The following is a 60,948-nucleotide window of genomic DNA, read 5'->3' on the forward strand; positions in this document are numbered from 1 at the left end:
GGAGCGACGCTTTGGAGAGCAGGTTTCGACAGAACGGAACCAACAGCAGCTGGAGTCCCGTCGCCATAGAGACGACAAACGCATGGGGACCTTCGCCGCTGATGAGCAGCTCTTCGCTCAGCGGGGTTACCCAACCTTTCCACCTGCAGCAGTAGAGGATCTGAACCTCCATGCGTTCCTCAGAGGACTTGCTCCGGAACGTCTGCGCCAGCATACACGGCTGGCGAGACCATCTACCCTGGGGGCAGCCCTGCAGGAAGCTGAGAATGCTGCAGAGGAATTACTTCAGGAGCAGTTAACCAGATAGAGTCTGCTCCCCCAAGGCGATGCGCACCCCGAGGGTTGCGTTGCCACGCTGTGGGGACAGTACTCGATTCTGCTGGCTGGGCACCTACTGGCACGGAACTGTCAGTAACGGGTGAGGGAACCCAGCTAGCTGAGAGGAAGGAAGACTGTGGCGCTGATGGTTGGAACCCATAATTGTGAGCATGTGTGTTCAGCTATGTGAGGGTTGTGGGGACACTTGACCATCTTAGGTGGGGGCAGTGTGGCGACCTGGGGGTTAGCCCAGCCTTCAGCTCCTAAGGCTCATGGGAAGTGGAGAATCTTGGGTGTAAAGTTGCAACACTCGGCATTAAATGAGAGTATTTACAAAATTAATTGGGGTTGTACGTTCTGTCTTAAATGTTTGTATTTGTTTTTTTTCCTCAATTTATAACAAACAACTCCAACACGACACACTGATGGTTCTCAGTGTCGTTATGTTGAAATATACATGTACACAAACACACCACCCTGAATCCACCACCCAAATACACCCAGTCTTTAAATTATTTATACACAGTTGGCGTCTTTAGTCTCTCAGGACAAAGCAGTCTCAAATATTTTGTCGTAGGGCATGTGACGCTCCATCCGCGTCCAGGGGGTTATTCCAGAAGGCAGGTTTAAACTACCTTGACTTTAACCCTGAACTCTGGCTGAAATCCGCCTGAACTTGCTTACTCTGGGAATGTCTGTTCCAAAAGACCGGATATGAGTTAGCGTAATTACACTGTACTTGCTAACCGTGGGGTTAATGCGCGTAAACGTCAGGTACATAAAGACATTCTCAATGGATCACAGATTTCCAGAGTCACCATGGAAACGCGTGGAGAAAAAAAGAAAGCGCTACACTTTAGTGAGACGGAGTCAGAGATTTAAATGACGGCATATGAAGATTATACGTCCATCAAAATAGTAATATGGCTGCATCATCATCAAGAAAGAGTTTCTGCTTGGAGAAAAGAACAGACAAAGTAAACGCACGAGTTTCTGATCTTATTTCCATTTTCCTTGTGACGCATATCTTATCCAATTTAAATGAATTACTTCTATTGGTAACAAATAATTGAGTTAAATTTATTCAACCTAATTTCTTACGTCTATAAAAAACTTAGTGTTTATACAACTCAAATTTACATATTTATTTAACTAAATGTCATATTACTCCAATTCAATTAATCTTTTTTCCATAGTAATGAACTAAAGTTCTTGAACTCTCATATGTCTAAATTTGAGCCGGCAGATCTTCATTTTTATAACAATAAAAAGAACGAAACAAGATGTGCTTGTCGCATACTTTCATTTAGGAATTTTCCAACATTGTCACTATATTGCTCAACCGTAGGGGTGCTATATAAACTCATCATCTTCTCCCTCCCTCTCACTCATGGTGCAGAGACTTCAACATAGTAGGACAAAATAACTAGTCAAAACACAGTAAAACAGCTAAACAACTAAACACATTTGGTCAAAAACCCACACCTAAACCCAAATCCGTCCAGACAGGCAAAGGGAATGGTATCCCACAATCCCTTGCGGTGCCGAACTAACAGCAGCACCAAAGTTACACCTACTTAATTGAATTAATTTGAATGAAAGTAAAATAACTGTCTGATAACCACGTGTTATTTTTAAGCTGACTTAACTAAAAAAAAATATTTATCTTAACTGAAGCAAATAATGAAGTTAGATCAAAGTAAAAAGTTTATCTTTCCAACATCCATATGTGGTCTTATCATCCTCTCACTCAACTCAACTTAACTCAACTCAATTTTATTTATATAGCACTTTCATACAACAGTAGTTGAGACAAAGTGCTGAACACAACAGTAAAAAACATTAAAACATGTTAAGGGGGGGAAAACACAGAGGGAGATAAAACTATAGAAAACAGTAAACAGTTAGAAAAACAGTGGTCTCATATTGGGCTAAAAGCCAAGGCATAAAAATGTGTTTTTAAATGGGTTTTAAAAATGGACAGTGAAGGGGCTTCTCTAATGGCCAGCGGCAAAGTATTCCACAGCTTCGGAGCGGCTACAGCAAAAGCTCTGTCCCCTCTGAGCTTCCGTCTGGACCTCGGTACCTCTAGAAGCATCTGATCAGCTGATCTGAGGCACCGTGCCGGCGAATAGGGAGTGAGAAGCTCAGAGAGGTACAGCGGGGCAAGACCGTGTAAAGATTTAAAAACAAGCAGAAGAATCTTAAAATGAATTCTAAAATGCACAGGCAGCCAGTGAAGCGATGCTAGGATCGGCGTGATGTGGTCTCTTTTGCGTGCTCCAACCATAAAGACGAGCAGCTGCATTTTGAACACGTTGGAGACGCAAGAGAGACGACTGGCTGAGTCCAAGATAAAGAGAGTTGCAGTAATCCAGCCGGGACGTGATGAAAGCATGGATTACTGTTTCACAGTGTGCAGGTGTTAAAAAAGGTTTTACCTTAGCAAGTTGGCGAAGGCTTAAAAAGCTTAACTTCACTACAGAGCTTATCTGTTGGTCCATCCTAAAATTACTCTCCAATTTAACACCCAAGTTAGAAACAGTTGATTTTAAGAAACCAGTCAGAGAGCCCAGATTATTGGTGGAAAAAGTATTATCTGAGCTTCTTCATCCACTAAATCATCTTCAAATGGACTCGCCATGCTGCTTCACCTCTCTGAAAACAAACTAACCTTCAACTAAACCTGCTCCAGACTAAGTTATGTTCAGAGCATGAGTTGCTATGGCAACTTGACCTACCCTGAAACATACCTCCATTTCTGGAACAGAAAGCTGAGGTTATCCACTTCCTTAGCCTCAAACTTACCGTGGGAGCTAGCAGAACCTGCTTTCTGGAACACCCGATGGACAACTATCGCAAAACTAAAAAACAGATATCTGCAACACACACATCCAGTCTAGCTTTTAAATGAACGGCTTTCCATAGACAACGGCTTCTTACCAGATTATTAGTTGATTGGATACCGAAACACTGTCCAAGTATAGGGAAGACCTTTTAAGAGTGGCAAAAAGTTCCGGTAAATCCGTCAACTTGTATCCAGAGAAACATCCTTGGTTTTTTAATCCATTCCTCCAGCGGCAGTGATCGCATCTCACAGAAAGTTTGTTTCTCTCCCCCCTCCTCGCTTCGCTCCGTCTCCCCCTCTTTGTGCTATCATTAGCTATAATCAGCCAAACACCTGAGTAACCGGAAGTCACCGGCAGGAAGTCTCTTGGCCACCATATTTGTAGTCCACAAATACATTATTTGCAATATAAACGTAGTCAAACCAAATACATACAAATCCAACTATTATAATGTGCTCACCTGGAAACATAACAATGAAATACTGCACTATTAATATTGGTGGCTAATTTGGAAAGCATTTACTGTCTTTTATCCCAACAGTGAAATGACAATCCTGTATTTGTGTGGCAATGCTTCAAAGTTCCTCACCATGAGTGAGGGGGTTGTGAGCAGCAGGGTTGTTTGTCTGTTTGTGTGTGTTCAAATAAATGGGTGTTGATGCCGGACAGGAGACTTAGGCTGTGTCCGAATTACCGCCCTAACCCCTAACTACTAAAACCCTATATAGTGCGGCACTATATAGTTCTCTATATAGTTCTCTGATTTTCAAAGCAATTCGGACACCCGTGCTCACTAGTTTTCTCTTTCGGGTGTTTTCAAATGGCGCTCCGCACGAAAACAAAGTGGCGCATTACCGCCACCACCTGGTCTGGAGGGGAACTACTTCTATTTAACGCCGAGAATGCCACCCATTTGTCAAAGTAAAAATATAATAAATATAAACATTTTATGATGACTATTTATGAATCTGCCGTGTTCTGATCATGAAAAATGTGGCTGATTTATAAATTATAAAATTACAAACACATTGGTGGTGATTTTATGTATTTGTTGATAACTAAACCCCCATGTTATTACTCCATGGCGATATTTATTTTTATGCCGCTGAACGATTTACGGGCTCTTGCGAGGAGGCATTTTTTTTTCCGTAGTTTTCTCTTCTACCTTACTGAAAATAGCTTTATATATGAATCTGTCCGTGTTCCTGGCAATAATTCAACCGTTTTTCATGGGATCAAACCAAAAACGAGCAGATATGCAGCATCACAGGACAGCAAGGAGGAGAAGCAGACGTCTCAGAAGATTTCCTCTGGAAGCCCTGGCCAGACATGAACAACCTGTGAGTTAAACTTAAAGTTTTTTTATTAGTTCAATTTAAGCATTTGTCACTAATTGTGCTCAAGGTTACACAGTCTGCTGGGTAAGAGTTTAACATTCTTTTTCAACACTGGATTATGAACTGTATAGTCTAACTACATGAAACACTTGTGAGATCAAAGTTTAGTATTTTTTATTCAGAGTCAAACCATATCACTTGTTTAAAACAAAAATACTTTAATTTTTAAATATTTATATAAAAATCCAAAAACCCAGCCAAAAAAAAAAACACGAGATTTTCCAGCATTTATAAATACGTCATAAACTAAAATGTAAGACATCAGAATAAAATGAAACATTCAAAAAAATCAGATTTAATTTTCTCAATGAAATAATTATTTCTCTATTTTACAGGGTCTTCCATGTCTCTACTGCTTTGCCAACATAAAGGTGTCTGTCGTGGCCCTTCACGCTGACGGTCAGTCCCACGCAAGACCAGACCGGCAGACCTGCAGATCGGTTGACCCGCAGGACCATCGAGCATCTGGTGGTGCAGCTTCGGGTTCCTCACACTCTGGGGGGTGTACAGGAGACTGAGGTCCTGGTGTTTCTTTTCTGGCTGGCGTGTGGCACATCTTACGGTGTGGTAACCAGAGCCTTTGACATGCCACGGTCCACTGTAAGTGACGTTGTCCACAGGACGGCAGACCGCATCCTCCAGCTGATGAGCAGGGTCACCCAGCATCCAGTGGGAATGAACTGCCATTAGTCACCTCTGATTTTTTAGCAGCTTGCTGAGTCTTCCACCTTCCAAAAGGTCGTGGGGAGCATTGATGGCTGCCACATAAGAATAAAGGTCCTAAAAGAAAATGCAGCTTGTTATTTTAACAGGAAGCTTTTTTATTCCATTCAACTGCAGGCTGTACGTGACTCTAAGCCAAATTTAGAGATATTTTTGTTGGGAATCATGGATCAGTCCACAGTTCACAGGTTCTACGTAAAAGCCCAATTTATGTAAATACAACATTACCCACCTGAAGGATCCTTTTGGGTGATGGTGGGTATCCCTGCATTGCTCATCCCATCACGCTGCTGACACCCTACAGGGAACCCGTGAGGAATGCGGTTCAGGCCCGTTACAACCAGCACCACTCCAGAACACGCTCTGTGGTGGAGAGAGCATTTGGCATTATGAAGATGAGGAGGAGAGCAATACTTCTGGCGGCACTGGAAGCAAAACCAACCTTTGCAATGAAAATCATTGCCTGCAGTTCAGTTCTGCACAATCTGTGCATCAGAGAAGGGGACTGCTTGGAGCCACAGATGTTGAGCCACACCAGGAACCAGTAGGACGGGGAAAGTGGCGTCCGTCTGCGAGGACAAATCTCTGCTTTCCTTTCAGCTCCAACTGTGACACACATGACTCTAGAAGACCAGGATTATTGTTAAGATGTATAAAAATAAATGTTAACATATAAAACGAAAATGTAAATATGTACATTTGATATTTATATGAAAATCCTTTTGAGATTGTTAAAAATGGCTCAGATTTAAATAATGCATGTAAATAATTCATTTTTGTTCATGCATTTATTAAACAAATTGCAAAAACAACGACGACGTTACATTTTGTGAACAATATTTTAAACTCGAGGTAAGCTTAACAGACTCTCCTGTCACTCTTTGTCCCTTCGTGCTCTTTCCTCCTCTCCTCTTTCAACAACAACCTTTTCCCCAACATGACAACGATTACAGTTTAATGATAAATAAATACAAATCTGATCAAGTGTCTCTCACTCCCATCCGGCACGAGCTTTCCTGATAACAAACAGGCTCTTTCTCCATCCACAGATGGATCAGATTTTCTTTATCCTCGTCAGTCCCTACATATATAAACACATTTTAAAAATGTGTTAATAACTTATTACTACGGTTAGAACTCACTCGTTTTTTTATGTAATATCAACAGCGTTTGTTTTTAGCATTCGGCGCTAATTCGCGCTAGCGTTAGCTTTAGCATTACCGAAATTGATGAGCTTTCAGACAATGTAGATAGTCGATTGAGGAATATAACACATTAAACACATCATCTACGTATTTACAAATATATTTTACAACAGATACTTGATACTTTTAAATATACTTACATTTTTAAGTCCTCTTTCTCGCGCAACCGTCCGCCATCTTCGAATAATTCAAGCGCAGTGTATTGTGGGTCACACGCAATGCATTCTGGTATGAACGCAGTGCATTCTGGGCAATATTCGCCGATCGAGAGAGCATCGATCCACACTGGTTTTTCGTAGAGAATTCTGGGAAATTTCTAGTGCACATGATTTTTGAACTGTAGATTCGGACAGCACTACAAAATGGCGACCGCACTATATAGTGCACTATATAGTGGTTAGGGCGGTAATTCGGACACAGCCTTAGCTTCTCTGCCTACTACTTCCTCTCTGAGACCGTCCGGGTCGTGCGGTGCATGGAGCACGGGCAGCTCTTCAATGAAGCCACTTTAGTAACAGCTCGGCTCTTGTTTGCCTGCTAAAGCGACGTTCCAGCTGGATCGTCACAATATGTATGGCTTTTGTGTTCAAACTATTAGAAATGGTATGTAAATAAGATTCTAGCTCTATAATTATTACAGGGGAAAAGTTGTGATGAAGAAAATCTTGCCAACATTCAAAATATTATGTGTACTGATTTTTTTGTAGGCCGCTTTCAAATGGTAGAGGATGTGGCCTCCATACAACCCACCCCATATTGGCGAGAGTGGTTGCCATAGAAACGTTTACTCAGACCAGCTCAAAACAATCCAGCTTTTGACTTTTTAACATGTTGACTCATGGGGAAATGTCCTTCTTTGAGGTGCATCTAGTAGCTTTTGAGAAACTACAATAGTGGTAATTCCTGGTTTGTTTGAATTCCAAGAAACACAAGAATGGATCTTGGTTCTAGCAGGAGGGACATCGGATGTTAAACTGCTCTAGGATCAGGAATGAGTCCATCAGAGGATCAGATCATGGATGTTCTGGAGATCCATGCAGAGAAGCAGAAGGAGACGTTTGGACACGATGAGAGGAAGAACAGCGATGGTGAAAGGATGCAGAGGGTGGAGCTACAGGAAAGAGCAGGACCAAAGAGGACGTTCATGGATGAAGGACATGAGGGAGGAGGATGCAGAGGAGAGGTTAAATAGAGGTGGAGGGTTTGCTGTGGCGCCCCTGTAGTTAAAGCTGTGAGTACCACCTGAAGGCGCTACCTGCCCTCGCTGGCCCCCCAACCCCCTCTTTATCTACCCTCACCAGGTGAGCGGCTGCTTCAGGCCCTTCACCTCCCCCCTTTCCCTCGCCACCCCGGTCAGAACTGCATGAAACTAAATCTTGAACACGGCATTTTTAAATCGGCTGCTTTTTGTTAGTTTTATCTCCATGTTCTTTTTCTTCCTTGTATTTATTTGTTTTTTTAATGACTTTATTGAATATAAACATATTTACAGAACATGTAGGCAAGTGCATGGTCAACAAAGCAATGACTATAATATTTTAACACAAAATAAATAATAGCAGGGGACATCTGAATAAGAAATTATAGGTTAACAAATGATAGACAAAGAAAAATCAACAAAGATGAGGTTTCCCTCATCAAATAGGGAAGTAGAAAGCTTGACCTGTCCAGTTCTGATTTATGATGAGGATTTCTTTTTCTGTAAACCATCATCAAGTAAAACATCAGAAGCAACAACCAGTGTTGCTTTTCCAAACATAAAGAATTACAGTTTTAATAAACATAACAGGAACATAGCAAGAAGGAAGTTTGGTGGTGAAAAATAAAATAGCTAAAACATAAAAAATAATTATAAATAACAAAGAACTTTCTTAGAAGAGGGGATTATGGCAAAAGGCCACGACTAAAAAGTGAGGACTCTACAGCTGCCGGTAAACAAAGGAGGACAAGCACTCCCCAATGTTTTACACGACAACTGGGCCTTTCATGCCAGAATAGTATATGGCTGGCTTAAACACTTCCTCAACCTGGAAGAACCTCATGTGGATGCCTGGAGCTGTGCCCCCCACTCCCTTTTGAGTTTGCTTTCAATAATCTAAAGGCCCGTACACACCGGGACGAATATTCGCCAGCCGTTATTCGCCAGCGTTTTTCGCCATGTTTTTTGTGTTCACACCCAGGCGATTTTCGCTGACGATGAGTGGAGTGAACATGCAATTTCATTCCCTGACATTAGATGGCGTTTAATGTAAAACAGAAATACTCCTGTACACAAGGTGGCGCTGCGCAACTTTACGCTTCTTAAAGTCGCTTTTCACTCAGAAGAAGAGAGCAAGTATTTACGCGCTAGTCAGAATAATACAAAGAAAACATGAATATTTCAAGCACCAGTAGCTCCAACTGGTGCTTGGTTCGGGGATATTTAAGAATGTCCGTCATTATTTCTTCACGGCAGTGTTGATGCAACTCAGCGTCTATCTTCTTCGCTGGTATGTGTGCTCAGCAAGGCAGTTTTGTGTTTGAGCGCCCCCAAGTTGTGTTTTACTGTAACTTCAGAAGCTCCAGACACGTGAGCAAAAGCGCCATTCTCATTGGTCGAGTAGATTTCGACGCGACGCGTCGAAAAAAAAAAACGAACCCGAGGCGTTTTTTTTTTTTTTTGACGCTTTGTCGCGTGGCGTTTTTTCGCGTCGGTGTGCACACTCTCATTGGTGCCCTTTGTTTAGTCACGAGGCGTTAAACGTCGGCGAAAATCGCCGGCGAAATTCGTCCCGGTGTGAACAGGCCTTAAACCAGCTCCCAGGAGAAGTTGCAAACAATCTCATCCTTAAAATCACACTCAAAATCTGGCGATCACCAAACTTGCCGGCCAATGAGGCTCCTCACTGGGATTACAGCCATTAATACATAATAAAGCTTTCCCCCCCAGCTGGGGGGTGAACATCTTCAGTGATTGGCATTCAAAAGGGTTCAAATTTGTGGGTGATTCATTTGACGGAGGAAATGTCGCCTCGTTCTCACAAATTCAAATGAAGTAGGGGATTCCACGCTACCATTCTTTGGTTTTCTTCAAGCCAGACATTTCGTGGAATCGTTATGCTCACTCCCACTAAATAACAATTTAAAAATCCGATAGAAAGCTTCATGTTGGACCTTATTTCTTCAGCTGCTAACAAGAAGTTCATCTCCCTCTATAGAAAAGTGCTTTTATGTGATAACTTCCAAGACTCTCGATCTGGAGTGCTGTGGAAAACGATCTTGGGATTGATTTGGATGATGGAAGGTGGTTCAAGGCCTTTGAATCTGTAAATAAATTATTGTTGAGCAACAGGCTGAGAGAAAACCAGTACAGAATATTACACAGACTACAATGCAGCCCTTACCTTTTACATAAAATCAACCCCCAGATCCCCAAAATATGCATCAAATGTAAAAATGACAGGAACCTACTATCACTGTTTCTGGCTGTGTCCATTAATATCTAAAGTCTGGAAAAACGTTGCAGAAGAACTCACCTCAATACTACTCAAAACAATAAAACTAGATCCGGCCCTTTTCCTTTTGAATATACCTCAGAAGAAACTTCCTGTAACTGCTGCACAGGTGATTTTGTTGAAAAAAGTCCTGCTCCTGGTGAGGCAATGTGTTCTGCTGCAGTGGATCAGAGAGAAGCCTCCCACTGTTACCCAATGGTACAAAGAAACGGTTCAGATTCTTCCAATGGAACATCTTAGTGCCTCCTTAAGGGGGAATGATGAGCATTTTTATCGCATTTGGAAACCACTTCTGAACTATCTTCCTGATGACCTTATTGGTCTGCTACAAAAGGGATGCTCCTCCTTTGTCTTCTCAAGAAACTGGTGAGGAGGTGAAGCAGTTTAGATCAGATAAAACAGATGGTGTTAAGTGATGTCCATGTGCACTCCCTATCTTTCTCATTGCTCCAACTCATGTAACCGACTGAGTTTACCCTGTGCTGACTGGTTCATTGTTGTGTTATGTAAAAATGTAAAAAATACTGTTCAAAAAACAAAAAAAAGCACACGTTGTTCCAGTGTTACATTCCCTGGATGTTCTCATCTTTTTAACATGTTCATAAAATTTAGGAATTGTTGTTTTGACTGTGTTACTTATGTACGTAAAATTTAGATTGGAGAATTAACAAATGAACACTATTTTCTACCTTTTATCGTCAGAGTTAAAATGTGTGAGCAATTGTAATTTATAATAATATTACTGTTTAATTTGATGTTTACAAATCATTCCAATCGGTTCCAGAATTCAAGGGAGAATTTACAAAAGTAGAAAAGTTGAAGAACTGATTCAGGGAATCATTACAAAAACTAGTTATTTTCTATATTTAAGAATTTGGACATAAACATATTTGTTTGTTATGTAGAATTTTTTCATGTATTTAATTTAATTTGCTTATTTATGTAAAATGTATCTGGCAGTAACCATGCTTTTTTCCAATTGATATTATTTAAAAGATTTTTCCAAAATATTTCTCCTTTAGGTGTTGTGCTTCTTTTTTCACTTAAAGTATTACGTATATGTTTGTTGTTGCATTTTTTATCTAAAATATCAATAGCATTCATTATTAAAAGAGAGTCTATTTTAGAAGAGGTCATCAGTTGAATGAACCCTGAGAGGAGAGCTTTCATTACCCTGCTGAATTCTTTTCTTTGCTTGTTACTGGAAATCATGTTTTATTGAAGAATCTGTCATAATCCAGACGGGTCCCGTTCATTCATTCTGTTTTTGTCCCTTTGGGGGTCACAGGGCTGCTGGAGCCTATCCCTGCCACTCTTGGGCGAAGGCAGGGGACGTCCTGGACAGGTGGCCAGTCTGTTCCACGCATGCATGAGAAGAACACGCGTGCTCCACACAGAAAGGTCACCCATTGGTGTTCTGTTTCAGGACTTCTGGCTATGAGGCAAGAGTGCTAACCACTGCTCCACCATGCCGCCTCATCACATCAGACACATCAGTCATTGTTTTACCCATCCATTTTTGATGAAATAGAGATTTGGTTATATCTTCAGTGCTCCAATAATACTTGGTGGTCCTCCTCTTTCCTGGAATCTCCAGCCTCAGCCTCCTTTTCTGAACATCACCACATCTCAACGTGTCGTGTTACAAACCTGCGTTGATGCAGAGAAATGCTGCAGCTTTTATCAGCATGACAAAGCAGTGGACGGCTGGTTAATGCCTCTTTAATGTACACTATTGATTTAGGAGAAGCACTTCCTGCAGGCAGAAAGACCTGCCTCCAGACTCAGACTCTTTTCTGGATGATTGCTGGTTCTGATTGGTGCTGCCAGCGAAAGCCTGACTTTTTGTCTGACATTTGAATACATGGGGGGAAAACGGCTTCAATATTTTAGATAAACAAGAGTAAAGGAGATCAAATAGACTAATCATCTCACATGTGGTGACCACTGAAGCTGAAAATATCTTCTGGTTGATGAGAATAACACGAGTGCTGGGTGGGCCGGTCAGATGACCAACAGTGGAACCATCGTCTGGACAAGGTGGGGTTCAGGTGCCATTGTGTGCTTCCCGGTTCCAACAGCAGATCCCCGGAGAAGAGGTAGAGATGGCTCCAGGATTGTCACTGGTGGTGGATCCAACAGAAGAATGTCTCTCCATCTGTCAGGGTTTCTGCTCTCTCTCAGCACTAGTAACCCTGGCTGCTCTTGTTTCCATTTTCAAACTGATTCTTTGAGTTTTCACAAACTATGCTTTCACTGTTTGTTACAGACAACACAAATGGACTTATCTTTTTTCAGCAGACTCCTGGACTTCTTGGAGCCAGCAGGTACTTCCTGGTTGGAACGCCAGGGGGGGCGGAGTCACTCAGTGCAGTTTTTATGTACAGTCAATGGCAGTGACTTATACAAGCAAAACCAGGAAATTAATAAATTAAATATGTACATATGTAAGTCTTATGATTTTCAAAACCAAAAGTAAAAGTAAAACACACACTCAAAAAGTGGACCAGAACCACCTGTGCAGGTGTAAGTCACTGACTTAACTACTTTACACAACAGAGGTAAAAAGACAGATTTTCTATGTGGATTTAACGTGAATTTGGCCCTGTGTCAGACCGGCTGGCCCCTGTTTCAGACTGGATGGCCCCTGTGTCAGACCGGCCCCTGTGTCAGACTGGATGGCCCCTGTGTCAGACCGGCCCCTGTGTCAGACTGGATGGCCCCTGTGTCAGACTGGATGGCCCCTGTGTCAGACTGGATGGCCCCTGTGTCAGACCGGCCCCTGTGTCAGACTGGATGGCCCCTGTGTCAGACCGGCCCCTGTGTCAGACTGGCTGGCCCCTGTTTCAGACTGGATGGCCCCTGTGTCAGACTGGATGGCCCCTGTGTCAGACCGGCCCCTGTGTCAGACTGGATGGCCCCTGTGTCAGACCGGCCCCTGTGTCAGACCGGCTGGCCCCTGTTTCAGACTGGATGGCCCCTGTGTCAGACTGGATGGCCCCTGTGTCAGACCGGCCCCTGTGTCAGACTGGATGGCCCCTGTGTCAGACCGGCCCCTGTGTCAGACTGGATGGCCCCTGTGTCAGACTGGGTGGCCCCTGTGTCAGACTGGATGGCCCCTGTGTCAAACCGGCTGGCCCCTGTGTCAGACTGGATGACCCCTGTGTCAGACTGGATGGCCCCTGTGTCAGACTGGGTGGCCCCTGTGTCAGACTGGATGACCCCTGTGTCAGACCGGGTGGCCCCTGTGTCAGACTGGATGGCAATGTGTCAGACCGGCTGGCCCCTGTGTCAGACTGGGCGGCCCCTGTGTCAGACCAGCTGGCCCCTGTGTCAGACTGGATGGCCCCTGTGTCAGACTGGATGGCCCCTGTGTCAGACCGGCCCCTGTGTCAGACTGGATGGCCCCTGTGTCAGACCGGCCCCTGTGTCAGACTGGATGGCCCCTGTGTCAGACTGGGTGGCCCCTGTGTCAGACTGGATGGCCCCTGTGTCAAACCGGCTGGCCCCTGTGTCAGACTGGATGACCCCTGTGTCAGACTGGATGGCCCCTGTGTCAGACTGGGTGGCCCCTGTGTCAGACTGGATGACCCCTGTGTCAGACCGGGTGGCCCCTGTGTCAGACTGGATGGCAATGTGTCAGACCGGCTGGCCCCTGTGTCAGACTGGGCGGCCCCTGTGTCAGACCAGCTGGCCCCTGTGTCAGACTGGATGGCCCCTGTGTCAGACCGGGTGGCCCCTGTTTCAGACTGGGTGGTCCCTGTGTCAGACCAGCTGGCCCCTGTGTCAGACTGGATGGCCCCTGTGTCAGACTGGATGGCCCCTGTGTCAGACCGGGTGGCCCCTGTTTCAGACTGGGTGGTCCCTGTGTCAGACTGGATGGCCCCTGTGTCAGACTGGATGGCCCCTGTGTCAGACTGGGTGGCCCCTGTGTCAGACTGGATGGCCCCTGTGTCAGACTGGGTGGCCCCTGTTTCAGTCCGGCCCCTGTGTCAGACTGGGTGGCCCCTGTGTCAGACTGGATGGCCCCTGTGTCAGACCGGCCCCTGTGTCAGACTGGATGGTCCCTGGGTCAGACTGGATGGTCCCTGGGTCAGTCTGGATGGCCCCTGTGTCAGACTGGATGGCCCCTGTGTCAGACCGGCCCCTGTGTCAGACTGGATGGCCCCTGTGTCAGACTGGGTGGCCCCTGTGTCAGACTGGACGGCCCCTGTGTCAGACTGGATGGTCCCTGTGTCAGACTGGGTGGCCCCTGTGTCAGACCGGCCCCTGTGTCAGACTGGATGGTCCCTGGGTCAGACTGGATGGCCCCTGTGTCAGACTGGGTTGTCCCTGTGTCAGACTGGGTGGCCCCTGTGTCAGAATGGCCCCTCTCTTCACCCACGACTGGCCGGGTTAGGCTCCGGCTGCCCAGTGACCGGGGACAAACGGGTTTAGAAGATGAGTGAATGAACAGAATGTGAATTGTGATCAGAGTGAGAGGTCTGTCGGGACGCCCGCTTTAGGAGCAGAGTGAGCGCTCTTCGCTCCGCCCCTCTCTGCGCTGCAGGAGGAGGAGCGCTTAGCGGAGCGGCTGTCAGCGGGCAGCGGGGCAGCAGAAGCGGAGCGCTGAACGGCTCCGGTGGAGGGCGGAGGTGGCGGCGGACTGGACGCGTGACTCTGCGGGGGGAGTGAGTGAGGCTGCCGGGGGGGCTCCCGCCTCTGGGCGTCGACATGGAGCTGGAGAACATCGTGGCGAACACCGTGCTGCTAAAAGCCCGCGAAGGTAAGGATGGAGCTGTGACAGCCGCTGCAGCCCCCCCGGGGACAGGGCCGGCTCAGCCCAGGGCAGGAAGGGCGTTGTGGAGCGGCCGCCGGGGTTCGAACCTGGGGGTTCAGGTGGGCTCGGGGTCACCTGAGCCGCACGAGGAGGCTTCAGCCCGGAAGTTGTTGCAGCATCGTCCTGAGAGTTTGTGAAACAGGATGTTGAGGCAAAGCAGCGCGCGTGCGCCCACCTCGCACGGAGGCTCTAACGTTTGAGCAAAATGTGGAAGTGAGGCGCACGCGCACGCGCAGCGGGCTCTGTTGCTGTTTTCTTGAGGAGGAGACGTGGGTTGGCGTCCCAACATCTTTGGTCCTCCTCTGCTCCTCCTGCGGAGGCCGCCAACCCCTGACCTCCTCCAGCATCAGGAGGCCCTGTCCTGCTCTCAGCAGGTGCAGGTGCGGCGAGGCGCGCGAACCGCCGGAACTGAGCTTTCTTCCACATTTGACAGTTCAGACTATTAAAGGAACAACCATAGAAAGACTTTCCGGTTCTTTGTGCACGTGAACCAGAACCGTCATGTAGATCCGCCCGACGTGACGTGGGTGAAGCGTCCACCCCACGCTCCTGCAGGTGGAGACAACCTTTCCATCAGGCAGGTGTGAGGAAGAGGCCTCCTCCTCCTTTGATCAGAGCCTTGAAGCAGATGATGATGATGTTTCCTTCAGGAAGCAGAGGAAGCTGCAGGACCTCCTGCTGTCTTTGGACCGGACCTCCTGCTGTCTTTGGACCGGACCTCCTGCTCTCTTTGGACCGGACCTCCTGCTCTCTTTGGTCCGGACCTCCTGCTCTCTTTGGACCGGACCTCCTGCTGTCTTATTTTCCAAATCCCATCCTGGGATGCAGCTCTGGACTTGTCAGTGGAGCAGAGGTTCTGGTTGGTTCTTGGGAGGAGCATCAGGTGTGTGTTCCGTCAGGCCGTGCTGCAGAACAGGAAACAAGCTGAAGCTCAGATGTTCTGAGTTTCACTCGACTCTTCCGGTGCAGACGTGTTTCCGTTCTGAGTCACTTCAGACAAAAGGGTTTTAATTCGGTTTTCTGTAGGGTTATGTGGAGATGTTGGCTTTTGAAAGCAGCAGCAGCGGCTGCAGCAGCGGTTTCAGATCTGCAGCAGTTCTGTCACTCGTGGAGCTTCATTGAGACGATCTATAGAAAGAAGAAGATCCAAACTGCAGCTGAGCCACTCGGTTGATGGTTCCTGCATGTGGATCTGGTTTGGATTTGGGTTCCCCACCATTATGTGATTCTGATGTTCTGAACTTTAGAATAGTGAGTGGGGTGTTGTCTCTGCGTCGCCGCCCCCCCTGCTGCCATTGGTCCATAGGATGGTTGCTGTTCTGTTTTGCTCCAAACTCTATTTTGTCATCAGCAACCAAAGGGTTTATGCATGGGGGGTATTTATGTTGGCGTTTTCTTAGCAGCCGCTTTCTGCGCTGGTTGTTATTGCGATGAGTGATGACATCATGGTTCAATAGCCAATCAGTGTTTGAGCTGATCAGTTGGGGTTTAGGCGAGTCGTGAAGGTTTCCTTTTGGAATCTGAAGCCCCGCCCCCTCAGCCGATGCTCTTCTGGAACACCGTTCGGGTTTTTCAGAACACACTTTATGTGTCCAAATTGAGTGAACCAACGGCGGAGTCTGCAGGTGGTTATTTTTGGTGTGGACTTCTGAGTCCGGGTGGCGCTCTCCTTGAAGGTCAGAGGTCATGAGTGGAAATGAAGTTTGGTCCTGAAGGACCCATGCTGTGCAGAACTTAAACTGAAGTTCTGGGAATAGTTTCTTCATTGACTTGGCGACTTTTTGACGGGGCAGGAAGATAAAAAAGTGTTTTTATCTAAACTCGTCATCTTCATGATCAATCATTTGACCAAAAGAGCTGTAAAGATTCCTTTTAATCACGACCGGAATCATGGTCGAGATCGGTTCAGTTTGAGGGATCCGATCCTCTGACCTAAAGTGGATCCAGATCCTCTGTCCTAAAGTGGATCCAGATCCTCTGACCTAAAGTGGATCCAGATCCTCTTCATCCAAACTTCCAGCAGTGAGACTCAGACAGAAATTCCTGCTACGGAACAGTTTTTCCAGATTCTTGGATTTCTTCCAAATCATCAAGTTAAATGAAATCTGTGTCCAAACCAACCAGTAAACTAGAATGAATGTCAAATCCATTCACTTGTTAGTTTCCTAAAGTTCACCACTGTTGTTTTTCCACATCCAAAGAATTCAAAGGGAACATTCTTAGAACATTCTAGACACTGGATGGTCACATGACTTTATTCACAGTCTGTCCACACATTGGACTGGAATGATGGACGGATCTGTGTTCATGACATCACACGTGTTCTCTGCTGTGATTGGTCGGTTTACCTTCTAGCCCTTGTTCTATCCTAGACACTTTAACGTTGGGAGTGGGGTCATCTAGACCCACTAGACAGTGCTCTGAACCTTTTTTCTTCAATGATTTGTGATCTTCACTGGTGTCCATGGATTACATGAAATCTTTCCACCTTTATCCACCTTTGTCATGGTAGGGAGACCACGTCAATGGAAGGGGGGGGGGGTCATCTAAGATAGCACAGGGGTTACTCAAGTTAACCTACTGGACCTCAATCCAAATAGTATTTTTCCAATATTAGTTATTGATTTATCTCATTTTGATTTTTTTTTAAGTTTAGGTCAATCAGATTGATCTGGATCACAGGAATAGAAAACGATTCATTGATAAAGTTGACTACTTGTTACACCCTCTATTGATGAATAATTATCAGTTTCTGATAAACAGACTTTCTTTATGAACAAGTAGACGTATTCACACTAATGTCTGGTTTGGAGCCAGCGTTTCCACTCACCAGTTTCTGCCTGAAGCTTCCATCAATTCATACGTCTAATGATGTAAATTTTCTCTAGAGGACAAACTCCATATTGTGAGTCTGGCCGAGGTGGGGGCCAGAAAAAACCAGCCTAAGCAGAAATGTTTGTCTTTAGAGCGGCATGCAAACTTAATGCAAAGCCTTTCTGTTCTTTGTGATCTTTGCTGATGACGTCCTTCTGTTTGTGAATGATGGTAGGGTGCTGCATCCGAGCTTCTCCTGCTGACTGATGGCTTCCATTGTTGCAGAGTTCAGCATTTTCTGACCTGATGGAAACAAATGTTTTCCTCATGGTTCCAACTTATTGTTTCAACCTGTTCCTTCTTTGTGGAATAAAGTTTTATTGTTAGAAACAACGGAGTCATTTAAACTTAAAGTGAGACGGTTTGAAACACAGAAGACAGTTGTTAGTGAGCTCATCTTTAGCATCTAAACAACTTCTAATTGCCTCCAATCGTCACTGCGACATGCCAGAGGCTGACCGCGGGCCCTGGTGTTTGGAGTGGGTTCTGGTGTTCTGGTGTTTTAGTTGTCTGTATGACGTAACTTTATGTCACTTTTGGACGCCCTCTGAAGGCAGAAAGCTAGACTCTTCCATGCCCACCTGCTCAGGCAGGCAGATGGAGGTCGGCATCATGGATGTGCAGCTGACAAATCTGCAGCAACTGATGCTATGATGTCAATATGGACTAAACTCTCTGAGGAATGTTTCCAGAACCTTGGTGAGTCTCTGCCACCAAGGATCAAGGCGGTTCTGAAGGCTTCAGGAGGTTCAACCCGGTACATAAAAAAGTAGCCGGTGAGTGTAGTTTTTATGGAAATCCACTTAAGAACAAGAACCAGAGAGAAGGATGTGGAGATGTGTGTTATAAAAAGGCCTCACAGAGGACGGGACAGACATGAAAACACCAGAACCCCAACTTTATGAGGGCGGTACAACAGAACAGACAGGCCTTCATGGCAGTGTAACCAGCTGCACAGCTCAGGGTCTCCAGAGTCTCCAGAGTCTCCAGAGTCTCCAGAGTCTCCAGAGTCTCCAGGGTCTCCAGAGTCTCCAGGGTCTCCAGAGTCTCCAGAGTCTCCAGAGTCTCTAGAGTCTCCAGAGTCTCCAGGGTCTCCAGGGTCTCCAGAGTCTCCAGGGTCTCCAGAGTCTCCAGGGTCTCCAGAGTCTCCAGGGTCTCCAGAGTCTCTAGAGTCTCCAGAGTCTCCAGGGTCTCCAGGGTCTCCAGAGTCTCCAGGGTCTCCAGGGTCAACTCTGCAGATGGAGAGAAGAGCTCCGGTCTCTGTGTCACCCTGAAACTACCGACACCCTGGGGACGTACGTCCATGTGATGTATGTTCATGGACTCACCAAAAGCGGGTTCTTGAACCTACATTTAGCCCATGGTGTTCACATTGAACACGCAGGGAGGGGCTTCTTCTTTTGTTGGAAGAGTCTGTGTAAAATGTCAAAGTGGTGCAAATCTGGTGAATCTTGTTCCATTTTCTTTCTCAGCTCTATTCTGATACATAAAAGACTGTCAGAGGATTCCAGTTGGGCACAAACCGCAATTATACATTTCTCCTTCATGTTTAATTTTCAAACAGTTGGTACTTCTGTGAATTGAAGAAGGGACGCCATCCATATGTCTGAGTCCTTGATTGGTCAAAGTTTAACCTGGTTTAACGATTTTCACGCAGAGTCTGAAAATAGTCGTAGAAACTTGCGTGGCGGCCTGTGAGGCGAACACCACAGCGGCCGCCCATAGGGGGACTGATAATGACTTCAGCTCACATGGAGGAGGTCCAGCATGTGCAACAGTGCTGTGGACTCAATAAACCCTGTGAGCTGAGGATGGAGCTCAGAATCCTGGTGGACAGAGAGGGGGGGTAGCTTTAGGTTGGCTTGTGTGCACATCTCTGCTGACCTCTCCTGGACATCAGCCACCAGGCCAAGAAAGTCCAACACAGACTTCATCCTCTCAGGAAACTCAGGTGTGCTCACCTCCTGTTGCCCCTCCTCAGGAACTTCTACATCTTTAGATGTAGAAGTCTACTTCTACTTCTAGATCATGCTGACCTGCTGCTTCAGTCCCGTTGAATCTTCATGAAGCTTCAATGGGAGCTGAAGCATCACAAGGACGTTAACGTTCCTGTTTCCTCTGCGTCTGTCCTCCTCCTGAGGGGTCTTCTGCCATCGGCTGCATCAGACACAGGTTCTTCTGGAACTCTGATGTCCTCCTCCTTTCTTGGACAATCGGATTGCGTCTTCATTTGCCAAGTGAGCATGATGACCATTGATCTTTACTCGCCGCTGCTGCAGCCGTGCTGCTGAAAGCAGATCTGCAGATCCACTTTGTCTTTGCCGACTCAGCGACTTGAAGCTGCCGCCTGTGTGTTCACAACAAGTCCAAGTTTTCGGAAAACAGGTTCTGTCCATGGATGAAGGCGGTGAGCTGCAGGCAGATGTTGACAGACAACGAACAGACGGTTTGGACCCTCATGAAGTCTACACTTCTGAGAAAACCCGCCGACCCTCCCGTCCATCCGTGGAAAGAGGAAGTTACCTTCCATTAGGGGTGTCCCGCTAGTTCCCCACATTAGTGGTCCCCAACCACTAAACCAAATGGTTTAATGTCAGACGAGCTTTCAAAGAGCATCTAGCAGGCGGAAGTTGGTGTCTGATTTATTTTTAGCTCCTGCTTTGACTGTTAGGAACATCTGTTTCACATTCAAATGTTCTTAGTTTATTAGAATTAAAGATAGAATGACATTTGTTTGATTTTTTTATTAAATTTGGACCCATCATCTGTTTTACCTGTGTCGTTTTCTAGGACATAGTTTCTGCAGAGCAGCAGCAGTTCATCAGATATTCAGCTGTGGGCGGGGCTTTTGGCATGGGGTAACAACGCCCCTCTTCCCCTTGTGGCCCTGTCCATTGTATTTTTTATGCCACAAATAGGATCTTTTTGAGATTTGAATGTAGAAATCCTCAGAAATGCTAATCTGACGTCCATCATCAGAAAACAGCGACAAGATCAGATTAAAAAGATTATTTTCAGCAGAGTGGGTCTTTAAATGTCTTTTTCTGAAGTGTCCATCGATCAGCCGTATTTAAGTGAATCTTCCTTTTCAGTCAGATATCTAGTTCTGGTTTAAACGTTCTTTGTACTGATGGAGAACTCCCTTTACTGTCCAAACTAAAGAACAGGACGCCATCTTTAGCGTCGTTCACCTTTTAAGGTGTGCTGGATAAACGCAACAAAATAAAATGATAAAAACCTCCCTAAAGGGATAATATATTTATGAATGTGTTTGTAACTTGATCAGCAGCGTCATGGCATCATTAGAGAGGCTGGAACTCCCGGGTGGTGGTGGGCGACTCATCTGGGGCTGGGGGACTTTCTGGGGGCAGGGTCACGGGCTGGGCCCCCTGGTGGGGCCTCCACTCTCCGTGCTCTTGTGCCTCCCTGCTCTTTGGCGTTGGGGGGCCGTTGGGCGGTCCTGCTTGCCCTGGTCTGGGTGTCTGGTTGGACGGCCCAGTGGGCGGATTCCCTCTATCTGCTGTACCATGCCGGTGTTGGGGGGTCCTGGCTCCCGCTACCGCTTTGGCGAGGGTCTTGGTGTGGGGACGGCTGGACACTCTCCCTCTTTTTACGTTCCATCATCCACCTCAGAAGAACATAAACACCCACCTGAGCACAGGTGTAGGTCACCTTTGCACAAAGGTATGTGTGACCGAACGAAATGCTTCACATGTGTGGCGTTGTGTGCATGTGTGTGTGTGTGTGTGTGTGAACTGCAGTTGTGTTGAGTCCATGTTGACATGATTGTGTGTGAAGATGTTTGGAGCCAACAGGTATCTGTTGTGTGTGGACAGCCCCCCCCCCCCCCCCCCCTTGACTAACATTTACAACAAACAGTAATGATGATGATCCTCCAGCATTTGGTTGCTTAACGATTGTACCCCCCCCCCCCCCCCCCCACTTCCTCTGTATTCATCCTCCAGATCTCCTTAACCCTCCCCCTTCTCCCCCTTTCTTCTGTGCCCTTACCCCCCTCTCCAACACCCCTCCCTTCTTTACTCTTCTTCTTTTTTATCCAGTCCAACAAAAAAAAACAAATGTAGTCAATATAAATAAAGTAACATTTTAGCCTAAATGACAGGAGGGGTTTATACAAATACACCCCTCGTGGGTCAGAAGATCCAGAACTTCCTGTTGTAACAGTGAAATCTCTCCCTCTGTCCGCTCAGCTGTTGGACAGGACAAGTCAGAAAAAAGGTTCTGCAGGGCGGGTTTGGTGGTGGGAACAACTGTTTCTACAAATCCAGAATCCTGTCCAAAGCAGAGTTTTTTCCGTTTCCTCTCTGACTCTCTCTGAAACTTTGGTTTTTTTCACTTTGGCTTCATGTTTTCTGGGTTTCCAGCTGTGAGAAGCTAGAGGAGGTTGGTCATGTGACCCCACCGAGCGGCTTCACCTGCATCAAGTCCCTGACAGATGGGAAGGAGAGAGTCTGGGAGTTTTCCACAACATCCTTCAGAATAAGATACTGGAAGTCATGTGACCCATGAACCGGTGCTCGCCAGTCACAAGAACATCCAGAGGAGAAGAAACTCTGATGTTCACTGTCGCCTGAAGATGCCACTGCGAGCTTTCTGCAGACTGACAGAACCCTCCTGGAACAACATCCGGTTCTTCTGTAAATCAGCTGGTGTCTCTTTGACCCCGGGTTCTTCTCAACGCTCTGGAGCAGCTGGAGCTGATTTCCGTCAGCAGAGTCTGTCAGAACATGAGGCTGTTCTAGATCCAGTAATGTCACAACCGGAGAGTAAAACCAGAAAAACCACTTCGGAGGAGAATCTGTGAGATCCAAACGCGTTTTTTTGATTCACAGGAACAAAGTTAGCATGTGGAAACACGAAGGTGAAGTGGAGATAATCATCTGGCTTCATGTCTGCTCTTGTTCTGCTCCTCGCTCTGCAGCCTCGGAGACGCTGAAAGGCCTCCTCCGGTGGAAAACGGTTGTTCAGACCTGCCACCTTCTGGAGGTTCTGCCTGTCAGGTTTCTGGTGAAGCTTTTAGAGCTTCACCAGAAGCTTCAGAATACTCCAGAGGTTCACAGGAGGGTTCATTTAGTTTGATTTGAAAATCCAAACCCAATATTGTAATGCAAATCTACAGGGTGCTGTGAGGGCCAAAACACCTCCCAAACTAAAAAGCAGCCTCAGGTTTTCGGGGAAAACTGTCACTCGGATGTTTTTGTCCAAAATAAAACATTATCTTAAGCAATCATAGTCCTGACCAGCATTACCTTCTTCACCAAATATACGAGAAAAAAGGATTAAAGAAAAAAATCAGATGAAGATCAAAGGCGTCTACCTGATCTATTATCATTATTCTCACAAATCTGAAGGACAGCAGGGTTTATGTCTCAGACTTTAACGCCTAAAACAACTAAATATCATGACATTTCTAGGTGTGTGGGGTTACCATGGCAACATGGTTTAACCTGTGTTACTGGATCACTAAAAGTAACTGGACTTCAGGAACCAGGGGTGTGTCCGAATTCCCACCCAAACCCCTATATAGAGCGTTCGCCGTTTTTGGAATTCTACAATTCCAAAATCCAGAGCCCTGGATATTTCCCAGAAGTCTCTGCGAAAAACCAGTGTGCATCGATGCTCACTAGATCAAGATAGACCACAATGCATTGCAATGGACATTCTTTACCCAAAAAAAATGGATTTAAATTTTTTTTTTGATAAAATATCAAAGTTTTTTATCTTCTGAAGACAGTGGATTCATAAATAATCGTCGCAAAACGCCCATTTTAATTAGATTGTAACTTTGTGAAATCTATGACGTCATATCCGCCGTAGTAGTGAGCGTGGTGTCCGAATTGCTTTTAAAATTCACGGCTCTACATAGAGCCGCACTCTATAGTTATTTAGTAGTTGGGGGTTAGGGCGGGAATTCGGACACAACCCAGGACATCGCATTCACTCCACAACTCATCTGATGTTACCATGACAACAGGGTCTCTTTACAGAAACGGGAAACTTTCTGTTTTTTGTGCAAACGCACAAATTGTCTCATTGTGAGGTGACCATCTTGAATTGACCTTTTTACAAAATAAAGTTTTTTATTTATTCAAATCAATGTTGTTCTCTGTTAAAGCCTCCGGTGGGACAGTCTCAGCTGAAAACAGACATGGATGGAGGCGGGGCTTTTTTAGCTCCTGGGCGGGGCTTGTTTCCATCACTACAGAAGCTAACGAGATCTTTTTCTTTTGCTCAGGAGGCGGCGGGAGCAGAAAAGGAAAAAGCAAGAAATGGAAGCAGATGCTTCAGTTTCCACACATCAGTATGTGCGAGGAGCTGCGACAGACCACAGGTAAGACGGCGCCGCCTCGCCTCGCTTTCAGGAAACCTGCGCTATGCTGGTGACTGAAACGTGATCCACCGCCGTGTTTTTTTATCTTATCGTTTACATTTGGACTGAAGCCGACATCAGGCCTTTAGTAGTGGTTTTCATCCTGAGCCGATTCTGCCTGATTGGCACCGTTTACGCTTCCATTCAAGAGACGTGAGCCCAAACAGGCGTTTGGATTTCTTTATGTCGGTTCTATGGTTCTGAGAGGAGAGTAAATGATGCCATGCTCTCATTTTTCTCATGCTCTCGTTTTTCTTTTTTCAGTTCTAATGAAGCGACCTTTTAAGTCAGAATATAATCCTGAAATCAGCTATCAAACCCTCCTGTTTAGGTTTTTCACTCTGGTTGGTGGAAATATGTTTAAAAGGGTTTCAGAACCAAAGATCAAGTCTTTTTGAAAAGTTTAGCGGTTTCTGTGGAGATCTGAACGTTAGCTTTAAAGGTGACGGTCCAGACGCGCCACACTTTGGACTCTGCTTTCATCCTTTCCACTTTGCATTTCCAGCTTCCTGTTCATGCTGAGCTCAGGCAGCACGCAGGACTTCATGCCAGAATCCTGACTGTGATGCTGTAGAACGAGAAAAGAACAGAACCACAGCCATAAAAACTCAACGCCTCCAACCGGTTTACATGGAAACGTGAAATCGATTGAAAACATTCGTTTGGACCAATGATCTGAACAGCTCAACTGCAGGACTAGAAGGTTCTGATGTGGAGCAGAAAGAGCGGCAGGATGTCCAAAAACCAAATTCTTCTGATTTTTCTTTGTGAGAATGTTCCGCCTGGAGGATCACCTGCAGACAGGTGAAGGTCTTTGGTTTCAGCAGCTGACCTCATGCTCTCACAGAAAGGGCAAAAGCAGGATCTCCCGCTCAGCACAGACGACTAAACGTTTTTCCCATAACAAACACGTGTGTTCACATCATTCCTGTAACCCTTGGTCTATCCTAGACACTTTAACGTTGGGAGTAGGGTCATCTAGACCCACTAGTCAGTGCTCTGAACCTTTTTTCTTCAATGATTTGTGATCTTCACTGGTGTCCATGGATTACATGAAATCTTTCCACCTTTATCCACCTTTGTCATGGTAGGGAGAACACCTCAATGGAAGGGGGGGGGGTCATCTAAGATAGCAGGGTTAAACACAGCCGCCGCATTTCCTGTTTACTGAAAGTCCAGATTTCAGCCGTAAAGCACGGACAGTGAGAAAAACGCTGCTTCTTAACTTAAGTTCATCTGAGATGAAGCAGTCTGTGTGTTTCTGCCTGAAGTTTTGAACGTTGAGCCGAAACAGCTGCCAGTTTGTGGTGATTTCGATCGGAGGTCGGTTACGCTGAAGGAAAAGCAGGTTACCTCCTTCAAACGGCGCTGCAGAGGAAACTGCGGTCTCTGCAGAAAGAGGAAGCCAGCAGCCGTTTCATTTTCACCAAAGCCTGCTGCCCGTTACGCCAACTTCTGACTTCTGCCAAACCCTTCAATGAAACGCTCACGTTTCTATGGTTACCAAATGCAGGAGCACTGAGGCAGACCTGCAAGAAACTAAAATAACCGAATCTGAAAGACCCCTTCAAGAGCACAGAAGCTCCACGGGAACAAGAGAAAAACCCAGATCAATGAAACACTGAAGTGAGTGTCCGGAGACACCGAGAGCCACCAACACTCATCCCAGAGAGAGATGGAGAAACGGAACCAAACCGTCACCCAACCGGACCTCCAGGAACACTGTTAGTCTGAGGATCTCATCAGTCTGGATCACACCAAGTTTGTTTCTGCTCTTCTGATAGATTTAAGTCTAAAACAGATTCAGGATGATTGAAACTGTGAGGATGAAGAGGCTGAATCTTGGTGGATCTCAGTCCACCAACCAAAGAAACTGGGCCTGTTTAACTGATGTGTGTTGGTGCAAATCCTCCCTTAAGCCGTGAAGAAGCACATGAATGTGTTTCTTTAACAAACATCCGTTCTTCAGACGCTTCTGTGGAGTTTTGTTGTCTGAAGACAAAGAGCGATTGAGTCGGTTCTGAGGAAGCAGTTGGATTCAGCCCCCCGGGCCTTTTCTGGAGCCTAAAACATCACCAGGGTCACTTGTTTTTTTCTATTTCTGTCTCAGGTTCACATCTATTTTCACAGTTCTGGTGATAACTTTCTGCACACAGAGCAGCAGCTCCATTTCTGTGGTTCATTTAGTGCTTTACTTTTCCAACACTTCAAACCTTTGGGTTCCTGGTTTCTTTTTCTCTACTTTGATGTTTTATTCATAGTAAAACTAATGCTGCCATGTGAAAAACATTTCTCCATGAATTAATCTATTTTAAAATTACAGCTAAAAACTGTCTATTTCTATATTTCTATTGGGTTATTTCTGTAGCCCAACATGACAACAACCGTTGTTTCAATGGGCTTCATACCGGTAACTATATAATAAACAGGAATCATAAAGAACATAAAGTCATGGAATTCAATATATAAAGTCTAAACTAAACTGTTCATCTCTGCCATTAAACCCTACTAAGGAAAAACTCCTAAAGAAAACCTCAGGGGGGTCCACATAAAGGAGGGATCCTCCCCCAGGACGGACAGGCCATGAACCAGAACCTTAGAGAGAATGAGCTTATCAAACTCTACAACTACATGTTTAAATAGTCCAGCAGACGAGCTTCATCCAGATGGGGGGGGGGGGGGGGGGGTCCACAGCCAGAGGGGGGAGTCTACAGCCAATTGTAGGAGCAGGAGTAGAGACTAGGTCCACGGTAGAAGTTGTGAAGGGTGAAAATGAGGGCGTGAAGGGTCCTCTGAATGATGAGGGACAGCTGTCCATCTGAAGCATCAGCTGATCCGCCGAGGCTGAACTGGAGACATAGACATGGCTAGGCTGCCCTGGTGGAGCTGGGCTGGTGGAGCTGGGCTGGTGGAGCTGGGCTGGTGGAGCTGGGCTGGTGGAGCTGCCCTGGTGGAGCTGTGACGATGCATCTCCCACTAATAATAGATCAATCTCAGTTCCTCGTCCAATCCCAGTGTATGAGCCAACTGAAGGTGGCACAGGTGAAGCGCTGCGTCATCAGCCAGGTTGTGGGTGTGTCACTGGGGGCGTGCGTGGCACGAAGTTTGAAAGGTGCTCACTTACTCGCGGTGAGGGATGTGAATGGATGAGGAAGTGGGGTGAGCCGCGGTGTTCACATAATTTGTTGACCGCGTTACTTGACCGCGTCACTTGAGTGGTTTTGGAAGCCTGTCACTGCTGGAATATTTAATTTATCAATCGTTTGGACTGTATGGATTGGAAACCTGCAGAATAAAATAAATACTTCGCAGCCAGGCAGACGTTTGGGACTTTTCATTGGAATGCGCGTCGGACAAAGAAGCCGCAGCTTAGCTCACGGCGGCCCTCAACGCTGTTTAGCCGCAACAATAAAGTCAACAAATTGTGACTCTCAGAGACTTTGATTGGTGGAATTATCACCCTGGAGTTTTGGAGATCATTCGATCGCTTTTGGAACTGGAAACTACTGGATGTGCGACGTGATTGGAGCGCCGCAGCCCACTACGTTCATTCATCGATGGTTTGGTACGGCGTTCATTCATAAAACCGTTGGACCTGAGGTATGGAAGCACACACAACAGATGCATGCGCCTGAAGACGGACAGTGATGACAACTCATCTTCACGTTTAAATAACAAAATGGAGCCAAGCGAATCTATATCACACTCTGATGTTAAAGATAAAGATGAAAAAAGACAACCAAAGCTTACTGTTAAAGCTTTGGAAAACAAGATTGAAAAGCTACAGAAAGACCGTCAAAGAAAGATTAATTAAATTAAAACTGTAATCAGAAACCTCAAGGAATTTATGCAAACTCAAGAAAATGTTAAGATTGTTCAGTCTCACTCTGATAACTTAAAGACATTAATGGAAGTAGTGGAATGACAGATTCATGAAGCTGATTAACATCTTCCATTAATGTCATTAATGTCACCCAGCTTGTGATGAAACTTTCAGTTTAAATCATAGTTTTACTAAATAGAGTTAAAATGATCAGGTACAGAAGGTGGTGTATAAACAGTAACGTTGGGTCATACATCGTTTTTTGTGTTGGGGGGGCTGAAGGACAGGTTCCAGTGACAGTGTAGCAGAGTGTGAGCAGCATGTGATGTGAAACATGAGGAAAACATGGCGGCTGATTCCCATGCAGCATTTCCGTCCAAACACACACAGGCACCATTGTTGGGACGAGGAAGAGGAGGCAGATCATGACCTGAGATAACACCTGTCTGCCTGGAGGTGTGGATGACGGATTATGACACAAAGTCCTTTATATTAAAGCAAAGCGGGGGGGGGGGGGGTCGGAACAAAAAGACCTACACTAAACGTCGGCCTGCAGGTCTGGACTTGAACCTTCACTCAAGGAGCCATCACTTCTCCTCAGAACTGTCTTGACGTTTCTGAAGTTCATTCAAATCTTTGCTTTTGGACCTTAAGCTCTTGACCTGCTCCATGTCTTGATACTTATTTCACAGTTTTTTTAGATTTCTCTCAAACACTTTTGACCATGGAAGCGCAACAACTGAGGGTAGAGGATAGATGCCACACCTGGACCAGAAGGAGGAGCCAACTCCATCCAGGTGTGAACATCTGGGAAATATGAAAGTTTGCTGCATTGAAGTTTAGAATGACTAGACTGAGACCCAGCTCCTCCCACACAGTAAAAGCTCCTCCCCTGCAAAGTTTCAGACCCTCCCGCGTTGAGCCTCAGCTCCTCCCACAGCTGCAGCTCCTCCTAATTAAGCCTTAGCTCCTCCTACAGCTGCAGCCCCTCCCCATAGAGCCTTAGCTCCTCCCACAGCTGCAGCTCCTCCCCGTTGAGCCTCAGCTCCCCCCACATCTGCAGTTTCTCCCCATTGAGCCTCAGCTCCTCCTACAACTGCAGCTCCTCCCTGTTAAGGCTCAGCTTCTCCCACAGCTACAGCTCCTCCCCGTTGAGCCTTAGCTCCTCCTACAGCTGCAGCTCCTCCCCGTTGAGCCTTAGCTCCTCCTACAACTGCAGCTCCTCCCCATTGAGGTTCAGCTCCTCCCACAGCTGCTGTAGCTCCTCCCTGTTGAGCCTTAGCTCCTCCTACAGCTGCAGCTCCTCCCTGTTGAGCCTTAGCTCCTACTACAGCTGCAGGTCCTCCCTGTTGAGCCTCAGCTCCTCCCACAGCTGCAGTAGCTCCTCCCTGTTAAGCCTTAGCTCCTTCTACAGCTGCAGCTCCTCCCCATTGAGCCTTAGCTCCTCCTACAACTGCAGCTCCTCCCCATTGAGGTTCAGTTCCTCCCACAGCTGCAGCTCCTCCCTGTTGAGCCTCAGCTCCCCCCACATCTGCAGTTTCTCCCCATTGAGCCTCAGCTCCTCCTACAACTGCAGCTCCTCCCTGTTAAGGCTCAGCTTCTCCCACAGCTACAGCTCCTCCCCGTTGAGCCTTAGCTCCTCCTACAGCTGCAGCTCCTCCCCGTTGAGCCTTAGCTCCTCCTACAACTGCAGCTCCTCCCCATTGAGGTTCAGCTCCTCCCACAGCTGCTGTAGCTCCTCCCTGTTGAGCCTTAGCTCCTCCTACAGCTGCAGCTCCTCCCTGTTGAGCCTTAGCTCCTACTACAGCTGCAGGTCCTCCCTGTTGAGCCTCAGCTCCTCCCACAGCTGCAGTAGCTCCTCCCTGTTAAGCCTTAGCTCCTTCTACAGCTGCAGCTCCTCCCCATTGAGCCTTAGCTCCTCCTACAACTGCAGCTCCTCCCCATTGAGGTTCAGTTCCTCCCACAGCTGCAGCTCCTCCCTGTTGAGCCTCAGCTCCTCCCACAGCTGCAGTAGCTCCTCCCTGTTGAGCCTTAGCTCCTCCTACAGCTGCAGCTCCTCCCTGTTGAGCCTCAGCTCCTCCCACAGCTGCAGTAGCTCCTCCCTGTTAAAGCTCAGCTTCTCCCACAGCTGCAGCTCCTCCCTGTTGTGCCTTAGCTCCTCCTACAGCTGCAGTAGCTCCTCCCTTTGAGCCTTAGCTCCTCCTACAGCTGCAGCCCCTCCCTGTTGAGCATCAGCTTCTCCCACAGCTGCAGCTCCTCCCTGTTGAGCATCAGCTCTTCCCACAGCTGCAGTAGCTCCTCCCTTTGAGCCTTAGCTCCTCCTACAGCTGCAGCCCCTCCCTGTTGAGCATCAGCTCTTCCCACAGCTGCAGTAGCTCCTCCCTTTTGAGCCTTAGCTCCTCCTACAGCTGCAGCTCCTCCCCATTGAGCCTTAGCTCCTCCTACAGCTGCAGCTCCTCCCTGTTGAGCATCAGCTTCTCCCACAGCTGCATTTGCTCCTCCCCGTTGAGCATCAGCTCTTCCCACAGCTGCATTTGCTCCTCCCCGTTGAGCATCAGCTCCTCCTACAGCTGCAGCTCCTCACCGTTAAGCCTTAGCTCCTTCTACAGCTGCAGCTCCTCCCCATTGAGCCTTAGCTCCTCCTACAGCTGCAGGTCCTCCCTGTTGAGCCTCAGCTCCTCCCACAGCTGCAGTAGCTCCTCCCTGTTAAGCCTTAGCTCCTTCTACAGCTGCAGCTCCTCCCCATTGAGCCTTAGCTCCTCCTACAACTGCAGCTCCTCCCCATTGAGGTTCAGTTCCTCCCACAGCTGCAGCTCCTCCCTGTTGAGCCTCAGCTCCTCCCACAGCTGCAGTAGCTCCTCCCTGTTGAGCCTTAGCTCCTCCTACAGCTGCAGCTCCTCCCTGTTGAGCCTCAGCTCCTCCCACAGCTGCAGTAGCTCCTCCCTGTTAAAGCTCAGCTTCTCCCACAGCTGCAGCTCCTCCCTTTTGAGCCTTAGCTCCTCCTACAGCTGCAGCTCCTCCCCGTTGAGCCTTAGCTCCTCCTACAGCTGCAGCTCCTCCCTGTTGAGCATCAGCTCTTCCCACAGCTGCATTTGCTCCTCCCCGTTGAGCATCAGCTCCTTCTACAGCTGCAGCTCCTCCCCATTGAGCCTTAGCTCCCCCTACAGCTGCAGGTCCTCCCTGTTGAGCCTCAGCTCCTCCCACAGCTGCAGTAGCTCCTCCCTGTTAAGCCTTAGCTCCTTTTACAGCTGCAGCTCCTCCCCATTGAGCCTTAGCTCCTCCTACAACTGCAGCTCCTCCCCATTGAGGTTCAGCTCCTCCCACAGCTGCAGCTCCTCCCTGTTGAGCCTCAGCTCCTCCCACAGCTGCAGTAGCTCCTCCCTGTTGAGCCTTAGCTCCTCCTACAGCTGCAGCTCCTCCCTGTTTAGCCTCAGCTCCTCCCACAGCTGCAGTAGCTCCTCCCTGTTAAGGCTCAGCTTCTCCCACAGCTGCAGCTCCTCCCCGTTGTGCCTTAGCTCCTCCTACAGCTGCAGCTCCTCCCTGTTGAGCATCAGCTCTTCCCACAGCTGCAGTAGCTCCTCCCTTTTGAGCCTTAGCTCCTCCTACAGCTGCAGCTCCTCCCCGTTGAGCCTTAGCTCCTCCTACAGCTGCAGCTCCTCCCTGTTGAGCCTTAGCTCCTCCTACAGCTGCAGCTCCTCCCTGTTGAGCATCAGCTTCTCCCACAGCTGCATTTGCTCCTCCCCATTGAGCATCAGCTCCTCCCACAGCTGCAGTAGCTCCTCCCCGTTGAGCAGCCGTTTTTCATGGACAAATATGAAGAGGTCAGGCTGATGAAGTCAGTCAGACTGAAGTTCTCTTCTGAATGATGGCTATCCTCATGCAGACGGTCTGGAGGACGAAACATTTCTCTGATTTTGACTCTATGGACTGGAGGAAGCAGACAGAGGAGCATCCAGCACATGGGCTGCTGAAACGTTTGTGGAGCAGAATCCATCAGGATGCGTCGTTTCTGTATATCACGTCTTCTGGAAGGTTCTGAGGATAAATCTGTCCTCTGTTCACAAACACTTCCTGAAGAGCCTGTGGTTTGCTCGTCTCCTCTTTCCATCCGCGGCTGTTTCTGCATGAATTAAAGATGTCAGAAGGTCCATGTGATGTTTTTTACGCATGACTCCGGGCTGTTTTTCGCACACATCCGGCTCAGACACGTGCAGGAAGTTCAGCCCACACGTGGTTCTTCTGCCTGCAGAGCACAGATGAGGGTGTCAGAGATCAGAGGGCCAGGAAGGCGGATTCATTCCTAGACTAAGCGTCTCTTTTCAACAGTTCTGGTGTCGTTGTTGTGAGATCTGTGAACACTTTGAAAAACTCATGGATACGTGCAGCAGAAACGTTCTTCCAAATGTGTCTATAGGAAACTGAGGGACACCTTTAAGAACTTGTAAAAAAAACTCTCTTGCCAGGCCAAAAGAGGCTGGTGAGACTGCCGTACCTGAAGGAGTTTAGACCAAAGAGGTCACCTGTGGCTCATTGTGCCCTCGACCGAGATGCTCCACATTTGCCTCATTGAAAGAAACCCTAAGAGCTGCTGATTGACCGGCCGTACGTCTAAAAAACAGCATAAAGGCCAACGAAGTCTGAGCAGCTTTCTTGTCCATAACTAACAATCTAATGAGTTCTCAGAGACACAAACACGTTGGGACTAAAGATCACAAAGACAGAGGAAGCCATGAAGAACCTCTGGATGGGCCGTCTCACAGTCTAAATGATGGATGATCTGAAGAACAACTGGACTCATAAATGCTTGATCATCACTAAAGGCTGCTGGGACCTTTGGAAATGTCCTCATTGATGCAATTCCCACAATGCTTAGCGCCTGAGGGCGTGTGGGTCTAGGGGAAGTAGGAATTAGGACTTTAGTGATGAGGAGGAGACAAGGCTCTGAACAACCCACACAGAGAATCTGATCTGATGTTCAACAGAAAACTCTGAAGCCCCAAACTCAAGTTTTCTCCGTCTGAACTGTTAGTTCTGGAGATCCAGCATGAGACTTCAGATGGGCTTCAGAGGATCTTTATAGGGTCTTCAGTGGGTCTTTAGAGGGGTTTCAGAGGGTCTTTAGAGGGGTTTCAGAGGGTCTTCAGAGGGTCTTCAGTCTTCAGATAGTCTTCAGATGGTCTTCAGAGGGTTTGGTTAATTTACAGCAAGTCCAGGACCGTCCTGAAGATCCCACCTCCAGTGATCTATCAAGGAAATCGCCTGAAGCTGCAGCAGATGGTTCATTCCCAGAGCTAGGAATGTCGTATTACACGCATGAGGAGGCATGTGAGCACAACCAGGCAGCTCCGCACAAAAACAATGCTTGTGGAGTTTCAATGGAGCGTATCGTCTGTTAATTAAAAGTGTTAATGAGAGTCGCACTGATTTTCATCGCTGACATTCCAGAAACAAGGCTCTCCTGGCTTTTGGGTTGACTTCCTTTGTGGTTCCTGTTTGCCTTTGGTTCTGCTTGGCTTCACTCTGACCTGCTGTGCTGCAGGAGATCAGAAAGCGCAGAAATCACGACAGCAACAAAGAGAAGGCAGCAGAAGCTGGAGGATCGAACGGCGTCAGCGGCCTCCAGTCATTGGGTCGAGGTCCAAAAGAAGAATTCAGGAATAAATTCAGTTCACTGAAAGCCATCAGACTTGGAGAGATGATGAAAATCCTCCCTGCACTGTGGCCATTAAGGTCACCGACTAATTCCACATTCAGGATTACAATTTGATTGATATTCTATTGGTTTCTCACAGCTGATGGTTAAAACAAAAAGGATGTTATATTGTTGAGGTCGTATCATTTATGTCACATCGTTAATGTTTAAACTACCACATCTGAAAACCCTGCAGCTGCTGGACGTCTTGGTCTAAGGTTCCAATCCTCATTTGTTTTGGGTATTGTAGTCTTTTTTTTTTAGAGGTTCAGGTTTCCATGATAACAAAAGTCAAGAAAAAAAACACCAAGTTAGTTTAAAAGTTGAAGAGTGGACGTTTCTGAGGCCTCTGTCAGTGATCGAGGTTCTCAGAAGTCCAAACCCACAAGTTCAAAAGAACTGAAGAACCATGAGTTTGGGAAATGTTCTGGGGCCTCATTTCTAAAACTTTGCGTAGGATTTGCGTCAGAAGTGGCGTACGGATGAAACATAGGACGTGCGTACGCACAGAAATATTTGGATTTATAAAACCGTGCGCACGCACATCCTACGCATCTTTCCCTTAATAAATCACAACCAATTCTAAATGCAGCGCAGCTTTTGCGGCTTCATGACACGCCCATAGTTGCCCATAAATAGTCCGTGAAACGCCCACAAATGAATATTCATGGCTTGCGAAATCATGGCAAACACAGAGGAAATCAAAAAAACGGAACTTCACTCAATGTGAAGTAGAAGTTATCGTTGGCGAGGTGGAAAAGAGGAGAAAAGTGTTGTTTGGAGGGCACAGTGTGGGCATTACTAATGCCAAAAAGGCACGTGAGTGGCAGACGGTGGCAGACGCCAAATGCTGCAGCCTCACAACCTCGGACCGTGGCCGAAATAAAAAAGAAATGGTCGGACATCAAAGTCAAGACGAAAAAACGTCTAGCGATGCATCGGGGGGGGGGCACCGGAGCGCCAGATGCACCGGGTGACACGCGTGGTTCCTCCGAGTGCTCCTCTGTAACGCCGGGCCCAAAAGCCCGCAGAGGTCCAACAGGACGGCTGGAGGAAGTCGGAACCGGCTCCTAAGCCATTCGTCCTCGTTTGCCAACAAGTCTTCTTGCTGTCTAAAGATGCGTTCACTCTGAATTCTTCCATTTGCCACATCTTCTAAGATCAGCCATTGTGCGTCATTACGCATTGTGATGGGGCATTTTATTTCCCTCCATTTAATTGCATCTGACAAGCTACAGATGTCGGTAATAATCCACGTGGAAATGGGAAATTGATCAGCGCAAATGTAATTTCTTGTTGCTTTCTGAATGGTTGAGACATACGCCATACATTGTTTTATCAGAAATAAAACAAACTAAAGGCATATGCAGGAATACCATAATTCTGTAGCTTATGAAGAAATGTTTTACTATGTAAACAACTTTCCCCAGTGGACAATTAATGCATCTCTCTCTATCTATCCATCTGTGTCTGTCTGATTGCTCCTATATCTGCTCCACCAGACGGACACATTGACGAGAATATCAGTTTTGTACATTATTTCGTTCTGTTAACTATATTATTTATGAGGATGAATTGCACAACATGCCAATATTGCAGAACATATTTCACTTTTCTTTTTCCAAATAAGTGTTCATTTGAATTTCTGTTGTAATTTTCGTTTGATCTTTTTATTTGTTTCACTGCTGATCGATCAAACGGGTGTTTGTGTAGCTGTTAATTGTCAGACTTGCTTTGTGAAGTCTTCATGTTATTTATGAGAGGCAGTATTGTCATTGTCACTTTCACGTGTTTCTTCCATCTGCCGACGGTGTCGCCGTTTCTCATTTCACCCGTTTTTGTGCGTACGCCTGGGTCAGAGCGTGAAGGACCGCACATTTTCCCGTCAAGTTTGCTTTTTATAAATCTCAACTATTGCGTAGAGAGTGGCGTACGCCTTCTTTTGTGCGTACGCAACCTTTAGAAATGAGGCCCCTGGTCTTTAAACTGTAATCCAAACGATGATTAAACCTGAGTCTCGGAATCTTACCTGAAACCTTCCAGCGTTGGAACCGTCGTCAGTGTGGTCTGAAGGAACCATGGCAGCAGAGCTTCATCTGTGCAGCATCTCCATCCAGGAGGTTCCAGAGAGTTCACCGGTTTGGTTCACCGGTGCGTGACGCACAGCAGCCGCCGAAACGCGGACCAAACCCGTCCAAAGTCAGCTCCTGACTGGATCATTTTCATATGCAGAGAAAACAGGAAGTTCCTCCTTCATGGTCAGACGTTCTTCCTGTGTCCTGCTGGAGTCTTGTCCTCCTCCACGCTTCTCTTTCCATGTTCATCCACTAAACACAGGGAAACCTCAGCTGTCTGGCTGTGTGGCTAACGGCCTTCAGCCCAGCTGGGAGCCATGAGGCTCGGAGCTACAGCGCCACCTGCTGGGTTTCTCCTGCATGGAGCCGATTACCTGCTTTTGACTGGAAAATGAGGCAGAGAAAATGTTGTTTCAGGGTAAACGTGGCCGTTTAGAGGAACAACTGCTCTTGTCAGCAGGAAACGCCTTTGTTTGGGTTGACACAAAGTATGAACCCCAGCACTTTTTCAGGACATCTGGACTTTCACTGTGAAAGAAGAACATTGTTGCCATGGTTACAGGATTGATGTCAGATGAATTCCCAGGACGAGTGCATACAGAGTCCTGGTCTGGGAATCCATCCATGACTACACCACACCTGGATCTTAGAAAGCTGCTTCAGCTGCTCCACAGACTTCCTGGTTGTTCTGCGTTACCATTGGTCCGTCATGTGTTTTCTGCAGAGAAGGACTACAGCAGCCTCTGCGAGCGGCAGCCAATCGGACGCCTGCTCTTCCGGCAGTTCTGTGAGACCCGAGCCGAGCTGAAGCGCTGCGTGAAGTTCCTGGACGCCGTGGTAAGAACAGACCGGGTTTCTCTACCGTCATCCTGAAACTGGGTGGGTGGGGTGGAGGGGGTGGAAGGCTGGGGGCTCCACAGGAGTTCTGTAGCACGGGGGTAAAGGGGGGAACCTGAGCCAGGAGGGCTCTGCAGGTCACCACTGAGGGTCTTCAAGTCAGTCAGTGCTTCTACTGGAAGTGGGTCAACTTTACAGCAGATCAACAGTCTTAGAACTCTTTCTTTGGAGCAAGTAACCCCCCCCCCACACACACACACACACACTCCTCATACTGTGTTCATCATCTTCACACCACGGGGGGTATTCCAGGAAGCATGTTTAAACTAGCCTGACTTTAATCCTGAACTCTGGCTGAAATCCTACTGAACTTGCTTACTCTGGGTATGTCGGTTCCAACAGACCGGATATGAGTTAGCGTAATTACGCTCGACTTGGTAACCCTGGGTTAACGCTCGTGCACAGCAGGTACATAAAGACATTCTCAATAGATCGCCGATTTCTGGAGTCACCATGGAAACACGTGGAGAAAAAAAGAGAGCGCTATACTTCAGTGAGACGGAGTCTGAGATTTTAATGACGGCGTATGAAAATTATACGACCATCAATAAAGTAACACGGCTGCATCATCAGCAAAAGAAAGAGTTTCTGCTTGGAGAAAAGAACAGACAAAGTAAACGCACGAGTTTCTATCTCATTTCTATTTTCATTGTGACGCATATATATATATATATATATATATATATATATATATATATATATATATATATATATATATATATATACATGCATAACTTATCCAACTTGAATGAATTACTTCTATTGGTAAAAAGTAATTGAGTTAAATTTATTCAATCTAATTTCTTCCGTCTATAAACTCAATAATTGTTTTTACAACTCAAATTTACATATTTATCTAACTAAATGTAATGTTACTCCAATTCAATTAAATGTTTTTTCATCTTAATTTATTAAAATTCTTGAACTCTCATATTTGTAAGTTAGAGGCTGCAGATATACTCATTTTCATGACAATAAAATGAAAGAAACAAAATGGATTTGCAATATGAAACAATTTGTTATTTACTATTTCTCTGACTTTAACATTACGGTACATCATCCGGCAGTAGGGCTGCTATATAAACTCATCATCTTCTCCCTCCCTCTCACTCATGGTGCAGAGACGTAAGCATAGTAGGACAAAACAACTCGGTAAAACACAGTAAAACAGCTAAACAACTAAACACATTTGGTCAAAAAACCACACTTAAACCCAAATTGTACAGACAGACAAAGGGAATGGTATCCCACAATCCCTCTGTGCCGATCTAACAGCAGCACCAAAGTTACACCTACTTAATTGAATTCATTTGAATGAAAGTAAAATAACTGTCTGATAACTACGTGTTATTTAAAAAAAAAGATTTATCTTAACTGAAGCAAATAATTAAGTTAGATCAAAGTATAAAGTTTATCTTTCCAACATCCATATGTGGTCTTATCACCCTCTCACGGTGGAAAAAGTATTATCTGAGCTGCTTCATCCACTAAATCATCTTTAAATGGACACGCCATGCTGCTTCACCTCTCTGAAAACAAACTAAGCTTCAACTAAACCTGCTCCAGACCAGGTTATGTTCAGAGCATGAGTTGCCATGGCAACTTGACCTACCCTGAAACATACCTCCATTTCTGGAACCGAAAGCTGAGGTTATCCACTTCCTTAGCCTCAAACTTACCGTGGGAGCTAGCAGAACCTGCTTCCTGGAATACCCCCCTGAACAGCACATTAATGAAGGTGTGGCCATTGAATTCACAGGTGACTATCCAATCCTCAGCTTAGGGGGTGTGGCCAAGTTCGTTTGCCCCGCCCAGTTGTCAATGTTTGGTAAGCTGATAGAGAAAACCTTGGGGGGTCGGGGGAAGAAGATGTCACATGTAGACGGATGGTCAGCTGTGTGTGTTTCTGTCATATTTAGGGTTTACTTGCGCTGCCCTCAGTGTTTTGTGTTGTTTTGTTTCCTTTCATAGCTTGTTGTTTTTTCACTTGTTTCTTCTTTTCTTGGTTGTCTTGTTTTCCTGTTTTTTAGGAAAGTGTCATGACGTTTCATACCTGGTATGTTGTGTTTTGTCTTGTTTTAGTTCTTTGTGCGTCTTTCAAACCAAATGTTCATTGTGATGATAGTCGTTGTGTGTGTATTTTGGTGCTCTTTTGTACTGCCTACTTGGAGTGTTTTTCTGGCCAAAGGTGTTTTATTTCTATAAAAACTTTGACAAAGAAAGACACAAAAGTAGAAAAGTTGGTTTTGTTTCTCCCAATGTTGCCTTTTAGTATTTTTGTTCTTTTCAAGACGAGTTTAAAGATAAATATTCAGAAATTGGTGCAAACAGAAACGGCAGTGAAGGTTTGTTTGTTGGTGTGTTTTAGTAATCAAAGTCAAAGCAATAGAAGAGAAGACATGGACGGGCGCAGATTATTCAATAAATATCAAATAATATTGATCCCCATCAGAGTGGCTGGATGGTTCCGTTGGCTGCATGTAAGACTGGCGCCTGGTAAATCAGGGTTTGATTCCTGGGAGAAGCATTGAGCTTCATCCTTGGGCTTAACCATGTAGCCACTAGGGGGCTCAAGTCTGGGACCCTGTGCCGGTCCCCAGCCCAGTTAAAATACAGGGTAAAAATCTCTACCAAACCACCTGTGCAGATCGGTAAAGCTGATTGGTTGTGGCGAACCCTGAAGATGTCATCACATCTTCTGTTAAAAAGTCATCTTTAAAGGAAATGTTTGATCTCAGAATGAGGAAGTCAAACTGTCCCAAAAACAGGATGTTTCCGTGCCATTAACGTCACAGCTGTCCTTTAGGAAAGCTCAGGGGCCTTGTGGTAGAGTGTCTGCCCTGAGACTGGAAGGTCGTGAGTCCAAATCCAGGCTGAGTCATACCAAAGACTCTAAAAGTGGGACCCATTTGGGTTGGACTGGGGGGGGTTCAACCACCAAGTGGTTCCTGAGGGGGGCTGCAGCTCACCACTCCCTCCTGGGGAGGGGCAAATGCACCTGACAGCTAATGGGACTAGGACCAACAAACACTGGGACCCCTAGTGGACAAATTAAGCGACAGCAGCCAAAGAATAAAAGTCTGTTTTACAACCGAAAGTGAACCGTTTGTGTAACTCCTCCTGTGTGTGTGCATGTGTATGTGTGTGTGTGTGTGTGCATGTGTGTGTGTCCAGGCCGACTATGAGGTGACCCCTGACGAAAAGAGGAAGGAGTGCGGTCAGGAGCTCATTGACAGATACTTCAACCCACAGGTATTTGATGATGACATCACAGGCTGAAGCAGGGGGCGGGGCAAATTCTCTGTAAACGTGATTTGAGTTTGCCGCCATCATTCTGGTGGAACAGCAGGAAAAGAGAATGAGGCGATTAAAGGATAGAAACGTCTGCAGACGACAGAAAAAGGAAAAGTTTCACATGAAAAAGAAAGAAAGTGGTTTAGAGTGTAAGATTTATATCTTGAGCAGCTCCACCTTCTTTAGATTCTTTCAGGAATTTTGTAAACCGTAAAGATTTCTCTGTCAGCTTCCAGGTCAGAACAGACGGAGGTTCAATCCCCAAAACAGAAGTAGAGGATGAAGTAAAAGTCACATTGAAAGGACCGGATGACATTGATGGTTTCTCTTTACGACGTCTCTGAACATAAAGCTGTTTCCATACGTCTGGGTTTCAGTCGGAGGATCACGTGTCAGAGGTGGAGGACGCCATGGCGGCGCGGTGCGCAGAGCGGCTGCAGCACGACGCCTGCAAGGAACTCTTCAAGGAGCCCACCAGGTATGAAGAACCCCAGCCCACATGGCAGGGGGTCCATCTGACCCATGAGGTTTCCCCAAAGGAGACGCCATGAAGGAACCTTCAGCCAGGTTCTGCGAAAAAAGTATTTGCACCCCATAGATCCACTGCATGGTATAAATTGAGGAGTCAGTCTACTTACTTTATGTGTTGACGGATCACTGAGCTGCTCAATGAACACAACTGTCAAAGAGTAGAACCTTCAGTAGAACCAGAGGAGAACATTCATCTAAAAGAGGCCAAAAACACGAGGAGGATTCATCCAGGACGTCCAGAGAGACCTGCAGGCCTCACTGGACTCGGGTCCAGTCAGAGTTCAGGATCCAACAGTCCGACCTTTGAACAAACACCATGGAAGACAAGAACACAGAGGATCCACCAACTCCTGGACTGATGTTCTGATGAGACACAAGAGGAACCTTCTGGAAGGAGAACGTCCACAAACCTCTGGACTCTAGCGCTGTTAGAGGTAGACATGGAGGTGGGAGTGTGATGGTGTGGGATTAACTGACCTTTATCAGTGGTTCTGAAGCAGAACAAAGACCCAAACTCTGCATGATGGTTCTGGTACTGACTGAGATTGGGTTTCTGACCTCAGTGACTCCCACCTGAGTGTGTGAAGACGAGACACGGTCAGGCTTTAGGTTGGGGTGTTAATACTTTTTGTCATAGTCCAGATTCTTACAAAATAAGCTCAAAGAGGACGTGAAGGTGCAACGTTACCATTGGTCAGAATAAATCCAGAACCTGCCTGGTCTGAAGAACTTTGCTCTTTGCTGTGTTCCAGATTGATCCATGACTTCCTGAGTGTGGCGCCGTTCGCCGACTACCTCGACAGCATGTTCTTCAACAGGTTCCTGCAGTGGAAGTGGTTGGAGAGGTAACGCTCCGTCCTGCAAATCACAACACGCCCAGATGTCGCCTAAAGCGGCGCCGGGGTGGAGATCGGTTCTGGTAATGTGCAGGAGAGAAATGCTGGAACCACGGACGATCCCGTCCCGGCTGTTTAAAAAGGTTTAAGGAGGGAAATGCAAAGATGAATCAAAACACAAAACTGAAAGTCCAGTTCTGAAGAGGATTTAGAGGTTCTGCAGGAAGATCGGCACCAAAAGATGAGTTGGTTCAAAAAATAACCTTTAATTCAATTCAGTTCAATTTTTTTAAATAGTCTAATATCACAACACAGTTGTCTCACACAAACAACTGGAGAAAAACATTGAAACGGTTGTAAAATATGAGTAACAGCTAGACTCAACTAGACAGACCCTGGACATCCCCGCCCTTAGACCCCCCTTCTTCAAACCGAGGAAACATAAAACTGAAGAAATATGTTGAAGGAGAAAGCTACAACAGTAACCCCGTACGCCCTGCATCAACACCTCTCCAGAGTCCTCACATTATCTTAGGGCGTCTTCACATGGACTTCCTGCGTGGCTTTCACCAGGCAGACGAGAACAGACCCATTGAAATCGTTCTCGTCTTCACACAAACTCAAAGTTCTGATCCGAACTCTGATGTGGTTCTGCATCTCACCCGGGTTCTGTTCTCCAACAGGCAGCCGGTGACGAAGAGAACGTTCCGGCAATACCGAGTTTTAGGAAAAGGAGGCTTTGGAGAGGTGAGGATGCTTGCTTTCCTAAACCAGCTGCTTTCAGGAGCTGCTTTCACAGGACGGAAAATAGAATTGGAATTGGAAAGAGATTGGAAAATGACATCAGCATAGTAGTCATAAACCGTAGTGACTGACGAGTTTTCATGCTAAACGTCTTTATGGTTCATTTCTTCACGTCGAGTTGATGACAGATGCAAACGGCTGACAAAGGAAGAAAAGAGAAAAAGGAGAGAATTTCATTTCTCTCCTGGTTTTATGCGGACAGACTGTAAGAGAGGTGGGTGTGGTTTTACACAGGTGTGGGCGTGGTTTCTCCTTTGGTGCCTCCACTATGAAAGGGTGGGTGGGGTTGGGCTTTCTTTCTCATTGTCTTAACGCGGCTGCTCTCCTCCAGGTGTGTGCCTGTCAGGTACGAGCCACCGGCAAAATGTACGCCTGCAAGAAGCTGGAGAAGAAGAGGATCAAGAAGAGGAAGGGCGAGGCCATGGCACTCAACGAGAAGCAAATCCTGGAGAAAGTCAACAGCAGATTTGTCGTAAGCACCTCTAACCTGAGGGGCATACTGCCCCCACAGGCAGACCCTGGAAATGCGACCACACAGACAACCATAAAACGTTTTTTATCTGCTGCCTGCTGCATTTAGGGACATTTGAATAGCTGGGACTTTCTAACCTGTGGCAGAAAAATTTTAGAAAAAAACAAACTTTTAATGTAAAACGTCCCTTTTGGACTTTAAAAGAACCCAGACTCCATCAGAGGTGTCACCGTCAGAGGCGTCACCGTCAGAGGCGTCACCGTCAGAGGCGTCACCGTCAGGGGCGTCACCGGCAATCGCTTTACCGTCAGAGGTGTCACCCTTCAGAGGCGTCACCGTCAGAGGCGTCACTGTCAGGCGCGTCACCATCAGAAGCGTCACCGTCAGAGGCGTCACCATCAGGCGTGTCACTGTCAGAAGCGTCACCGTCAGAGGCGTCACTGTCAGAGGCGTCACCGTCTGAGGTGTCACCGTCAGAGGCAACACTGTCGGGCGCGTCACCATCAGAAGCGTCACCGTCAGAGGCGTCACCGTCAGGCGTGTCACCGTCAGAAGCGTCACCGTCAGAGGCGTCACCGTCAAGCGCGTCACCGCCAGAAGTGTCATCATCAGGCGCGTCACCATCAGAAGCGTCACCGTCAGAGGGATCAAAGTCAGACGCGTCACCGTGATAGACGTCTCCTTCAGAGGCGTCACCGTCAGAGGCGTCACCGCCAGAGGGGTCATTGTCAGGTGTGTCACGGTCAGAGGCGTCACCGTCAAGCGCGTCACCGTCAGAAGCGTCACCGTCAGAGTTGTCACTGTCAGAGGCGTCACCGCCAGAGGGGTCATTGTCAGGCGCGTCACCGTCAGAAGCGTCACCGTCAGAGGCGTCAAAGTCAGACGCGTCACCGTGATAGACGTCACCTTCAGAGGCGTTACGTCAGAGGCGTCACCTTCAGAGGCGTCACCCTCAGAGGCGTCACCTTCAGAGCCGTCACCGCCAGAAGGGTCATTGTCAGGCTTGTCACCGTCAGAGGCGTCACTGTCAGGCGCGTCACCATCAGAAGCGTCACCGTCAGAAGCGTCACCGTAAGAGCCGTCACCGCCAGAGGGGTCATTGTCAGGCGTGTCACCGTCAGAAGCGTCACCGTCAGAGGTGTCACCATCAGAAGCTTCACCGTCAGAGGCGTCACCGTCAAGTGCGTCACCGTCAGAAGCGTCACCGTCAGAGGCGTGTCACCGTCAGAAGCGTCACCGTCAGAGGCGTGTCACCGTCAGAAGCGTCACCGTCAGAAGCGTCACCGTCAGAGGCGTCACCGTCAGAGGGGTCATTGTCAGGTGTGTCACCGTCAGAGGCGTCACCGTCAGAAGCGTCACCGTCAGAGGTGTCACCGCCAGAGGGGTCATTGTCAGGCGCGTCACCATCAGAAGCGTCACTATCAGAAGCGTCACCGTCAGACGCGTCACCGTGATAGACGTCACCGTCAGAGGCGTCACCCTCAGAAGCCTCACCATCAGCGGCGTCTGAGGCATTGCCAATGTTTCTGGCTGTTAACGAACCGGGCAGCTGGAAGTTTGGAGGACCGATGGTCGTTTCTGCGTCTCCTGTGCCCAGGTGAGTTTAGCGTACGCCTACGAAACGAAGGACGCGCTGTGCTTGGTGCTGACCTTGATGAACGGCGGAGACCTGAAGTTTCACATCTACCACATGGGGGAGGCGGGGTTTGATGAGGGGAGGGCCGTGTTTTACACGGCGGAGATCTGCTGCGGCCTGGAGGACCTACACCGAGAGCGCATCGTGTACAGGTGCAGCACCTTAACCCCGCGCCTTCTCCCTGGGTCCAGGCTCTGCTCTCACTCTGCTCCTCTTCCTCACTCAGAGACCTGAAGCCAGAGAACATCCTGCTGGACGACCACGGTAAGTTCAGACACCCCTTCAGTCATGACCCCCACCTGACCCAGATTTGTTCAGTCCATCATCTAAGAATCTGCTGGAGATTAGAAGGACTTCTCTGGAGATTTGGGATGAATTTGAACCAACCCACATCATTAGCTCTCCACCACCGTGCTTCAGAGTTCTGCATTGCTACTGATCAGCTTCCTTTATTATCCTACGTCACTTTGATCTCTTTGCTCTGGAGGAGCTGGTTTGTTCAGAACCAGCACCACAGACCCGCCCTGGTTCAGAACATTTCTCACATCTAAAACCTGAAGATCCGGACATTTCTTCACCTCATGAGCATTCTTTAAATCACAGAGGAAATCTAAAAAAAATTCAGTAATAGGTTTGAAGCATCAGAGCCCTTCAAAGCTCTGCAGAAACCAAGTTCTGCAGAGGAGGTGAGGTTCCTGCTCTGTAGCAGCAGAGGGCGCTCTAGTCCAGCGTGAGACCGAGTCCCTGGCAGAGGTCAACGTCCGCCTGGATCTGTGAGGAGAAAACGACCACTCAGATGGAGGAGAACACAACCATCTGTTTCCCGAGATCATCAGGGTTGTTGGTTCCTCTGAAAGGAACGTTCTCCGTCATTCAGAAGGAACGTCTGTCTGCAGGACACATCAGGATATCAGACCTGGGGCTGGCGGTCCACGTTCCTGAAGGAGACAGCATCAAAGGCCGTGTGGGAACAGTGGGATACATGGGTAATGTAGTCCTTTAGTGCACTACATTTATTACTACACACACACACACATACACACAGGCAGACACTGGAAGACACACACACACACACAGGCAGACACACACAGGCACACACACACACAGACACTGGAAGACACACACAGACACACACACACACAGACACACACACACACAGACACTCACACTCCACGTTGGTGATGGATCCACACGTGGAACATGGCGTCTCATGTCTCCAGTGATCTGCTGACTTGCGCTTTCTTTTTTCAATGTAAGTTTTAATCTGAAAATAAATCATTTCCTCTTCCTGTGCCCCCCCCCCAGCCCCAGAGGTGGTCCAGAACGAGCGGTACACCTTCAGCCCCGACTGGTGGGCACTGGGCTGCCTGCTGTACGAGATGATCGAAGGCCAGTCGCCGTTCCAGCAGAGGAGGAAGAAGATCAAGAGGGAGGAGGTGGAGCGGCTGGTGAAGGAGGTGGAGGAGGAGTACTCCAGCAAGTTCTCCGAAGACGCCAGGTCCCTCTGTAAGATGGTGGGTGGACACGCCTCCACAGCCAGAGGAGGACGTCTTTCTTCCGTAAAGTTTGGGATGTTTTCTCTAACGTGACCTCGGAACAGCAGACAGGAAGTCCTCCTGGAACTCTGCTGCGCCTCCGCCATCATCTCCTGCTAAAGCACCTTTCTTCAGTAAAAACCTGAAGACTGAGCCCCCCCATGTTTCCTGTCTGACCTCTCAGCTGCTCGCCAAAGATCCCGCGGAGAGGCTGGGCTGTCAGGGAGGCGGGGCCTCGGAGGTCAAAGCCCATCCCATCTTCCACACCATCAACTTCAAGCGCCTGGAGGCCGGCATGCTGGAGGCGCCCTTCATCCCCGACGTAGGTTCCTCATCTGATCCCACTCTCTCAGAAGGTTCCTGCTCCTGATCTCACGACGGAGCTCCGTCCTCAGCGTCTGAGTGACGTCACAACGGCTGACGCCTTAAACCAGCTGCAGGAAGCTAAAGAGCACAGAAAGATGTTAGACGAGTTCCACTCCGATCATCTGTTTTCAAATCGTTCCCAGTCGTCTTTTCATGATGACGAAGCCGAAATCTGAAAATCTGTCATTTTCTTGACATAGTTTCTGCAGAGTGCCAGGAGTTCATTAGAAACTCACCTCTGAGTTGTGGGCGGGGCTGTTGGTGCAGACCAACCCCGCCCTTCTATCATCTGTGTTGCTGGTTGCACGGAGCGGGGAACAGGGAGCTTGTGGCCCCGCCCAGTCTATTTCTACATCACAAATACGATCTTTTTCAGACGGCAGTTTTTCGTCTGCTTTTGATTCACAACCGTCCAAAAATACTCAGAAATGCACTTTTGAGCAGAACCTTCTTAATGACAATCAACAATTTTCATGAAAGGAAGGAATAAATAAATGAAAATAAAATGAATGAATAAAGGTCATCAGAAACACGTTAAATCACCACAAACATCAGTGGGTCTTCAGTGTTTCATGTTCTAAGACCTGAAAGCGTTCAGTCAAAGACCATAAAAGAACAACGGTTAAAGGATTTGGCTTCAGTCATTACTCATTTAAAGGATTTAAACCAGTTTTTCCAAACAGGAAGTGGAATTCATAGGTCTGAATCTGTCAGAGGTGTTCAGAAAGCTGTGCGTGTTTGTTGGCCGGCGTGTTGTCTTCATGTGTTTTGTCTGTAAAGACCACTGATTTTGCGTTTGTGCTGCAGCCTCAGGCCATTTACTGTAAAGACGTCCTGGACATCGAGCAGTTCTCCACCGTCAAAGGGGTGGAGCTAGAGCCGAAGGACGAGTCCTTCTACAGCAAAGTGTCCACGGGCAGCGTCTCCATCCCCTGGCAGGACGAGGTCAGACTCCAGAACCTGGTGGTCAAAATCAATCCAACTTCACTTTGTTTTTGTTTCCCAGAATCCTCCAGGGGTTTGTTTATGATGCAACACTCGACAGTTGAAGTGAAGTTTTTGCAGAATCAATGTGAACCAACAGATTGTGATGCAGTGAAGCTGCTTTACTGCATCACAATCTGTTGGAATCCCATTAATTGCGTAAAAAGTTGAAGATCTGTTAGTAGAGACCTCTCTCACTGCTGATCGCACCAGCTCCATTATTAACGGGTTAACAATCTAAAGCTGTAAATTAGACCCTCATCTGCGTAATAAGAAACCTTCATTTCAACCATGAAAGCAGGATTTCTGAGGAAACTTGTGTTTCTAACAAGTTCTGTGTGGGAACAGAGAGAATCAAACGTCTTCTTTTCCTTTGGGCGTTTTCCCAATCAGCCAATCAGCTTCCTCCATCTAACTGTCCTCTGCATCCTCTAACACAGCTACCTTCCTTCACTGCATCCAGAAACCTATTTGGTCTTCCTCATCGCTCATCACTCTCTTTTTACCTCCTAACAAACACCTCCTTTAAGATGACTCCTCCTCCTCCTGCATTTCCCCTCCCCTCTCCACCATGTTAGACCTACTTGAGCGCTGCTCCTCAGCTTCTGGCCTTGTTACCGTTCCACCTGGTCTCCTGTACACACAGCATGTCTACCTTCCTGCTCTGCATCATGTCCACTAACTTTTAGCTAGCTTTTATACAGCAAGTGAGTATATATGTGTGTGTGTGTGTGTGTGTGTGTGGGGGGGGGGGGTGCTATTGTGCCAGTTTTTAACGACATATATGTTTGTCTTGTCCTTTTGTTTTTAAATGTCATCATGTAAAGCACTTTGAGTACTTTGTGTTGTAAAAGTGCTAAACATATAAACTTTGAACTAGCTACCTTTTCCTGTTCCCACATTCAAAGTCTGTACTCTCAGCACAGGGAGACTTGCTTGGGCCCCTCATGGCTACAGTCAAACTTCTAAAAAGAGTTTCTACATTTCAGACTTTAGTTGATTAACTTAACAAAAAGGTCCGAGCTGTTTTGCTGAAGTGCAGATGGAGTTTTTTGTTTCTCCTGCAGATGATCGAGACGGAGTGTTTCTTTGAGCTGAATGTTTTCCACCAGGACGGCGTCGTTCCCCCCGACCTGGACTGGAGGGGTCAGCCGTCTCCACCCCCTAAACAGGGGCTGCTACAGCGGCTCTTTGGAAGACAGGTGAGTTAGCAGGTGGCAGTTACAGTAGCATCATGATGGCCTTCAGAGGTTTGGTTGGGGGAGGAGCCTTCAGAGGTTTGGTTGGGGGAGGAGCTTTCAGAGGTTTGTTGGGGGAGGAGCCTTTAGAGTTTTGCTTGGGGGAGGAGCTTTGGTTGGGGAAAGCTTTCAGAGTGTTGACCTTCACTAAGAAAACTGGGATATGATGTGCTCTCTTACTCCTCCTGCAGGATTGCTGTGGTAACTGCAGCGACAGCGAGGAGGAGCCCACCCGGCTGTGACAGACTGGCGCTCGCCACCTTTTGTTTACAACTTTTGCACATTTGTATTTTTGGGTCGTTCCATCGCTGGATGTCAGAATGTAAACCTCCAGCGGAACAGCAGTTTTTAAAGTTATTTAAGAATGAAAATAAGGAAATCCTTTTTTATGGTTGGCTTCCGTGTTTCGGGAAGGCCTCGCTCTTTTCTCCCACTCTGGACCAAGCGCCTGCTGTATAAGTGCCTTGCTCGAGGGCACAGTGGCAGGACACCCTCATCAGCCCCTCCACTTGCTGCATTTTTTCCACTCTTTTTGCTGCAACTGTTTTTCAGTTTTTAGCCAGTTTTTGTGAATTTTTGATATAATGGTTTTCTGGAGACAATCCATCTGTTCAGCCTCGGAGTTCTGGAGTTTTCCTGATCAGATCTGGGCTGAACCGTTGTGCCTTTTCTATGTATCTAAGTGGAGCCACCCAGTAGCGGTCTACAGAGACCACTCAGGCTTTAACAGAACCAGAACCAAAACTAAACATGTGTAAAAGGTGAAATCTGGGGTCAGATTCAGGTGCAGAGACTCCAGATTCTTGTTCTGGTCTCACTCCTCATCCAAAGACGCTTCATCAAAGCTCGGATCACCAGGAACCAGATTAGCCGAGTCTGAAGCTGCTCATGGGGACGACGGACGCCAGTCCCGAAATAAATCTGTGACGTGGACCCAGCGCGGTCCGACGTCGTTCCTGAGTCACTAACTCCTCCTCACCTGTTTATGTTTAAGGGCAGGGATCAGAACCTATGCAATGATGAGGAAACACGAGTCTCAAACATACCTGGGTTCCAGGCAGGTGAGCCGAGCGTCTCCAGTCAGGATGGAGAGGACCTCTTCCACGTGAGCTGTTGAGAATGATTCCAATGAGACACGTTTATGGAAAGGTCTGGATTGTAACCACTTTGGAATTGTAGAAAATGTTCTTCTTTTCTCCTAAATGAGTTAAATGTTTGTCTGCTAAACTCCCTAAAAATTGGTTGTTTGTTGGAGTCAGAAATAAACGGAACTGATTCAGAACGACGTCTGTCAAGATGGTGGTTTATTTTTCATGAAGTCAGTCTGATGTGAGGTCTTTCCTCCAAGCAGATTTCAAGATCTGCAAATTAAAAACCAGATAGGCGTAAAAAGTAAAACTGTGGGATTACAGAAGGAGAGAAAAAGAGAAACATCTTTGACTTTTCTTTGAATGTGGCTCCGCCCACTAGTGGGTGGAGGTCTTGTGTTACCATGGCAACACAACACTGAAAAATTGTCATTCATACAAAACTGGCAAAACACATCAGAACCAAAGAAGATTGGAAGTCCAGATGTCATGACCCAACTTCAAGACATCAGAACCAAGAGCACTGACTTGTGGTGTTCCTCAGGGTCCCGTTCTAGGTCCCCCTTGTAGCTTGTGGACAGTTTAGTCGTGTCTCTCGTAGATGATTCCCAGCTTGAATGATAATTTAACAAAATAGATGTGAAGGCAGAAATCTGTCTTTGGGACTTTCTGTCTGAGATTTGAAGCGATAAAAACGTCTTTACTTTCAATTCACCTTTGAAAAACAAAACTATGTTTATTTCACTATTAGCTAAATTCCAAAAAACAATTTGTGACTAACTTTCTGTTCTTTCATCTGAACAATCTTGACCAGATTTATGTTTGTGGCCTTCAGCTGTTTGATTGGTTGTTCTTTTATTGGTGCAGAACCTTCAGCAGAAGGTCCACATCTCTGCAGAACGTCTGACCTCTGAGATTCAGATCCAAAGTCTGAGAGTTTTTCAAAACAGACACTTGATTTGGCCCTCATGTTCTTTCTTCTATCCCAAATACAGTGTTGACTTTCATGAAAACATCCATCCATCCATCCATCCATCCATCCATCCATCCATCCATTCATCCATCCATCCATCCATCCATCCATCCATCCATCCATCCATCCATCCATCCATCCATCCATCCATCATCCATCCATCCATCCATCCATCCATCCATCCATCCATCCATCCATCCATCCATCCATCTTCTGAACCAGCTGCATCCCTTTTGGGGTTATAGGGTTGCTGGAGCCTATCCTAGATATTGGGTGAGGGCGGGGTTCACCTGGAACAGGTCACCAGTCTGTTGCAGGGACACACATTCACCCCGTAGGTCAGTTTTAGTCATCATTGAACTTATGATTCGTGTTTCTGGAGTGTGGGGGGAAATGCACCCATGAACCAGGAGAACACGCAAACTGCACAGAAAGAACCCAGCTGGGGTTCGAACCATTGCCTCCTCACTGTGAGGCGGGAGTGTTAACCACTCTACACCACTCTTCACCCCCCCAACTGGAAAACAATGTTGGGGAAAACTGTCAAATTCAAGTGCACTGCTATGCTGATGACATCACCAAAGATGTCCTGAAGAAGCAAAGCCTGTCACACATTTGAAGGTACAGCAGAAAACCCCTTTGGATCCCGAATGGAAGCTGCTCCGTGATGGAGCTGAGCGCGAAACTGAAGCTGCTCGTTTGAATGGGGTTCTTTGGAAGTCAAATGAGCTGCAGGTAGACGGGTCACCTGAGCCGGAACCACAGAGCCTCCACCTCTGCAGACAGACAGTCAGCAGCTTCTTCTGTTCAGCCACAACTGCACGTCTGCAGACGCCCAAAAAGGAAGAGGTGTGATGTGTGCGTCCACAGGCTGGAATCTGCCCGACAACCACATCATTCTAGTCTCTTTAAGCCGATGAAGGTCGTCTGCAGCTATCATACTCACCTCTGCACCTCTGTTCTATTCTATTCTATTCTGCTCTGTTCTATTCTGCTCACTGTAGATGTTAGGTAAAGCCAAACATTTAAGTGAGGACTTCCTTTATATTTTCCTTGTTTGTTTTGTTCTTTTTTTTCTATTTTTAGTTTCTAAGCTTTTGAATTTAAATGTTTAACATCAAAACTAGAACGTTTCAGGATTAATGTTTAGATAAAGTTTTTCTTTGAACTATGTGCCACGGTGTGTGTGTGACGTCACAGTCGGGCATCAACAGGTGAGCGAGCTGCAGTTCAGAGGTTGCGCCGGCAGGGGTCGCTGCTCCTGCCTGAACATCTCAGTAACTCTCCTGTTTTCAACGCGCCTCAAAGAAAACACGCCTCTCTGTGCGTGAGCGCGTGCCCGTACAAGAGCCCACCAGACACGCGGACGGACGCGCAGCGCGTCACGACGCGCTCCTTCTGCTGAATGAGGAGGAGTGAAGGAGGAGGAGGAGTCAGGTGGTCAAGGTGAAGCTGCTTCTTAAGCTGCGCGCGCAGAAGGAAGCGGCGCGCGCGGACAGCTCTGCGGGTTCGGATGGTGAGAAGCTGGACTTGGTTCAGGTGAACAGCAGAGGAGCCACAGGTGAGATGTCACTGGTGCGCGCGTGAATATTGCAGGAGGCAGCCCCCCCGCAGCAGCTGAGCAGAGCGGGACGCTGTGAGCGCGTGCGTCCATGAAAGCCCGCGCAGGTTCGCCGGGCTGACATGGTAGACAGGTGGTCAGAGGAGGTTGAAGGCGCGTGCGTGAGGGATCGTTTCCTAGTTCTCTTCTGTTGTGGGCGTGGTTCAGAACCATCCCTACAGACGAACATTTACAGAACTTTCTGTGGTCAGCGGATTGTGACCCGGCCGGTTCTGGTAAAGTTCTGGATCTGGACTCCTGCAGCTTCATGATGGACGTGCGGGAGGATTCTGTCTGGTAGATGAAGATGACCTGAAGGGGGGAGGCCCCGCCTTTTCCAGCTGCATTCCAGAAACCGCCTCTGGAACTCTTCCAGGTTAAAGCTGGTGGGGGCGGGGCCTATCCACCTTTTCGAGCAGACTTTAGCTTTGAAGTAGGTGATCCTGGATGGGTTCAACACCTGTCCATCATTCCAGGAGGTTCTAGGAATGATGCTGACGGGCAAAGAGCGCCTCCTAGAGGCCAAACACAGAGATGTCTGTCATCGCAGAAGATTGAGAACCAGAGACAGCTGTGGGAAAAACGTCATCATGTTATGGTGAGTGGAAGGACCCAAAGCAGAGTCTGAGGCGGAGGGCAGGTTACCCGTTTATGCCTCGTCAAACGAGAACAAAATCAGACCAGAAGCTGAATCACAGACCGACAGTTACAAGGAGCTTAAGAGGAATCATCTGGCAGAGAGAAGAGAAAGGCCTTTGAAGACAGTGATGACATGAGGATCAGGTGTGCAAGAGAGGCACCAAGGAAAAGGTTAGCCACGCCCCCGTGCTCCACACTGGTCACTACACATCAACCATTTATGGACTACAACAAACATCCAACGTTCTGGAACGTTCTTGACTTCTCTTCGTTGTTAGTTTCGTCAGACGGTCCGGTCTCGATGCTTTAACAGGTTTTTTGCTTTTAAATCTATAATATAATAAATCTATTCGTTTATGCAGTCAGGCTGTTCTACAGTGGAGAACTTAAAAGAAGCCCCCTAGTGGTTACCTGGTGAGTTGACCTGGTTCCAGGTAATTCTTTTCCAAACAGGCTTCAGTCTGGAAGTTTAATGTTAGTTTCTGGAAGACGTCTTTTTTAAATAAATCCTCCAAACTTTTTTCTACGTTTCCGGACCAGGCGCCCAGCGTCTTCCCCCAAAACCTCCAGAACTCTTTGGAACGTTTTACACAGAACCCTATTTTTTGAGACTCTCCCAACAGCCAAACGAGGCTTCAATGTTGTGAAAACTTTATTGTTTCTTCCAGCTTAAGAAAGTCAGAGTAACAGGAAGAAAAAGAACAACAGATGATTCCAGGAAAAGCAGAAACGCTGACCTTCAGGGATCCTGATGGAAGTTTCTTCAATTCAGTTTTATTTACATAGCCTAATATTAGCCTAATGTTTACAACAACAGTCGTCTCAACGGGCTTCATGCCGGTGATTGTGTAATAAACATAAATCATAAAGAACATGAAGTCATAGAGTTCAATAGGTAATGGCTAAACTAAGCAGACTGAACTAAACGGGGCATCCCTGGCCTCAGACCCTCCTCGATACGGGAGAATAGAATAGAATAGAACAGATCTGAAGCTGTCGGAGGAAACACCGCCCCCTGCAGGTCAGTAGGATCTTCACAAGCTTCCATTTGTTTTGAGGATTTACTTTTTCTTGATCTTGTTGAGAAGAAGCAGAAACTTTGTTAACCAGCTCAGTGGCCTAGTGCTATAGTGTCTACCCTGTGACTGGAAGTCATGAGTTTGAATCCAGGCCGAGTCATACCAAAGACTCTAAAAATGGGGACCCAGTGCCTCCCTGCTGGGGGGACACTTAGAGGTTGGATTGGGGGGGTGAACCACCAAATGGTTCCTGAGCGCGGCTCCCCGCTCCCCCAGGGGAGGGGTCAAATGCAGAGAACAAACATCTAGATGTTGACAGATAATGGGAGTTTAAACCTTGTGCTATCCTATGGGGTCCAGATGACCCCCCCCCTTCCATTGAGGTGTTCTCCCTACCATGACAAAGGTGGATAAAGGTGGAAAGATTTCATGTAATCCATGGACACCAGTGAAGATCACAAATCATTGAAGAAAAAAGGTTCAGAGCACTGTCTAGTGGGTCTAGATGACCCGTGCCTAGGATAGCACAAGGGTTAACCTGGAACCCTGGAGGCAGTTGTTGTGTTATGTGATCTCACATCTGAGTCCTCATTGCTGCTGTTTCTTTGCAGATCCACAGGACGTCCAGGAGCTCCGCTGGGATCTGAGCGGCAGGAATTCAGGGTCCAGACGGTCAGGACGGCCCCCCAGCTCTGAAGGGGGCGGAGACCTCTCCTCCTCTGGTCCTTCATCCTGTCAACGCTTCCTCTTCCCTTTTGTGACTCCAACTCTCAGGACGTTTTTCCTCCTTCAGACGCAGGAAAAGATTCCCCATCAGCGAGTTTGTTTGGGACTGAAGCTCGCAGAACTCGGCTTTACCTGCAGGATCTGGTTCGGGTTGGGGAACTTGGATTCATTTGGATCTTTTTCCTGACGCGTCATTTTCCTCCTCTGGAAAGATTTTGATCTGAGATTCATAACTTCTGCTCCAGTTTGGATTCTGTAAAACCCAAAGACAGTAAAACATTAGAGTTCTGCTGGATTTGGGCCGGTTAGGTCCAGGTTCTGACCTGGAATGTGGTGTCCCTGAAGGACCCGGCTCCTCCTGGTTTAGGTTTTAGCTCTTCCTCTGAAACAGGAGATGTGCTGCGGTTTCTGTGAACTCCACACGGTTAAAGGTTCTGCCGTTTGAAGGAAGCTGGTCCCGTCATCGCCATGGTGATGTCTCACGGCACCTACACCTTCCTGGCCTGTTTCGCCGGCTTCTGGTTGGTGTGGGCCGCCATCGTCATGCTCTGCTGCTTCTGCAGCTTCCTGCAGCGCCGGCTGAAGCGGCGCCGCGAGGAGCGGTTGCGAGAGCAGTGTCCGCGGCCGGCCGGGGCCGATCCGCTCAGCTGTGGCCCCGCCGGGTTCCCGCCCGCCCCTCATCCCACCTCCAGAGCCTCATGGGTCTCCATGCTGGGTAATTCAGCAGCAGTCACTCAGACACATGACAGGAAAAACACGATCCAGGGTTGAACAGCTGACTGAAAACAGCTGACGACGACAACAAACTCATCAACATTCAGGAAATGTCAGCTGGTTCTTTTATTTTGAAAGTTTAGCTCTGAAGAACATAGAAAACGGTTGGAGTTCCATTTTTGATCTGGTTAGAAATGGAGGTTCTAACCTGTGACTTCACTGCCACTTCAGCCAGTGGATCAGACGCTCACCAGAAAAGTTTCCAAACATCTGATCACATGATCAGTTTATCAGGAACAGCTGCTGTTTTGATCGTAAAGTTTGCCTCCAGGAACCTGACGGTTCTGAGCAAAGTCTGGTTTTTTCCCGGTCCTGGTCTGACAGTTTGTCACGTCAGTATGTTTGGGTTTTTTCACGGTTCCACGTGGACTGAGCGAGGGATCTCTGTGCAGGGGCGTGTCTAACCACGAGGGATGACCGCTCAGTCCATTCTGTTTGTCGTTGGTTTCCACTGAAACTTCCTGTTCCATGAACGTCCGTCATAAAGAACTCAGATAAGATCCGTTTGGAAGCAAAAGGAGTGGATCTGAATATTTAGAGCCATGGAGTCAGTGAGCGCTAACAGGAAACAAAGCTTTAAACTAGCTTTCCTTCAGCCGCATTAGAACTTTAAACATCATTTCTTCTTTTGAGTTTTTCAAAATAAAAGCAGATCTAATAGCAGTAAATGCTACCAATTATCCTCTGATCACATTAATAACTTTTCCATGACTCCTCTTTGAGGTCAGCCTTTAATTACTGCTGCAGAAACATAAAGACATGAAGAAAACCACAGAAACACAGCAGAGGATGACATCACACCACCAGCATCCAGGTGGTTAAAAAGAAAGACATGGAACGTCGGCGTTTTGTCAAGTTTCCCACCTCCCTGCCTGCTGGGCATTGCTGCCTGTGGTAACAGCCAGCGCCCCGGCGTGGGCAGCAGATTGGACCGGTCCAGAACCAACATGTGCCTGAATGCAGTTCGGGTGACCAGATCTGAACGATGAGAGGTTTTAGTGTGGGATGAGGTCAGCGGTTGTTTTTTGGAGGATTGTCTCTCAATGCGTTCTCACCGGTTTGATTCACGGATAACAGAAGCCTCAGAAATCATTTGAATAACATTCTGACAGAAGCAGAGGCCAACTTTAGTGCAACGTGACACAGAAAGACACGGTAAATCAGTGGAAAGATTTGAAAAGATGAAGCAGGAACATCGTTTCAGATGGACTCAGCAGGCAGAATCTCTCCTCCATCCAAAGCTTGGAGACTAAAAGAGATGATCCTGGAAATGAGAGCCGTTAGATCCGCTGGAGGTCAGTTTGGTCCAGATCTGTCATGTGAACCAAACGGTTTTTCTGGAGGGCAGAGCTCTGCTGTGACCCACATGGATGTGTGTGTATGAAGATGAAGATAACTGGGCCTTCCTTACGTTAGCGAGGTATGTCTTCTCATGAGAGGTTGCTTGATGTTGCTGGACTGTACCAAATATCCCTCCATCCATCTTCCTCCTCTTATCCGGGGGGCGGGGGCAGCAGTCTAAGCAGAGATGCAGACTTCCTTCTCCTCGGCCGCGTCCTCCAGCTGAGTGTGCCGTTGGTACCCAATCCCAGCAGCAGGTTTTCTCTGCTGTTGCTGCAGAACAGAAACAGTCAGGTCCTGCAGGTACCTGTGAGGAGCAGTGGGGGTCTGATGGACTGGGGCCACATTAGCATCCACAAATACCCCTGTCTCCACGGCAACAATCCAGCAAACAGCAAAAACACAACTCCAGAGGGTTGGATGCAATTTCTGAAATAATGTATAAACGTCTCATTCTTCAGGTACGCTAACATTCCCGGGAAAAGGTTCCAGCTGTTGTCACGCTCCCTGCAGATCTCCTAGCGACGCTTGTTTCCTCTGAGGTTCAGTTCTTGTTGTTTGTATGGACTTTCTGCCGGTGGTTTCTATGAACTTCCTTTAAGAGAAATCCTGAGTTGAACGTCCTTGTAGTGTTTTTCTGATGATGGAGGACAAAGATAAAGAGAATTGAGCTCAAAGCTGCATTTCTAAGAATTTCTTTGTTCAAATCGTTGTGAATCAGAAGCAGAATTAAAAATGCAGTTGGAAAAAGCTTGTAGGTGTTACATAGAAACTACAATGGGCGGGGCCACAGTCTCTCTGCTCCGCCCCTTTCTGATGCAGACCAACAGATCCATGAACGTCTGTTTTCTGGTCTGAGCTGGAATCTGATCAGATGCTGCTGCTGTTTTGTTGCACCGCTAATATTTGGTTGGGGGCTGTAAGCTAGCAGGATAGATGATGGGTAATGAGTGCAGGCTTACTTTGCACCAACAGGACCCCCACAATTCCTGCCGCTCTGCAGAAACTATGTCCTAAAAAACGACACAGCTTTGCGGATTTTGTCTAAAAACTGCATCATCATTAAGAGACAACTGGGAAGGCTTTGAACAGCGATCAGACGATGACCGGAGGGGGACTCTAACGTTATTCAGAATCTCCTGCAGACGTTGAATTACAGCAAATGTCCACTCTTCCTCTGCCTGGGACGTCCATCGTCATCATCCTCTGTCCACCTTCACTCTGATTCTGCTTCAGTGAGGGCATTTATTCACAGGGGGTCGATTGTTGGATCAACAGTATTCAGTTTGCAGAGCGGAGGCCGAGTGAGCCTGAACTGTGTGGCTCTCACAGTGAGAGAGCGAGCAGACGCTCTCTGGTCGTCCCTGCAGCCCAGCAGGCAGCGAATCACTTTAGTGTTCAGGTTGTCACCTCGACCAGAGCATGTGCAGCTCTGTAAAGCTCCGCTCCGGTCGTCCTCTGATGTGTAAAAACCACAATGACGTTTTTAGACTAAATCTTAAAACCGGTGTCGTTTTCTAGGAATTCGTTAGGAATTCACCTCTGGGTTGTAGGCGGGACTGTTGGCAGGGAGTAAGCCTGCACTCATTTCCCATCATCTATCTGTTAACACTCTTTCTCCTGCTAGCTTACAGCCCCTCACCCCCAACCTAACATTAGCGGTGCAACAAAAACAGCAGCAGTATCAGATCCATCCGTCCGTCCAGTTCTGATCCAGATTCCAGCTCAGACCAGGAAAACAAAGACGTTCATGGATCTGTTGGTCTGCAGGTGGATGATCAGAAAAGGGGCGGAACATGGAGCCTGTGGCCCCGCCCAGTGTACTTTCTACGTCAAAAATACGATCTTTTTCAGACAGCATATAGTATTGAAGCTAAAGTCAAGTATCATCAGCATATAAAGTTCTTTACTTCACTCCTGTCTGAGTGGGACTTTGAGCAGTCAGGGGTTCCACCGGTTCTTCAGAAGGGAAGCAGACAAACCACAGAAATGTACTGCAAAGATCCAGAAACCGGATGAACTAAGGCGACAGGAAAGTCTGTCCAGCATAAATGATGCTTTTCAGCCCAACGGTGAACAGGATTCTGGATCTTAAGACAGACGTGCGACTGAATCTGTGACTGAGCGTTTTTCCACGTCTGTTTGTGACCTTCACTCTTCTCCCTCCATCAGACACAGATGTTGTCGGCAAGCCACCATGTTACGAGGAGGCGGTCCTGATGGAAGACCCTCCCCCTCCGTACAGCGAGGTGCTATCTGACCCACGAGGGGGGACCTACCTGAAGCCGGCTCCGCCTCGTGTCACGGCGCCGCCCTTGAGGGAAAACCGGGACTCGGCTGAGGCGTTCACGCCATCGGCCTGCAAACACTCTGCTGGGGGGGGGGTTCCGGACCGGGGGTACTTCTCCCTCAACCGCCTGCCCTCCTCGCAGCGCTGGGACTCCCTGGGTCACCTCCTGTCCAACATGGACCTGAACCACAACAACCTCACCCCACCCAGAGCCCGGTCTGTTCAGGCAGCCACCGCCATGGCAACCATGCCTCGCAGAGAGCCCAGGACTTATAAGGGTCAGGGGCCCCCGGGGGGGCCAGCAGAGCCTCAGGGGGTCCACACACTGAGGGGCTTGGAGCCTGGCTGCGGCATGCCGACAGCCTTCCCTTTACTAGGCCGGAGCACGGCGGTCTGAACCCGGAGGTCCACAGACCACAGAGACGCAGCACTTCCTCCTGGGGGTCCGGGATAGCAGCAGGAGGTCAACCCCCCAGCAGCTCGGTAAGGACTGCCTGTGGGGGAGGGTTGCTCTAACACCTCCGCTGGTGAGTCTGAAGCATCTGAGCAGAGGAGGAAGAGCGTTACCGAGGTGAAGACGAACGGCGAGCTGAGCCACGTCTTTATTTTAATGCCCCCCCCCGCAGCAGCCCATTGTGGCAGCCCGCCGTTGCCATGGCTGCAGAGAACTATTTGCCTTCCTCGCCACCTTCATCTGTTTTTTTAGCTGGCAGCATCCACTGCTGGGGAGGCACACTTTGACCCAGGTGGGGGAGCTGTCACGGTAACTTCCTCTCAGACTGGCGTGCAGAAGAGATGAAGGACGGCGAGCATTATCCCGTCACTAAGAGCAACTTTTATGGTCAAACTCAGCTTCTGCATTCATGACAATCTTTTACTGTCCGTGTTTGAACCAGCATCCCGCCGGGGGGGGGGGGGGGGTCTAAACCAGAAACAGACAGGAGGACAGGCGTGAGGATGAGGATGGGAGGAAGCAGACCAAACTGCTGTCATCAGGCAGGTTTCCTCTCAGGTTGATTTTTACTCAACGTCCTCTGATGGAAGTCGTGGTTTGGAGTTTTTGACATGTCTGTGTGGTTTTGTCTCATGGAGGAGAGCAAATGTAATAAAATTATTTCATTTTTTCTCCTGTAAATCACTGTCAGTCAAACTGTCTCTGAGTTCACCTCCACAGCAAACCCAGCCGGGCGTCTGTTGCTGACCTTCAGCAACAGACTTACATCTAATTGTTGTTCGTTTCATTTGCCCTTCTTACCCATGTAGCTCTCATAATGTAGTATCGTAAAAAATGATTAAAAACAATATCTGTAAAAAATATTCATATGAATAAAAATACATGTTTTTATGCCTAAATAAAAGTAACTATATACCTGAAGACAGTTAGATCCTAGAAATGTGGGACTCAAACCCCAATAACTCCCAGGAAAACCGTCACCAGCCTTCTGACATCCACTGCACCACCTGCACGTACTGGGAAATCTATCTTTGTGTCATAACAAGGACAAGTCCCACATGTGGCTGAACATCAGAAGGATTTGATCATTTGAGGATTTTCAACCATTTAACCCTTGTGCTTAGATGACCCCCCCCCTTCCATTGAGGTGTTCTCCCTACCATGACAAAGGTGGATAAAGGTGGAAAGATTTCATGTAATCCATGGACACCAGTGAAGATCACAAATCATTGAAGAAAAAAGGTTCAGAGCACTGTCTAGTGGGTCTAGATGACCCACCTCCTAATGTTAAAGTGCCTAGGATAGAACAAGGGTTACGAGGTATGAAGAGGCATTTATCATTGTTAATATGGGATCATTAATTAGGGGAAAAGTTTCTTTAAAAAGTCTAGTGGGAATTGGGTCTAACAGACACGTTGAGGATTTGGAGGACGTAATAATTGATGTTATTTCCGCTTGATCCACAGCAGTGAAGCAGTCTAATGTTACAGAGGTTTCTATGGATGCCTCCATTTCTACCGCTTCAGCCTGTTCTGGGCTGATAGTAGGAATAACTTGATTTAACTTATGTCTAATATTTGAGATTTTACTATCGAAAAATGTAAGAAAATCATCAGAGCTGAGAGAAACAGGAACATGTGGTTCTACTGAGCTCTGACTGCGATGATGGATGGATGGATGATGGATGGATGGATGGACAGATTGATGGATGGTGGATAGAGCTTCTGCTGTGTTGTCTCCTGACATCAGCGTTGTTCTTCTGAAGCTCTGGTTGCTCTGCAGCAGCTCTTT

The 60,948-nt window shown here is 47.4% G+C and overlaps 2 protein-coding genes and 2 long non-coding RNA genes across 5 annotated transcripts in view; 3 read left to right on the forward strand and 1 right to left on the reverse strand.

Moving 5' to 3' along the window:
• The window catches only part of LOC144983729 (uncharacterized), a 6,285-nt gene extending 930 nt beyond the window's left edge, over positions 1 to 5,355 (forward strand). The window contains exons 1-2 of the long non-coding RNA XR_013647508.1: positions 1 to 4,507; positions 4,900 to 5,355. The exon at positions 1 to 4,507 is cut by the window's left edge and continues 930 nt beyond it. This is a non-coding gene — a long non-coding RNA (uncharacterized LOC144983729). The remainder of the gene's footprint in view (positions 4,508 to 4,899) is intronic.
• LOC144983728 (uncharacterized) lies at positions 4,703 to 6,924 on the reverse strand. 2 transcript variants are annotated; one of them, XR_013647507.1, is made up of 4 exons: positions 6,633 to 6,924; positions 5,730 to 6,368; positions 5,520 to 5,650; positions 4,703 to 5,344 (listed from the first exon to the last, which is right to left on the reverse strand). It is a non-coding gene; the product is annotated as an uncharacterized LOC144983728 (long non-coding RNA). The 2 variants fall into 2 exon arrangements; XR_013647506.1 differs by lacking the exon at positions 6,633 to 6,924 and having other exon boundaries at positions 5,730 to 6,562.
• A 7,604-nt stretch (positions 6,925 to 14,528) lies between these two features.
• Positions 14,529 to 49,535, forward strand: grk6 (G protein-coupled receptor kinase 6). Its single transcript, XM_004086616.5, has 16 exons — positions 14,529 to 14,751; positions 23,936 to 24,031; positions 36,385 to 36,497; positions 39,732 to 39,809; positions 40,229 to 40,329; positions 41,135 to 41,227; positions 41,902 to 41,965; positions 42,354 to 42,494; positions 44,092 to 44,282; positions 44,357 to 44,394; positions 45,027 to 45,116; positions 45,436 to 45,644; positions 45,850 to 45,987; positions 46,839 to 46,976; positions 48,083 to 48,217; positions 48,445 to 49,535. Exons 1-16 carry the CDS (start codon positions 14,700 to 14,702, stop codon positions 48,493 to 48,495), a joined length of 1,728 nt encoding a protein of 575 aa, XP_004086664.1. The 5' UTR covers positions 14,529 to 14,699; the 3' UTR covers positions 48,496 to 49,535.
• A 2,198-nt stretch (positions 49,536 to 51,733) lies between these two features.
• Positions 51,734 to 59,916, forward strand: prr7 (proline rich 7 (synaptic)). Its single transcript, XM_004086619.5, has 3 exons — positions 51,734 to 51,875; positions 54,184 to 55,013; positions 58,586 to 59,916. Exons 2-3 carry the CDS (start codon positions 54,767 to 54,769, stop codon positions 59,098 to 59,100), a joined length of 762 nt encoding a protein of 253 aa, XP_004086667.1. The 5' UTR covers positions 51,734 to 51,875; positions 54,184 to 54,766; the 3' UTR covers positions 59,101 to 59,916.
• Positions 59,917 to 60,948: the final 1,032 nt, after the last annotated feature.

Source organism: Oryzias latipes, chromosome 14 (genome assembly GCF_053564925.1).
Source record: "Oryzias latipes strain Hd-rR chromosome 14, Olatipes_Hd-rR_3.1".
NCBI classification, from domain to species: domain Eukaryota; kingdom Metazoa; phylum Chordata; class Actinopteri; order Beloniformes; family Adrianichthyidae; genus Oryzias; species Oryzias latipes.

Excerpts from the sequence above, each read along its gene's own strand:
- grk6 (XM_004086616.5), top strand. The coding sequence starts at position 14,700 with ATGGAGCTGGAGAACATCGTGGCGAACACCGTGCTGCTAAAAGCCCGC. Across the intron at positions 14,752-23,935 it reads GCTGCTAAAAGCCCGCGAAG|GAGGCGGCGGGAGCAGAAAA; the intron begins GTAAGGATGGAG and ends TCTTTTGCTCAG. Across the intron at positions 41,228-41,901 it reads CAGTGGAAGTGGTTGGAGAG|GCAGCCGGTGACGAAGAGAA; the intron begins GTAACGCTCCGT and ends GTTCTCCAACAG.
- prr7 (XM_004086619.5), top strand. The coding sequence starts at position 54,767 with ATGGTGATGTCTCACGGCACCTACACCTTCCTGGCCTGTTTCGCCGGC. Across the intron at positions 55,014-58,585 it reads CTCATGGGTCTCCATGCTGG|ACACAGATGTTGTCGGCAAG; the intron begins GTAATTCAGCAG and ends TCCCTCCATCAG.